This window comes from Grampus griseus (assembly GCF_964374135.1).
Source record: "Grampus griseus genome assembly, contig: HAP1_SCAFFOLD_207, whole genome shotgun sequence".
Taxonomy (NCBI): Eukaryota; Metazoa; Chordata; class Mammalia; order Artiodactyla; family Delphinidae; genus Grampus; species Grampus griseus.
Window position 1 is genome coordinate 175,932 of NW_028133245.1, and position 72,089 is coordinate 248,020.

Here is a 72,089-nt window from a genome sequence, read left to right on the forward strand (position 1 = left end):
CTCACCAGCAATACTTGGAATTTCTCTCTTGCCATATCCTTTGTCACCACATGCTGTTAATCTGCATTTTTAAAAATTAATCAATTTATGTATTTTTGGCTGCATTGGGTCTTCGTTGCTACACTCAGGCTGTCTCTAGTTGCAGCGAGTGGGGTCTACTCTTCGTTGCGGTGCGCAGGCTTCTCATTGCAGTGGCTTCTCTTGTTGCGGAGCACAGGCTCTAGGCGCGCGGGCTCAGTAGTTGTGGCTCCCAGGCTCTAGAGCGCAGGCTCAGTAGTTGTGGTGCGCAGGTGTAGTTGCTCCACAGCATAATTTGCATTTTAACTTCTGGAAATTTGGCATGTGTGGATTCATATGAAGTAAGGTGTTTTAATTCTGCATTGCTCTGATTCTAGAAAAGTTAGGTCTTCATATACTTTCTTGCTGTTCATGTTTTCCATTCTATGAATTGCCTATCATGACCTACGCTCATTTTTCTATTGAGTATTCAGTGTCTTTAGAGATGTAGAAGTTTTTGTATTCAGATTTTGAGTCCTTTATTGGGTTTTAGATAATGTATATGTCTTCTACCCATCAACTGTTTTTCAGTCTGACTTTGGTATCCTTTATTGTACATAAAATTCTAATTTTTTATTAAAGTATAATTGATTTACAATATTATGTTAATTTCAGGTGTACAACATGGTGATTCAATATTTTTATAGATTATGCTCCATTGAAAGTTACTATAAAATATTGGCTATATTCCCCATGCCCTACAATATATCCTTGTATCTCATTTATTTTATACATAGTTGTCTGCACTTCCTAATTCCCAGTCTGTATCTTGCCCCTCTCGCTTCCCTCTCCCCACTGGTAACCACTAGATTGTTTTCTATATCTGTGAATCTGTTTCTGTTTTGTTGTATTCATTCATTTGTCTTATTTTTTAGATTCTACTTATAAGTGATATCATTACAGTATCTGTCTTTGTCTGACTTATTTCATTAAGCATAATACCCTCCAGGTCCATCTATGTTGTTGCAAATGGCACAATTTAATCATTTTTTATGGCTGAGCAGTGTTCCATTGTGTATATATGGCATGCATTCTTTATTCATTCATCTGTTGATGGACACTTAGGTTGCTTCCATATCTTGGCTATTGTAAACAATGCTGTTATAAACACTGGATGTGGGTGCATGCATCTTTTCAAATCAGTGTTTCTGTTTTCTTCAGATATATACCCAGGAATGGAATTACTGGATTATATGGTTGTTCTGTTTTGTTTCTGTTTTTATTAACATCTTTATTGGAGTATAGTTGCTTTACAATGGTGTGTTAGTTTCTGCTTTATAACAAAGTGAGTCAGCTATACATATACATATGTCCCCATATCTTCTTCCTCTTGTGTCTCCCTCCCACCCTCCCTATCCCACCCCTCTAGTGGCTACATCAGTTAACATTCCCACCAACAGTGTACCAGGGTTCCCTTTTCTCCACATCCTCGCCAAGGCTTGTTCGTTTTGTTCTTTTTTATGATAGCCATTCTGACATGTGTGAGGTGATCTCTCATTGTGGTTTTGATTTGCATTTCCCTGATGGCTAGTGATGTTGAGCATCTTTTCATGTGCCTGTTGGCCATCTGTATGTTTTCTTTGGAAAAATGTCTCTTCAGCTCTTCTGCCCATTTTTTTAAATCAGATTTTTTATATTAATAAATTTATAATTTTAATATAGTTAAATTCATCACTTTTGCTTCATACAATGTATGCTTCTTTATTTTTCAAAGATCTATTTCATCTCTTGCCCTGAAATCACAAATAAATTACCTTGCAATTTCTTTTATTCTCTCTAGATTTTATTTTTCACATTTAGATATTAAAACTATTGTATTTTAGTTTTGTACATTAGGTGGAATTATATAACATAATGGTTAATAGAATGATTTCTGTGGGGTTTAGGTTCCAGCTCCACCATGTACTTCTTAGGCTAGTCATTTTATCTCTCATACCTCAGTTTTTCCACCTGTAAAATGAGGATAATAGTTAATGCCTTGTGGATTTTTTTGTGAAGATTAGGTGAGCTATATAGGACTGGGTACAACATAAGTGATATCACTAGGTTAAGATCCAGTCTCATATCTCTTTTTAAAATGAGACTGTTGGGCTTCCCTGGTGGCGCAGCGGTTGAGAGTCCGCCTGACGATGCAGGGGGCGCGGGTTCGTGCCCCGGTCCGCGAGGATCCCACGTGCCGCGGAGCGGCTGGGCCCGTGAGCCATGGCCGCTGGGCCTGCGTGTCCGGAGCCTGTGCTCCGCAACGGGAGAGGCCGCAGCAGTGAGAGGCCCGCGTACCAAAAAAAAAAATAAATAAAAAAATAAAATAAAATGAGACTGTTTCCCCAAAAGCTGTAATTCAGCTTCCTCCATTGGACTATGATTCCATCTCTTTCATGTGCCAACTTCCTATCTGTATATAGCTCTATTTCTAGGCCACCTGTTTGATTTGTTTTGTTTGCCGTTTCTTCCAAGGGCATCACACAGTTCTTATCTATCATGACTTCTCAATATATCTTAATGTGTAGGGCACATTCTCCATTTTGAGCTTATTTTTCAAAACTACCTTAGCTGTATGAAGAACTTTATTCTTCCAGATACATTTTATTTTATTTTAATTTTTTTATAGGAGATAGAACAATCTGCTCTTTTTTTTTCTTTTCTTTTTTTTTTTTTTTTTTGGCTGCATTAGGTCTTCATTGCTGCGTGCGAGCTTTGTCTAGTTGCAGCGAGGGGTGGGGCAGGAGGCTACTCTTTGTTGTGGTGCACAGGCTTCTCATTGCAGTGGCTTCCCTTATTGCGGAGCACAGGCTCCAGGCTCGTGGGCTTCAGTAGTTGTGGTTCGTGGGCTCTAGAGTGCAGGCTCAGCAGTTGTGGTGCACCAGCTTAGTTGCTCCGTGGCATGTGGGATCTTCCTGGACCAGGGATTGAACCCATGTTCCCTCCATTGGCAGGCGGATTCTCAACCACTACGCCACCAGGGAAGTCCCCCAGATACCTTTTAGAATCACTTTTTTATGCTGTCCCTCAAAAAAAAAAAAAACAGCTTGGCCTTTTATTACAGTTGCATTTGATTTTATAGATTAATATAAGGACATTTATATTTTTATAGCAAGTCATCTCATCCGTACCTGTGATATATATTTCTTTTACTCATGTGTCCTCTAATAAAGTTTTCATTATGAAGATTTTCTGCATAATTTATTAGGTGAAACCCCATACTCTCTATAGGTTTTGTTACTATGGTAAATTCATCTTGTATTGTATCTAGATATTGATGCTATGGAGGAACACAATTGATTTTGGTGTATTAATTTTTTTCCAGCCCCTATGTTGAGCTCTTTTCTTAGATTTAATAGCTTATTGATTTTCCTGTGTTTCCAATGAAATACATAATCAAAACAATCTATAAATATGACATTTTTATCTATATTCTTCTAAACCTTCTCTCTCTTTCTATTTCTCTCAATACACAGCTCCAAAAAGGTCAGTTCCAATAGACCAGTAATGTTAGAAATCTTTATCTCAATTCTCTCCTTAAAGGAAATGCTAATTTTTTAAAAAAATTAGTAGTATAATAATTTTTGTTAGTGTATACATGTGCCATGTATTTTTGGTATATAGCCTTTATCAAGGAAAGATAGTTATTATTTGGATCTAGTTTTATAAAATTTACCCTACCCAATAGATTTTGAACCTCATGGGATGCTTTTTATCTCCTGTATCTAAAAAGAATGATGATATGATTTTCTCCTTTTTTTTAACTAATACAGTGAATCACATGAATTGATTGGCTGATACTGAACCAACCTTGCATTCTCAAGGATAAACCCACTTGACCAAATCGTATTAGAGTATAGATTAGCTTTTGCTGTATTACAAACCACCTCACAACTTAGTGGCTTAGGGAGATCAGCTTGGTGCTTTGTGACCACCTAGAGGGGTGGGATAGGGAGGGTGGGAGGGAGGGAGACACAAGAGGGAAGAGATATGGGAACATATGTATATGTATAACTGATTCACTTTGTTATAAAGCAGAAACTAACACACCATTGTAAAGAAATTATACTCCAATAAAGATATAAAAAACAAAACAACAAAAGACTTAGTGGCTTAAAATAGCAATTACTTGGCAATTTGGGACTGGATTCATCTGGGTAGTGTTTACTTTTGGTTTTATCTGGGCTCCTTCGTGCAGTTTTAGTCAACTGATGGATCAGCTGAGTGAGAGCTGGTCTGAGACAGCCTCACTCACAGGTTTGGTGGTTGGCATGGACAGTGGGAGCACCTGGTCCACTTGTCTTCAGAACCTAGTGGGCTAGTCCTCGGCAACTGAGCCATCAAGCTCTTTTGCTATTGTCTCATCATGTGGGTTGAGTATGCCAAAGCCCAGTCCTGCTGAAGTGGTGACTCAGGAATGAGGGTGTCAGAAGGGGATTGTACCATAATTTTTGAAACATCCTATCACAATGTTTTTAATATACCTTAAAACTCCGTGGAATAATAGTGTATTTAGGTTTTTGACTTATATTTTTAATAAGGAAAATTTGATTGTAATGTTTTTTTATATTGCCCCTGTTTGGTATAATATTCTTCTTGCACCTCTAGCCCCATTATTCTAGCTTGGGGTACTTAAAATGTATTGAAGGGGATAGAACTGAGTATTGCATCTTAAATAAAATAGTCGTGGACAAGTGGTTCCCACTTATCACTGAGGTTGTTCAAAAGGCTGCACTCTCACAGTGGACTATTGAACCCTTATGCACACCAAGCATTACATGTCACTTACACCTTACTAGCATTCTTGTGCTGGTTCCTTGATTTTAATTTCAAAAGTAATAAGTACTTGAAAAAATACAAAGTAAGAAGCAAAAACCCTCCATCACCCTAGTCTCTTTCCCTCACAGGGGAAGCAACTATAAAGTTAAGATGTCAATTTAAAAATATTTACAAGATGAAAATGATTCTTAAAAGTCCTTGGGGGCATTTAATCATTGAAGGGTATGCTGAAGAAGGTAAGTAACAGTTTGACCTCCAATCCAGAGACTATTGGCAATAATTGTAAACAGTGCTCTAACAACATGGCCTAATAGAACTATAGAACTAAAGAAAAAGCTAGGATTAGGATTATTGGGTCCAAATTCACATTGTTCATAATGAAGAACCTTAAAATCATGAAATATTGACTGATCTCTAATTCTAAGTCATTCCAGAATGCTATTTTCTATGTCAAAGAGTGGAGCTTGAGAGAGAAATAAGAAGGAATAAAGTCCAATTTGGTTTTAAAGAATCATGGAGAAATGAAGATTATTTCTTTCATAATTTCCCTGTAGATAGAGCTCTTCTATGAGTGACTGTTTCACTAAAGCAGGGAAATACAGGGTGTTATCCAGAAAATCATATCAGTTTACTTCAAGTCAGTCCTCTTCTGGGCAAACACATCTTTAACTTCATTTGTATTATATAGTATTTTAAATTATGAATTGTTTTGTCTTCTCAGGTCAGTTTCTTCTAGCCACGTGGGTTTGTTCTCTATTTATTCCTTCCGTCTTCCCTCTCTTCCTTCTTCTCTCCTGTACTCCCTTTTTTATTAGTGAATTGGAAAGACGATTTCCTTATATATGCTAAACTATGCAATAGCAAAACCCCAAAATATAACTAACATTTTATGAAGAAGACAATAACAAAAAAAATTATAGTGGAAAAATCTTAGGAAACTGGAAGGAATTTGGGGGTCTTTCTGTCTCGAAGTAGATTTGGAATGTGCATTTCAGGTTCTCTTTTATAATGCAGGGTTGCTAGTTGAGCCTTTATTTTGTTTCCAGAAAAACAATCAGCTTACATATTTTTTTTAAACAAGGTTTTCTTCACCTTTGGAAATTAGTAATGATTAAAAAGAATATTATACAGTTAAGTGATGTCTTAATTTTTTTCCTCATGAGTTCACTGTACTTCAGGTTATAGCCCTGATCTGTTTAATCCTCCAACAATCCTGAGAGGGAGCAAAGGGGCAGATGTTCTTTCCTCATTTCACAGATAAGAAAACTGAGGTTCAAAGATTCAAAGTGAGGTTAAGTGCTTCTGCCAAGGTCATTCTCTGAGGTGAAGCTGGAGCCAGGAATAGCACCTCATCCTGTTGTTTTCTCTCATGTGATTCTCCATCCGCTGACCCACTCTGACTATAAAAACGCACTGTACCAGGCCTCACACAGTCCCTGAAACGTCCTTTTAGTAGGACACTATGGTAGTGACAAGATTGAACAGATATAAAGAATGCTGTAAAAAAGGACCTGTCTTTTTTGTTGACTCCATCCCATAAAATTCCACAGCCACACTGCATGAGAAACATGAGACATCCATTAAGATCATGTTCCCATTAGTTCCCCAAATCTAGCTAGAACTAGATTTTGCAGAAATTGAAGACACATCTTGTGGCCTGACTGCTGAAAATGAGTGTCTCGGGAGTCAGAGAGGCATTGCTGCTCAACGAAGTCAAGAATGCCCTTTGCTAATTGTTTCTCCTCCATTTCTGAGGGAATTTAAATCCATGATCGGCACCATATATTATACTTCAATACTGTTCATCATCCATCTTGTACGTATTTGCAGGAAAGAATGTTGCCCAAGTCATTATATCCCGCCATGATTCACAGTCGTATGACCTTAGGTGGCAGCTCAGCAGGAGCTTACCGGTGCCTTAAATCAACCCTGTTGTGGACATACAAGAGCATGACCTCTGACTTCCCAAGCTGTCTCTTCATGAAATGAAAATGGAACTGAGAGTTTAGGGGAAAGTTTTGAAAGTGTCTGGCTCTTGTAGTCATCTAATGAGGTCCTCATTTCTAGCTGCTAAGCATGCCCTTTAATTGGTGGTCACTCGAAAATCAATGATAATATAACTGTCCAACTCTTTGGAGCTATTTTTCTCTCTGCTTTCTATCCTGCAAGTACACGATAAAAAGCAACCACCCATTCAGCCATTATCTTGTGTCACTTACTATTCAGAGATCAGTCTTCCTTTATGTGCTCCTTCAGGAAAGACCTGGGTTGTACTTTTCACTTGCCTTTCAGGCAGAGAGTAGAGTCCTTGGCACAGATTAAGTCCTCAAAAATGTTAGATGGGTGGATGAGTGGGCAGTGGATTGCAGCACATGAGCAACTACAGTAGCATTGTGATACATGACAAGGAAATGACCTCAGTTGGGGAAATAAATGCCTAGCACATATGCCACCACTTTCCCCTTCCATCTTCATTACAGTCCTTACTAATCTATTATGACATTTTTCCCCATTGGGTCTAGACATGACCTCAGGATGCTTGTAGAATATAAACAGTCCTGTGCAATGTAAACCTTGTATAATGTAAACAATGCTTTACTGTTTGATTTGAGTTGGGACACAAGAAGAATCCTATTTTCCGTCCATAACACAGACGTTGGGAATAATAACTAATGCTCATGTAAACATATAGATTCATAGGATAGAAAAAATAATTTTTAAGAAATGACCTAGTACAGACTCAGGGGGAAAATATACGTTAACTTGATTATAGAAATTTGGTTCAGCCACTCAGCTTCAACCTTCAAAAATCATGTCACTTTTTATTTTAAATCAACGTATGAATCCAAGGTATAGCAAAATAAACCATTAACCTTGTAGAACAGGGCCCTTCTAGATACGATCTCGTTAGGACCTGATCCTCCATGGTTGTATCTACACAGAGGGGTAATGCCAGTCCCCTACTGGGAAGTTGAATTGGAGGAAGAGATAGACAGAGATACTATGGATAATTCTAGACTGACATGGTCATCAAGAAGTCCTATGAAAAATAATTTCTGGTGAGTATAGAGTAAATCATCAATGAGAAATGGAGAGGATTGGAATTAAGTAGACTCATCACTAGTCCGTGGTTATTACCAGTGTACCAGTTTAGCAATGAATTACTCAAGGTAATTGATGCTAGGTGGTATATCAAACACTCCTGAAAGCCAAGTGTCTTAACTTAATAAATGTTTATTTCTCTTGTCAGAGACCCGTGTGAATTAGGTGGTTCATTCTTAGCAGATTGCTTTCAAGTAGTGAATCAGGAACCCATGCCCCCTCCACCTTGAGGTGTTGTCTTAAATGCATGACTACCTAAACTACAGCAGAAGGGAACATGGGCAATCATGCATAATATCTCCTGGCCAGGCCTGAAAGTGGTAGACCCATACCCTTTCAACAAGAATGCAAAAACTTGACCTCTGCCTGGCTCCAAGGGAGGTTAGAAAAGGTCATTGTTCTGTGTGTCCAGGAAGAGGAGAATGAAATGCATCTCACTGTCTCATCCATAGCTGAAGGCAGGTAATCTGTGACAGAGAGCAATGTTTGCAGATGGTGATACATGAAGATTGAGGAAGATTGATTTCTCAGTCATTGAGGAGTACTGTTCCATCTAACTGAGTTCGGAATGGTAATAAAGTCATCCACTGAAAACTTACCAATCTAGTTTGTGTGCAAGGTATTATGAATTATAGTCTTACCGTTAATTTAGCGGACCCACAAATATTTACATCTACCAAGCACCGTGCTGGCGACTGCAGCTTACCAGTACTTCTTTCCTGGGCCCTGGATAATTTCCAGTAGTTGGTATCAGGATCTAAGCTATCCACTTGATGTGGACACTAGTACCCTCGTAGCCCTCTCACAGGAGCCTTTAACCATTCGTGGCCAAAAACAAAGGAAATGGGCAAGAGTTACTGCTCTGCTTATCAGAAAGTGTCTCCTAAAGTCTTGTCTCCTAAATCATTTTTCTGGCCCCTTTATAGTAATTCTTTCTTTATTCACATTTCTTGGCCTACTGAACACTATAATCAAATCCGCCCTCAATTTTCTTTTTCCTGAAGTATATAAAACTACATTTTCTTCAGCCTTTTTTTAAAAAAAAGGATAATTATCTTGTTTATTTGTATTTGGAAAATCTAATGAGATCACACATTTAAAAATCACATACTATCAAAAGATAGATAGTAGTAGTAATTCCTTCTGGAATATTTTTCCCCCTCATCCAACCAATGTTAGGTCCCTTACCCCCTTTCTTAGCAACTTTTATTAATTTCTTACGTGTCTATCAGAAGTTTTTTGTGGCAAAGGTACATGTGTATGTTTCAGAGGTTACTGTTGTCATGAATTCACAGAAGCCAGAGCCTGGAAAGCATTAAGTGGTCCTGAGCACCCCATTTCCAATGAGAGAGCGTAGCAGTGCTCAAACGGCTGGGTGTCCTATAATTCAACTCAATTCTGGCACTATCTACCTGTAGATAGCATCAGATCTCACATGTTAAGGGCTCAGTCCAGCAGGAATGCACACACACACTTCAGGTGCCAGTCACCAAGTATATGTTGTCACCTGTGCTTCTGACCCTTGTACCACAGATCAGAGGTTCCAACGACCCCCTTCTTAGCTTTAATTAATTTGCCCAAGTGACTCATAGAACTCACAGAAATATTCTATTAACTAGATTAACCGGTGTATTATAAAATGATAAAACTCAGCAACAGCCAGATAGAAAACATGTATAGGACGAGGTATGGGGAGAAAGCATGGAGCCCACTCTCCCCAAATCTCCATGTGCTCACCAACTGGGAAGCTCCCTGAACCCTGTCCTTGGGGGTTTATGGAGGCTTCAGTACACAGGCGTGACTGAATAACTCATTGGCCATGGGCGATTGAGCTCAGTCTTGAGTGGCTCTTCCCTGCCCTGAGGGCAAGGGGGTGGGACTGAAAGTTCCAACCTCTAATCACAAGGTTGGCTCCACAGGCTGCCCGCTCCCATCCTTAGGTGCTTTCCAAAGATCACCTTGTTAACATAACAAAAGACACCATTATCATCTCATCACTTAGGAAATACCAAGGGTGTTAGAAACTCTGTGGCAGAAACTGGGACAGAGACCAAAAATATAATTCTTATTACTCCTAAAGCACAGTTATCTAGGTAAATGTTTGTATCACCCCAAACAGGCAGTAGTCACCAGGGAAAATAAGTTAATTGCCAGTCTTTTCTATTAATTTTTAAAAATCAGATTTAAGAAGAGAATTTTTTTAATGGCCAGTGAAAATGTCTCTTACTTTAGCTCTTGCCCTTTTCTACTTATTATTTATTTTTTCAATTTTTAGTTTAGTTTTGAAAAGTGTCTTTAAGTTATTTTAAGGTTAGAACCGAACCTTCCAGGGTTAAAAAATATTGCGTCTCTTGAAAGAGATTATTTTAGACTTAGTGAAATGGATTTGATGCTAGAGAACATGTGACATCATACATTTGACCTTTTTGAAATGATTTACGTTATATCAGCTACACTTTAAGTCCAGCAACTGTAACCAAAAAAAAAAAAAGAAAAAAAAACCCTACTAATTAAGGCAACTTTGCAGATTGATGGCATTAGATTATCAATTAAGATCTCAGTTTTAAACCAGATTTTTCCTCTAAATAGTGATCCAAAGAACACTAGTTTTAGGGTCAGTCTAATTAGTCAGACAGCTTCCTGATTGTTTAGCGCCTTCACTTGAAGTTTGTTAAATATTTTGAATATCACCTATGCTCCCATGGGACATTAGTGAATGTGAAGTCAACAAAAGAAAAAAAAAGTAAGAAAAAGGATTTTGTAGTAAAATAAACTTGAGAAATCCTGGGTTCAGTAAATTTAAACATGTTTCGTGACTGCAGGACTTTTGAGATGTGGAATGAGCTATAATGTGCTCTGTGAATTTCACTGTTAAGTAGAGTTTGGTCTGAAGTGTTTTTAAACTTTATTTGGCTCTACAACCCTTTGTCAGTGGAACATTTTAAAGGACTCTTTGTTTCCAGCAACTTTGGAAAATGCTGTTCTGGTCTCAGTTAAGCCCTTGAAATCTTAGCATTTGGAAGGAGATCCACACACAAGCTCATCCAATTTCTGGTACAGAAATCTACCATGTATCCATGCTATAGGCTCACTCAGCTGTGGATGAGTATTTTGATAACAAAATGCTCACTACCCATAAATCAGCTGATTCTATAGTCGGAATGCTGGTCTGTTAGGAAGTTTTAACCTTTTAAGTGCCTTTTACTATTAGAAAATTTTAAGTTTTAAAATTTTGTCTATTGGACCTAGATCTGATCTCTGGATTAAGATAAGTCCTACTCAAGTAAAAGAATCCTTATTTTTCAAGGATGATTTGTACATGAAAAAAAAAAATCCATATACTTAAAATCATCTGTAGTGACTGAAGAGTAATTGAAAATACATTTGAAAATAATTTTCATTTGAAATTTATGTCAAAATATGTTATTATATAAACGAATCCAGTATATTTTCTGTTATAGCCAGTAAAATTTAGGTTAAATTTTAATTAAGCACAAGTGCCACAATTAAAAAAAAAGAATTACATTTTGTTTTGAGTGATTATTTCAGCAAAACTGGTTTATGGGACAGTAAACTGTCCTTCACTGCATGTTCAATGTTAGCAGCTCAAACAGGCTAATTCTGGTAAAAATTCAACAGTTTTCCGAGGCCTTCTCTTAATTATTTGATACTCAATTGTTTTTTCTTTTACTTCTATTGTATCTCTTTTTTAAATTGTTAACTACACATCCTCATTTATCAATGGCTTTGTATGTTTAACCCAGCAGATCTCTGGTATTATTTACAATGGCTTCATGATATTATATCTTTAAAATTCAGAATTCCACTTTAAAGTTGATTTGAATTTTATTTCTATTATATGGTATTATGTTTATGTTATGAATCCATCAGTGAGTAATTTGCTGAAACAGGATGATCAGTTTGCTGACTTAGAAGGGCTGGAATCTATAGACACCTTAAAATTAGGATGTAGATAACGAATAGTTGGATGACAAGAAACCCTGTTATATGAAAACAGGGATAATGAGTGTTCCAAATCTTATCTTTTCTGTTCTTACTTTTCTCCAAAGGTTAGCTCTAGAGTCCTTAATTCTCCATTCAGCATTAAATTATTGACTATTTTGCCACAACTACTGAGCCTGCGCTGTAGAGCCTGCGAGTCACAGCTACTGAAGCCTGTGTGCCACAACTACTGAACTCCATGCACCTAGAGCCCGTGCTCTGCAACAAGAGAAGCCACCAAAATGAGAAGCCTGCACACCGCATAGAAGAGTAGCCCCCGCTCACCGCAACTACAGAAAGCCCGCGTGTAGCAATGGAGACCCCACACAGCCAAAAATAATTATTTTTTAAAAAGTGGATGTATTTAAAAAAACCCCAAAAGGTCCTACTGTATAGCACAGGGAATTATATTCAATATCCTGTGATAAACCATAATGGAAAAGAATATGAAAAAGAATGTATATAAATGTATAAATGAGTCACTTTTCTGTGCAGCAGTAATTAACACAACACTGTAATTCTATACGTCAATAAAAAATAAAATTTAAAAAAACTGCCATAAAAATCACCACAGAAGGGGGACTTCCCTAGTGGTCCGGTGGTTAAGACTTCGCCTTCCAATGGAGGGGGTGAGGGTTCGATCCCTGTTTGGGGAGCTAAGATCCCACGTGCCTTGCGACCAAAAAACCAAAACATAAAACAGAAGCAATACTGTAACAAATTCCATAAAGACTTTAAAAATAGTCGACATCAAAAAAAATCTTTAAAAAAATCACATAAATCAGAAACAAATGAAACATAATAAAGTCCATACATTAAAAAAAAAGAGCATGGGTTCTGGTCACATCCCAGCTTCCCACTTACTTACAGCTGTGTAATTCTGGGCAACTCACATAATGTCTCCTCAGACTCCTCATCTATAAATGGGGATGGTAATAGTTCCCTACCTCATACTGTTGCTGTAATCCATAAACACGGTTAAGTGCCTTGGTAAATTGTTTGATGCTCTCTGTGAATTAAAATATGTCAATGGCTTCTGGCCATACGATTTATAATAGTTTGACAGTTAACCAAATGGTAAAACTATGCCATTTATTATTCCCATCTCTTTTTACCCCTTACCCTGTTTTGTTGTTTATGTTTTCTCCCACCACAGAGTGTTAGTTCCAGGAGAGCAAAAGCTTTATTTTGTTCACTGCTGAAAGCAATAGCACCCAGAAAAGTACTGTACATATGAAGCCCTCAGTAAACACTAGCTGAATGAATGGTGCAAACTGTCACAAGGAAAAATACACCAAAACTTTCATTATAATAAAAAAGTATAGATAAATCTTTCTCTAATGGCTTCCAGTCAAGTATTTTAAAACACCATATGCTATAATAAAAACATAAGTAATTTATTAAAATTGGAAGGCAAAAACATAATTTTAAAAGATTTTAAAATATTTAGACCTATGTTAGGTGTGATGGAATATGGATGCTTTCTGGAAATTCACAATCAGATCCAAGAGTATCACTTTCAGAATGTTCTAGTAGACTGAGTTTACTTTTAGTTGTCTTTGAAGAAACAGTCACTATTGTACTCTCTTTCTTAACAGAAATGTGTTTTTTCGAAGACTCACTTCTAATTGGTTCATTAAGCAAAGAATTATTTTGCCCAATTCCTTTGCTTTTCTGCTTTACAGGTGAGTCAGAGCAGGAATGCAGGTCCTTCCCAGGTTGTTTCTTAGCAGAGTAGTTTTTGGTATATTATGCTCTGGTCATTTTCTCTGAAGAAGACCTGCTATATCTAGGTAATTCCTCTTCTTTTCTTTGACTTCCAGTTCCAGAAATGACGTCTGCTGAAGGAGAACATGTTCTAGCAATGAAATCTTCAAAAGACTCCTGCTGCTGCTCTGTGACTGCGACCCCCAGGTTGTCTTTGGAAGTTTCTAAGGCCTCCTGAGTAGAGACTGGGACATGGAAGGAGTCGACAGGCAAAGGAATCCCAGCATCACCTGTAATTTTCTGAAACTGGAGGGAAAGACAAAAGACAAGACAAAAATTCAGTGATGAACAAAGCCAACCATTAAAAAGTAGAGTTCAAAACTTCAGTGTTACTCTGTGATCTTATTATTAACACAGTCAATTGATTATTCAGAAGATTTCAGAGCCAGTTTTTCTCTAATTATATCCTGCCAAGTGATTCTCAGCTTAACCTAGCTATATCCAAGGCTATGTCCGCTACATTTTCAGACTTTGGTGACTGGGGTAGTTATTACCCATTTCCTTCCCCTCACTGAAAAATAAAACCCTACTCTGTAAGAAAATTAATTTCTTTGCTATCCTCCAGGCACATGTGAACAGTATATAATATAGTTTGTGACCAGACTGTCAGTTCCCAAGACCAGTCAGTTCCCAAGACCAGTCTGAGATTGGCTGAGCTGGGCGAAGGGGGCTCCAAGTGAGGCTGGAGGAAAAGCTGACAGGTTTCCCCTCCCATTCCCATGACCAGGTGAGTCACTGTAATATCTTACGTATCAGCTATGTCAAGATTACTTATTTTAAAAATTGTATCAGTACGTGTACCTCCATTAGTGTTCCTTCATTGTTAAGCTGACTGCATACAAATAGAAACCTAGATAAAATATGAATAGAACAGACATTTATACAACTTAAAATTTGGGATATTTTCTGTAATGTTTTCTTGCTTCATTAAGGAGAGTTTGCTTTAACTCATACACTTTCGAAAGAACTTCCAGTTTTCTTATGTACAACAATACAGTATCATGAAACGGGCCCACATTTACTAATCTCAGATTTGGAGAGGACTCCAGAGTCTTCTAGCTCCCGAGCACGTGAACTATTAGAGACTGACCATTATTATTTTCTCTCTGACTTGGTCATTTCCTTTTTGCTAATCACTCTTAGAATCCTTAAGTGCTGTCCTCTCCACTTACTTGGAGATTTTGCGTTGGTCCTGGGGCACTCTGCTTTGACTCTGATTTTTCTTCTTCAAGTGCCTTCTTTTCTTCTTTAGGTGGACTACTAACAGTAGAATTCATCTGGGGACGACCTAGTAAATGAAAATCTGACTGATCTATACCAGCCATTGTGGCCAGCTGCCCAAGCCTGGACCAGAGGAGGAGAGGAGAAAAGATAAAGGTTATTATAATCACAGAAGAGCAGTTTAGATTTCCCCAGACCTACAATCATGAAATACTTCTAAAATCTTAAAAGCCAACATCCTACTCCATACTACAAGCCTCTCTCTCCCCCAAATTCTCAGCCCTTTCCAGATTCATCCTCTAGGAGACATCCCACTGTCTCACTAGCAGCTTCAACATGTACCGTGCACCCCGTCCACTGCCAGTCACACCTCCATTCCCACACTTCTTTACCACCTTTCCTCCAGTTTCCAAGAATGTGTTTGTTCCTTCCTTCCCAACACCAACTCATTCACTGACAAAACACCACTCCATCAACTATCAATCTCCACTTCCCTCTTTCAGCAAAATTGCTCACGGTTGAGAACCACTGACCTATATCTTCCCTGCAGATTAATAATAATTTTTATGTCTAAGACAAAAATAACTTTAATTCAAACTTATCAAACAAGCAAAGTAAATGAAAGATAGGAAAATTCTTATCCATTCCCGAATATTTTCAATGAAAACTGCTTTCAATTTAGTCTTTACAAAAAACTGTACCGACTAATTACTCTGTCTACAGGTTACTCTTTTATAATGGGCTCCCCACTCTACCAAAGCAGGCTCCCCTATTTGCATTTCTTAAAAAATTTAATTCCTCCTTTTAAAACGTCAACTATATTACCTATAATTACACTAAATTTGGCTAAATATGGCCACGTAAGTGATGAAAATTGCTCCAGTTCCTCAGCAAACTACCATTATAGTCGCAAAGAGAAGAACGCCATGAAGAGAAATGAACTAACCCAGCATCTTTAAGGAGATCCAAGAAAGCATGGAACTTCTGAAAAGAATTCTCAATGCTGCCCAAAACACCTTCATCATCCAGGATCATGCTTGTGGACATGAAGGGCTTCAGACAAAGAGAAAGTTACATTTCTTAACTGGGCATTTTCATGTTCTAACTATAAAAGAAGACGGAAAATGTCTGACATGATTTTTTTCTCATTGTCATCAAAAGTAGTCTTGCCTAGTTTCAAGGGACAAAACTAAAACACTCAAAATGTAATTAATCTGTAATTAACCTAACTCTCCACCAGTAAAGACAGAGACCATTATCACATAATAACCAAAACCCCCAGGCACCCAACAAAGTTTCCTATATAACGCTTAGGTGGTATATAAGTAAACCAAAGTTATCGTTTTATTAATGATCTTTCACGAAAGATCACATTTCTAACTGGTTCAATTCATAATGGAGCCTCATTCCACATCAGAAAATTACCTGCTTTAAGTTTCCCTTAAATTAGAAAGTGAATTATAGAATCTAATCTGAACAAAACATATTACAACTCTGCTGAATGTTAAGAATTAACTTTAGTGAACAAAATATCTAATGCTTACGTTTAAAAGTCCTAAATCATACCCAACCCAATTTATTAAATGTACGATCACCAATGTTTTCTTTGGCTCCTTCAAAATACTCACTCCCGTGCACTCTTCCCCTTCCGCTCATCACCTATGCACTTAAAACCCCCTATAAGCTCAACTCCAGTATTTCTCAGAAAGGCTGTTATGTTCATGTTGCCTTATATAAGCAGGTGCTCACCATTTATTGAATGAGTGTCTGCCAATCCAGTGGATATGCACTTTGAAAAATTCCTCCCTACGCTCAACCTCTGATAAAGTATATTTAGAACTTTTTAGATTATGCCCTGCTTTCATGCACATTACCTAATGTAATTCTTATAGTATATATTTTTATCTTTCATTGCATTCTTAGAAGTTTTCCAATATCTTAAATTTATTTAAATGATTCACTTTCCTAATTCATTGCCAGGAGAGTCTCATCATGTCTTTTATGCTACTGTATATATAGTATATGCACAAAAAGTGCTTTCTTGAATCAAAGAATCATGAACAGATCATAAGCTAATGTCATAAAGCGCATGTGCGCGCGCACACATACACACACACACACACAACGAGATTTTCATATTTTTAAAAACATGCTTTCTGGAATATAGATCATATCATCACTAAATACCAGTAAATGCAAAAGTCCATATGATACAACCAATTTGCAACATATTACAGTTTTAAAGTTTACAAACTATGTGTATATGGATTAAAATCAAATCGAAATAAAACCAAAACACTCCCAAAAGTATAAGAAATTGTTTACTTCATTGACTCATTTATCAGCCTTAAGTCTTATTACTCTTTCCTCCTTTAACTGCTTTAGGCACTCCTCCAGTTTTTCCTAAACAGAGTAAATGTTATAACTAATTCGTAGTATAATATCCAAAAGCCTTTCCAGCTATAGGACTCATCAGGATTTAGGGGCAGAGCCAGAAGTGAACTCAGCTTTTAGTCTGCTACTGGTAATATCATACCATGCTAGTGAAATGAATTATCAAAATCTATCAAATTAGCATAGTAAAGATTTATTTAAATTCCACTTTTTCCAACATAAATTTGTGGCAGCCCACCATAAAAGGCATATGCGTATAACATAGCAAGTCAGAAATAAATAGTTAAGAACAAGAAAGAAAAGTTCTATTTTTATTTGTGGGTCTCTTTATAGTAGGAACTCCTATTAATGAACATGCTTAACACACCTGAATTGCATAATTGCAGATTCAAAAGCATTTTTTTTTAAAGTAATCACTTTATTTTATTTTATTTTTTTTATTGCGGTACACGGGCCTCTCACTGTTGTGGCCTCTCCCGTTGCAGAGCACAGGCTCCGGACGCGCAGGCTCAGCGGCCATGGCTCACGGGCCCAGCCACTCCGCGGCAAGTGGGATCTTCCCCGGATCGGGCATGAACCCGTGTACCCTGCATCGGCAGGCAGGTGGACTCTCAACCACTGCACCACCAGGGAAGCTCCAAAAGTGATCACTTTTAAAGCAATTTACAGTCAAGCACTGTTCCTGGAGTTCCCTGGGCATTAAATCTAATCATCAAAACCCTAAGAGGGGGCTTCCCTGATAGCGCAGTGGTTAAGAATCTGCCTGCCAGTGCAGGGGACACGGGTTCGAGCCCTGGTCCGGAGAGATCCCACGTGCCTCGGAACTAAGCCCGTGCGCCACGACTACTGAACCTACGCTCTAGAGCCCCCGAGTAAAAACTACTGAGCCTGCGTGCCACAACTACTGAAGCCTGTGCGCCTAGAGCCCGTGCTCCGCAACAAGAGAAACCACCGCAATGAGAAGCCCGCACACCACTACGAAGAGTAGCCCCCGCTCGACGCAAGTAGAGAAAGTCCGAGAGCAGTATCAAACACGCAGCGCAGCCAAAAACAGATAAATAAAATAAATTTATTTAAAAAACAAACCGTACGAGGAAAGAACAATCACTAACTCCATGTAATTTTACAGATGAGGGAAACAGAGGCAGAGAAGTAGAGTAAGTAGAGCAGCACAGCCAAGGTCACACCACTAAGTAGCAGAGCCACACTGTGGACTCAGGAAGCTGGGTGCCGTTCCTGCTCACGGAGGTGGTAGTCTTCCCATTCACCAAGGTCACTGAAATAAAATGAACACTGATAAACTCCCTTAGGAGTTTCAGGAAATAAGACACTTCGGTCCGTGAAGTGGGGACACTGCTTGCAATAGGCAGAATTCTAACAGAGCCCCTAAGACTCCTACTTACTGAAGTACACAAACCTTCCACTTATCCAATCAAACTCTAAATCTAGGTGCTGCAGTGAAGGGATTTTGCAGACGGAATTAACGTTCAAAATCAGTTGTTTTTTTAAGATGGGGAGATTATTGTAGGTGGATGTGACCTACTCAGGCACCCCATGAAAAGGACCTGAACTCTTCCTGAATTGAAGTACAAAAGGGACAAGAGGGAGACTCTCCATTGCTGGCTCTGAAGAAGTCCAATGGTGTGGCAGGGAAGGCAAGTGAGAGGCCTCTAGGAGCTGAGACTGTCCCCCGACTGACAGCCAGCAAGGAAATGGGGACCTCTGTCCTGCAACTGCAGAATCTGAATTATGCCAACAAGCCGAAGAATCTCGGAGCCATTCTTGCCCAGAGCCTCTGGATGCTAACACAGCCAGACTGACATCTTGATTTCAGCTCTGTGACCCACACAAACTATGGTGAACATCCAACGTTTGGGGCTCAATGTCTTACACTTAAATTTCACGTGCTTTAACACTCTCAGGAGGGAACTCACATGTTCCCGTGTGGATCTGAGCAGGAAACCCAGTCATGCTGTGCCCGGACTTCTGACCTGCAGAGCTGTGAGCTAGTCAAATAGGTATTGTTTTCAGTCAGTAAGAGTGTAGTAAAAGAATCAATATCCTACTCAACCTCCAGGTTCGTGAACAAAATAAATGACTGTCATTGTTTTAGGCCACTGTTTCGGGCTGGTTTCTTATGCAGCGATAAACAATCAGAATTCCTATACTTATGAAAACAGTACGGTATATTTATACCTTTTAACTGCTTTGAACAATCACTTAAAGAATGAGGAACTCTATTATATGCCATCATTGGGAGAGGAACTGGTATCACTTTCTGGAGAGTAACTCTTGGTACCTAACAATAATCCTACATCAGGGGTTTACCCTAAGGAAATCAAAGATGTGGGCAAAGATTTATCTATCAACATGATGTCATAAGATTGTTTATAACCAAACCCTAGAAGAAAGCTAAGAGCCTCCAAATTGGGACTGGTTTAAAGAAAAACAGCTCACCGTCTGAAGGAATGCGCCATGAAGCCACTAAGAAAAGAATGACAAGAGGTCTCGACCAGAGTTAATGAATGGGCTTCAGGAGTTCTACATTCATAATATATCTGTGCGTTTTTCCTGGGAGATGATGCAAAAGCTTAATCAAATTCTCTGATGTAGAAGAGTATTTAGTGACATGGCAAAATAGTTTTGATACTTTTTTAAGACAAAAGAGCAGATTAGGTGTGTGGACACGCAGAGGTGGCTTCTATTTCCTTCAAGAAGCTGTTCATTGTTTACAAACATTTGCTCAATGAACATAATTTTTATATTCAGAACATGTTTAAAAAACTGAGAGTCTAAGAACTTCAAATTCTTTAATGTTCCATTACTAAAGCCAGTCAAGTTTTCAATGGGGAAAAAGGAAAAAAAAGCAAAATTCCTCTACTTTTAATACGATGGTTTAATCAATCTTCTAGTTGTGTTAGAAGTGTTAAATTTTTGTGAAAAAGTGTATCCTTCTCCTACAAAGTATTCATAATTCATGTCCCTTACATGGAAATATGGAACCAAAAAAGTTAGAAAGTAAAATTGCTTGATATTCTATTACTTAAGTAAGACTAATGATAAGGCTTTGGAATAATTTTCCTTCCTGTCATCTGCTCTCCTTCCTCCCTTCTGTACACTGGCTAGGGTGATTTTTCTGGGACAAAGCTTCCATCATATTGGATATCAAATTTTATGTTCAACTTTTCTCCATTTAACATTGAAATCAATCATTTCTCATATAATCAGGGGATTCATAACCGTGATTTTTTTTTGTGGGCTACAAAATATTCCACTGAGTGGGTTTACTGGTTAACCATTTTACACATTTAAATTCTTACCAACTTTTCAATATTATCAGACAATAACCGTTTTTATGCATGAAAGCTTTTTTCCATATTGAGAATAACGTTCTTACAATAAATCCATAAAAATGAGTTTGAGATCAAAGCAAATGAACATTTTTAAGGCTCTGAGGTACCTGTCTCCAAACTTCTTTCCAAAAGATTTCTGAGATTTTACACTGCCATCAGCGACGTATCACTTGGTATATAACCTCTACTATAACTGTTGGCTTACTTCCTCACTTAGAGTGCAAGTTATTTGAAGATAGGGGTGTATTTTATTAAGTGTTTACCCCCAGCACCTGTGCCTAGCACAGCGTAGACGGTCAATAAATAATTGCTTAATAAGGAAAATCCCTGCCAATACAAGATGTATGTGTGTGAAAGACAGACTGTGTGTTTTTCTCTAACTGGATAGATGAAAACGTGTCATCTTCTTTAATGTGCAATTTTTTTGCTTATAATTAGTAATTAAATTTCTCTTTTAGATTATATTGTAAAAATTCAGATTCTCTGAGGCAAATGGGCCTGGCACTACCCATTAGCTATATAACCTTGGACAAGTTCTATAACTCTAGGCCTCAACTTCCTCATCTATAAAATGGAGATAAGCTCCCGTATCACAGAGCTCTTGTGAGGATTACATGAGTTAAAACACATATAAAATTAGAAGAGTGCTTGGTACACAGAATATGTTCAATTAATGCTGAATGAATGAACATGCGAATGCAAACAGTAGTGAAGGGCTTAAAATGAAATGGTCTCATCCCACTCCCACATCCAGCACTCAAGAAGCGACCGATTCTTTACGCAGGTTTTTAATTGTAAAATACGGTATGTGTACTGAGAAGTGCACAGAACAAAACTGTCAATGTGACAAATAAAAAGAGAATACTCACATAAACACTACTCGAATCTGAAAGTATTGATACTTGTCAGCATCTCAAACCGCCCCCCCATATCCTTTTCTCATCACAAGCTCCTTCCCTCTTCCAGGTTAAACACCATCCTCACTTCTTGACAATCATTTCCTTTAACCTGCATGCATCCCTAACAAAAGAGTTTAGTTTTGTCAACACCTAACTTTATGTAGAGGATCATAGTATATGAAGTCTTTTCTATCTTATTTCTTTCTCTCAACGTTGGTTTAAAAAATTCACCCACATTGCTGCCTGTAGCTCTAGTTCATTCAATTTTATTGCTGGATAGTGTTCCCACTGTACGAATACACAAAATTTATTTAATTTTTGACTCTTAATGGACATTTGGTTTGTTTTCAGTTTGTGCTAATGCAAATCATGGACAGGAATCCTGCTGTACCGGTTATTCTGGTGCCTTTACACAGGGCGGGGGTGAGGGCTGCTGGCTCACAGGCTATTTATGTACCTTCAGTTGATGGAGAGTGCTAAATGCTTTCCAAAGTAGTTGTGTCGATTTATACTCCAGTATAAACAGGGTAGAAGATTCTCATAGTACTTCAGGTCTACAATACCTGATACTGCCAGACTTTCTTTATGTATTTGTCAATCTGATTGGCATGTAGTTTCCTTGGTTTTGACTCACTTTTCTCTTATTAATGAAGTCATACACTTTTCTGTGTTTACTGGCTGTTTGGATTTCCTTTTTCATGAGGTTTACATCAATATTGTTATTTTTTATTTATTTTTTTATTACTATTTATTTATTTTTGGCTGTGTTGGGTCTTCGTTGCTGCGTGCAGTCTTTCTCTAGTTGCGGCGAGTGGGGGCTACTCTTCATTGCGGTGGCTTCTCTTGTCATGGAGCACAGGATCTAGGCACGCGGGCTTCAGTAGTTGTGACACGTGGGCTCAGTAGTTGTGGTTCACAGGCTCTAGAGCGTAGGCTCCGTAGTTGTGGCGCACGGGCTTCGCTGCTCCGCAGCATGTGGGATCTTCCCGGACCAGGGCTCGAACCCGTGTCCCCTGCCTTGGCAGGCAGATTCTTAACCACTGCGCCACCAGGGAGGTCCAACTATTGTTATTTGAATTCTTCTCCATTTCCAAGTAATACTCTTACATGACTATTTTCTCACTAATTTGGAGGCATTATCTGTTCACTTTCTAACTTACTAATAAGTAAGGGTTTAGTTCCTTTACACTCTTTCCTATGTCCACACTGCTCTGTAATGTCATCATGAGTTATTCCACTGCTCATGATCTCTTTGACTTGTAGTGATATACTTAAAAACCTACATTGTTGATCAACTATAAACTCTCTCAACGTCATGCTTTGTAAAATGAGGACATTCATACCATCTTCCCTTTTTTCTACCTCCTGTCTACCTTCCAAACCTAGCTTTTACGTTGTCAAAGTTGAAATTTATATTCTGTTCTATGTGCAGTTAAGTCTTCTGTTATTCGAGAGTCAGTAAGGAGTAAGGTTTAAGAGAACAGGCAGAGAGCCTCAACTCAAAGCCTCAATCCAACCTTAAAATAGGTACAGCCTGGGCAAGTTCCTTCCCTGTCTTAGTTACCTGTTCTCAAAAGTGGGAATGGGGCATCCCTGGTGGCACAGTGGTTCGGAGTCCACCTGCCGATGCAGGGGACACGGGTTCGTGCCCCGGTCTGGGAGGATCCCACATGCCGCGGAGCAGCTGAGCCCGTGAGCCATGGCCGCTGGGCCTGCGCGTCCAGAGCCTGTGCTCCGCAACGGGAGAAGACATAACAGTGAGAGGCCCGTGTACCGCAAAAAAAAAAAAAAAAAGTGGGAATGATATTAGCACCAACCTCATAAGGCTATTCAGAGGATTAAATGAGTTAATATATGCAAAAACACTTAGAGCCTAATATATACTAAGTACATACTAGTACACAATACATTTCAGTACATACCAACTTAATACTAATACATACTAAGTACAGTTTACTTTAGTTATTAGTGATTACGTGCAAGTTGACGATAAAAGCTGCAAACCAAGACAGTATTGCCATTATTACAATTACATTAATATTGCCCACTGCAGATGTACTGTGTCTCTGTGTACAGACTACACCTTGTTCCATACTGTGCCAGTGTCACTGCCCTTGTGCAGGGTGACCACATACCCCAAGCCGCCTTGGGCTGTTCCAGTTTATACCTGTTGTCCTGATGTTACAGCATTAGAGCGCCTCCTTACACTATTCAAGTGTAAGGAGTTTGGACAAGTTCTGGTTTGGACAACAAATTAGACAGGTGGTCATTACCCCTGTGTGTCACTGAAAAGGGGGACATCTATAGTGTCAAGTTTAAGTGGATTCTTCTCTTCCTCACCAATAGTACGTTAAAAATCAATGATAGTTTAGTTTGCTTCATGTTTATGTCCATATAGCCTTTCGTCCTCTGGAGTTCAAGTTCCTTCTCCTCTTCCTCTCCCTCCTCCCTTCCAACAGTGCCTAATACCAAGTAAGTACAATATGCCTCAAGGTGTTTCTCAGCTCTCAATCACACAATCAATAGAAGCCTCTCCACCCTAGACTAGCTGCAATCTGCACCGAATCCCCTACTACCTTCCTTCTTGGTTTATTGCCTCATTTTGCTGGATTATTTCTATAAATAGCTTAAGGTGTAGCACAGGAGGTCAAATTTTCAAATTTCTTTGTGTACAAAGTATCTTCTTCAGCCTCCACTTATGACTGATAGTTTGGCTGGATACAAACCCCCAGAGTGAAAACTATGTGCCTGAAAAACTTTGGAGGTATCTTTCTAATGCCTTCCAGGATCCATGGTGCTGATGACAAGTATGATAAGGTCAGATTTTAACTCTTTTTTTTAGGTGGCCAGTATTTTTCTCTCTGGAATGGATGTATCCTCTCAGTATCTTATTCTATTTTAATTTATTTTTTCAGTATTTTAAAGTTTCACAATGAAGGGTGCCTAGGTATGAGTCTATTCTTGCTCATCTTGCGTAACTGTTTTCAATCTGAGGCCTGATGTCTACTTTCAGCTGTGGGGAATTTTGTTGCCCTTTGACAGCTTCCTTCCATTTTTGTTCTGGGTCTGGAGTTTCTAATAGTAACATGTTGGATCTCCCAGATGCAGCCTCTCTAACATATTTCTATCACTTTTTCCATTGTGTCTTTCTTTTTTATATACTGAGAAATTTTTTAAATTCCTACTGAATTTATTTCAGCAACCATATTTTCATTTCCAAGAGACCTCTCTTGCTTTCTGACCATTCTCTTTTTAATTAACACCCTAATCTTATTTTATAGCTTTTTTACAGCTCTTTTTAAACCTCTCTCAGGATACTAATTAGGGTTTTTTCTTAAATTATTTTGTTCCCTAAATTGTCCCTCGTCCTACTAGGATACGTTTTCACTCTTTTTCCCCCTCTCACGTTGGAAGCTTTACTCAACTATCACGCAAATGACAGTTATTTTCTATTTAAGAATGAGTGCAGAAAGCTCCCTGAAGTCAACGATTGATTGGTTTCTTATGCAGGAAAAAGCGGGGAGCAACTGTAATAGGATCTCCCCCAAACACAATTTTCTAGGGTGTAAAAACTCACACTAGCTGCCCTAGTTCTTGCCAGTTTCACTGGTTTCAAAATGAAATCATCTCATTTCAGGAGTGTGAGGGCGGGGCTGGGAGTCCACTCCTCCAAACACAACCCTTCAATGAGCTCCCCTATTCAGTCACACTTTTAACTAACTCCACCCTCTCTCCTACATGCGCATCTGAGCATGGGCCTACCTCTGCAGGTGGGGTCAGAATCCTCCGCAGTTGCAGGTGGTCGCTGTGCATATTCTAGGTGATGCTTTTCCTCTGTCCTACTGCTTCAGTTTCACACTCTTCCACTTGTCTTCCGTCTTTCAAAACTATGTTGAAATCTCTTGATTCTTGTGGGCTTGTATACTTAAACCCTTTGATACCATCATTGTAGTGTCTTGTGAAAACGGAGAAGAGCTAAAAGGGTTCTCAGTACCTTCTGAATCTGCTATTCTGTGGTCCAGTGTTTAAACTTCTTGGTCTTCCCCAGTGTCTATCATTGCTTTTAGAAATACAATCTCCTGGTCTATTCGTGAAGGAAATGAATACATCACATCTAAAATGACAAGGAAGGCGGGTTAGATGCTCTAGGGCCTTGTCGTACTCTGCCATTTACTAATAAACCACTACGTGCTACAAATTGTAGGTGCTCATTTATAAAACGAAAGGGGGTAACCCTACACGAACTATAGATTTCTCCTACTCTAACATTTCATAATTTTCTAAGTTCTTTTCTTAAAATTTCTCTATATTATCATTAATTTTAATTAAAAAAATAAAAATCTAACTTTCTCTTTTGAAAATCAAAGAGTAATTCCCATAGTCCTACAATAATGGGATAATTAGTTCTGAAACCTGTCAAGTTTCATGTTTCATATGAAAAGAAAATCACATTAAATAATTTTTAAAAATTAAACATGAACTCTGTAGCACAAAGACAAGGTCCCCCCAAATGGTGTTCCTTTATTTACTAGAAATGTTCAGCTCTGCATTAAAGCTGAAAAAAAAAGAAATATATTATTTTTGAGGTACAAAAATTTCTTATGAAAATCAATTTTTCTTTTCTGTCCATACAAACAAAAGTATGGAATGACATTAGAGGTCAGGTTTAGTTGGTAATAGAATGTAGCTTCTTGATATTTTTTATTTTAGGAAAGGAGAATATCAACATCAAAACTTTTTTTTTACTTTTATTTAAAATGAGGCCATATTTTCCTCTTATAAAAACAGAGTTCAGCTAGACCTGTCAATTTTCTCATCTGTAAAACAAGAACACTGAATCACCTGACTATATTCATTCAGAACTCAATTTCTTTATCGTATGATCACTAAGATTCTCCCTAAATCTAATATACTAAGGTTCTAAGGAAAGGAAAATATATTACTAACGACATGTTTTGATTTTTATTTCTTAGAGTTCAAATGTCCACCATTCACCTTGGTCTAAGCTTAAGGAACCATTCAAGGGGATACAATGCAGATGGGAGGGGAAAACAGAACCCTCACACAAGCTGTGGCGTGTTGCAATCAGGCTTCCATTTGAAAAAGAATCTTCTCTATAGCTTTAAAGTGATAACTTTGTACCTGCAGTGCTTCTTGTTTCAAACGGATTTTCTCTGGCTCTTCCTGAACACTTTCTGAGGAATCATCGACCTCTTCGATTTCTGAGGAGGAAGGACTCTCTACTGTCACAGTCACAGGAAATTCTGATGGACCTGAGTGTCTGAAGAAGAAGATAGGAAATCACAGAGTTGTAACACTAAAGTGCAAAGAAAGAAGACAAGATTGTAAAAAAAGATAACACAAGCCAGATCCAAATATCCAAATATTAGAGAACATTTAACAAAAGTGATCTGAGGTATCATTATTTATAAATGTCTCTCATTGCTCCTTAGTCTAAAACAGGCAATGACTAAGTAAAATTACAGGAACTTATTTTTGCTATGTTACTGTCCAGACCTCTGTTGTACATGGTTAGGATTAGTAATGGGAATTGCCCATATTATTTTATTAAGTTTCTTTCACAGAAGCCAAGTGAAGAGCCAAGGTAAACATTTTTTCTCAGATCAACTTTATACTGCAAATGAAAAATTTATTCTTCACCATCAGACACAAACAGTCTGGAAGAAAATGTAGTTTTTCAGAGGAAAATACATCAGTAAAGGGACCGATGAATAATCAGAAAGTCAACATATCTAAGCTGGGAATAACAGACATTAGAATTTTAAAAAAGAAATCACATACACATACACAACTAAAACTAACCCATCAAAAATTTCATCTTCTCACCACACTTAAGCCAAAACAAGGGTAACAGTAATACAATTCTCCCATCAAGATTCACTGCCACTGCAATGTTGTTCAATAGGACAGTTCCAAACATTTAAAACCTGACCTGGCCACAACCCCATAAAAGTCTACAGATCATAAAGAAGCGTGCTGGGATTATATAACCACGCAGAAGACAAGTCACTAGGACATCATTTTGACAACAAGCAGCAAACCCTGCAGCACAGGAAAACCGTAACAGGAGAACGAGGTGCACACCTCTCTCTCTGGGCATGCAAGGGCAGGACTGACACCCAAGGTGCTCTTCTCTCAACCTCAGCAGTGGTGCCTTTCACAGAGCAACTATGCAGTCTCCCCGAACCACTGGGAAGGAGAATCTGATACTGACAGTATTAGCTTGCCATGAGGCCGTAAGCGAGGGAATGTGTGTGGCCTTGGTGAGAGAGCAGAGGTTTGGGAGATGTTGCTTTATATTGGCTTTCAGATCAGGAATTTGTACGTATAGCCCGCAAACAACGTTTCTTGAAAACATGTGAACATTCTTCAGTATGAGAGCTCCATGTGAGGGGTCAGAAATGGCACTCAAGTTCGTTTCACTGGGTAACAGCTGATTTGCGGACTGGAAAACAGGCTTCCTTGTTTACAGGCATAACCACAAGGCTGCCAGTTGTGTGCCAAATCCACAAAACTACACAGTTGCATTGGGAGAGCAACCAAACATGTTTTACATGGATTTATTTCAGAGAGGGAAATGCTTCTTGTAAGCCTCTGTCAGTTTAAAAAGCAAGGAGAATGACCATCCACCTTTCCCAATTCAAGTCCTATATATCATAAATATGATAGCTAAACACCAGCAACTGATTACATACATCACGAGCTTTGATGAATGGAAAGCCCCTAAAAAGATATCAACAAAACGAAGTTAGATCTTCATGTAAATACATCACCAGTTAAACCCAGTTAATACAACTATTTAGTATTATGTACAGTATCCACACAGAATTGTGTATAAAAATAAATAAGCTCAAAACAAGGACCTGGAGGGCTCTGCTATGGAGAAAACCGAACACAATTCAGCCGGCTGGCTCGGTAATAACTCTGAACTGCTGAGAGGCCCCTTCAGTTCCTACGTTCAGGATGCTTGGGATTTCAGTCTCACTTCTTTAAATGGTGATATTAATCATTCTCTAATTTACCACCCTGTGTGAGGAGGATGGACCTGAGATTAAGTGTCTCAGGAAGAAGATAGGAAACCACAAAGCTGCTAAACTCAAGTGCAAAGACTGGGGATTCAACACTATAGTTTATGCGAGAGCAATTCACATTACCATTTGCAAAACAGTAGTCGGTTGTCCAATGGGGATTACAAACATCCATTTAACATGAGCAACTGAACAGATACTTTACACAGTAACTACTTCAAGTACTATTTAAAATCAATTCTCTTTGTTTTCTTAAGCAATTGTTAATCCCCAATTTCGTGAATACTACCAAGTCAGTCACTTGAAAATCATCTAGAGCAATCTATTTCACTTAGCAAGCCTAAAGCTATAGTTCAACCATTTTATTTACTGTTCTATGACAAAAATTACTATGAACAGCTATCCCCTGGATAAGAAATCAGGTAAAGCTAGTTTGACTGACTAAATCTGATTTACTGAGTTAATAAGCCAGTTGTTTTAGAATAGGTCTAATGCATAATTTTCATCCATTCTGTATTAAACTATTTCCCCTGTCTAAAATGTCTTTTTGCCCATTCGTACATATCCAAATTCCTACTTCTGTGCTGTAGGGCTTCACGCAACTACACCTGCCTTTAATGAAACTTTCCTCACATGCACAATTGGTGATAATTTTAGTCTCCTCAAGACTCCCACGGGGTTAGCTCTGTTGTGACACTTGAGAAACAACTTGAAACTCCCAATTACTTTTTGTTTTTCTTCCTTAGAGGGCTCATTGGGCAGAAGCCATGTGTGAGTTATCTTTTTTCCTCTATAGAAAGCACCAGAGACCGCTCACATAACAGAAGTTCCAAAATAAAGGACTCTGAATGATTGAAAAAGACAGGGAATGCAAACACGTTACCTGTTGCTTTTTGCACGTTCTGCAGTATGCCACGGCTGGAAACCAGACACACCAGGTGGTAGAGGTTCAGGACCATAACATTCTTTACCAGCAGAGTGTTTCCTTCCATTACTTACAGGTTGCTTTGCGGCCAAGCCTATGTTTGACAAAGCATGAAAAGAAGGAATCAAGATGCACCAAAGGTCTACAGAGCAACTGTCACATGTGTACACTTTGAAAGGAATCAAACAGGCACTTGACAATGATGCCAAGGCCATTAAAAAGAGGATCGTTTTGTACAAAGGTTTTACATAAGCCAGCATTTTTAAAAAATATAAGTTCTCTACAGTAACAAGTTATTTTAACTAAAACAAAAGTATTGAGATGTGCAGAAATGCAAAAATAAATTTTTAAAATAATCCCGAAGTATGATACATTTTATGTATTATGCAGAAACACTCAAGTTTACTGAATCTTAGAACACCTTTGGCATTTCTGAATCTCAAGGACACAGAAACACAGATACACCCATGACTTCTGCCAAACAGAATCTTCAGAATTAGGCCAAAATTTCAATTTAAGATGAATTTTTCTATGTAAAAACAATAAAAGTTATAAGGCTGCAAGTTGCTGGGTGGTAGGTGAGTCAATGTTACTCTCCTATAAGCCTGTCAACCTTCACTGCTGCTTTGATTTCATACAGAAATCACACAAAAAAACAAATGAAACCCACTGGATAAAAGAGTGAAATGTGGATACTTATCCTATATTTCAGTAGTAAAGAGGCAAGTATCTTTATATGAAATATTTGGTTGCAAAAACTAGACCTACGTGTTAATATTTTATTTAGAACAAGCCACATATTAAAATTCACATTTAAATATTGAATTTGAATTTACTGAAAACAAACATCATAGGTTAAAATGGTTATATTTATCCTTCAAAGCTACTATATTTTGTGTTATTTTATTTATTTATTTTAATAGATCTTTATTGGAGTATAATTGCTTCACAATTCTGTGTTAGTTTCTGTTACACAACAAAGCAAATCAGCCATATGCATACACATGTCCCCATATCCCCTCCCTCTTGAGCCTCCCTCCCACCCTCCCTATCCCACCCCTCTAGGCCATCGCAAAGCACCGAGCTGATCTCCCTGTGCTATGCTGTTGCTTTCTACTATAGTTTAGCAACATTAGGATGCAGGGTAAAATGGAGTGTATGTGGTAATATAGGACAAATATTTCATAGAGTGTAGCTTATTGATAATCACCACACGATCCTGTGTGATTTACATGCCTCTTAAAAATATATAGGAGCTCAGTTCATTTTGTGCTATTTTATTGTGTTTTTTAACTTAATTACGGTCAAAAAAAATGTTTGTATGCATGTGGTTTGTATGTGTATACCCTTCCTTTACTTTCAGAAACGAATGCAAATACATTTGTATTAAAAGTTTTTTAAATTACACTTTTCTTGTTAGGAGATAAAAAAAATTTCTAATAAAAGTTCCCATCTGTTTTTAGGCATACATCATGACAATATAAATGTGACACAATTCACACCATTATTTCACCCTACACTCACCAGGATCTAGGTATATACCCAGATACTGATTGGCTTACCTCTATGTCTCCAAATAACTGAGGCAAATAGAAAAAAAAAGCCCAAGAAATAAAATTACTCTTAAAATAGCTCAATGAGTTTGTACATTGCAGTTATATTTCCACTTTGTTTCATCATGCTAAATTAAAAAAAAACGTTTAACTGTTTTCTTCTCATTCCATGATGCCCTATTATATACCACCAGGTACTAATTTTACAGAATTCCTAATATACATGCTTTATTAATATATATATTTCCATTTCTAATATCATAGCAAAAGTCAACTTAGCTATTTTAAGAATACTGTACACATGATATAAATTTTTAATAATAATATCTAATTAGTGTGATACCACAAATCTTAACTTCTTTGTATGTACTATTTGATTATTAAAATATCACTCTCTTGAAATAACAATTGGCAGACAATCATAAGCTTTCTTTTGACTTCATAAACACTCTTAACAACTTATTTAATACACTATTGTCCAAGCAAGTTGATTAACAGAGAATCAAAAACATACATCTTTAAGTAGGAAAAAAAAAGCTGTATTTATGAAGATGTTTACAATAGTTTATTTTAGGTTATTTCCAATTGTTCACCAATTTAAAAAATTGACCAACTCAATGAAACCTTGTGAATACAATGTTAAAAAGTATAACTATGAATCACAGAATTTAAATTTAGTATGAAAAGATAAGAATGGCAAATTATATTGAAGTTATGTGGAATTATGTTTATAGACAGCAGGAAGAGAAAATAAAAATGTAAATATTGCTAGATAGGATAATGCAATTAGAGGTGGTCTTTTAAATTTTTCATTTTTATGCTAATACAATACCTTTATAAAACCCAAAAATCTTCAAACAACACATTTTAAAAAAATTGTGGTAAACTACACAAAACAGAAAATTTATCATTTTAACCATTTTAAAGTGAACCGTTCAGTGATATTAAGTCAACAAATTTTTAAAACTTTCAGAGGGAACCTGAATAAAAGATGAGTTGTCCATTGGTGATTTTAATGTATCCGGTATATAACTAAAGTCACCACAAAACTCTTTCTGGGAAATTGGCAGATCATAAACATAAAATATTTATTTTGCTTTATATCAAACCTTATTGTTTTGCTGTTTCAAAGTTCAAATTTACTCACAAGAAAGAGTCAGTTTCATATTAGATTTGGTTTCACAAATGCTGCTCCTGCTATTCATTCTTATCACCAAAAAAAAAAAAAGACTATTTGTGACTAACGATAATATGTTCCAGAAAATAAAAAGTTAAAAGGTTTTCAATCTGCATTTCTGGGAACCTAAATTAAAGCATCACACAACATTTTCAAAAACAGAAAAGCCATTTGATTTGACTAAAAACTTAGTTTTAAGATGGCAGAAAGTACCTTGATAATTTTCTTTTAAGAAAGAAAGAAAAACAAGCCATTAAAGAGAAATTCTTCTGAGCGAACTGAAACATGTTATGTATGTCTGACTTGGCACTCCTTCCATCTGGAGAACTTTTTTGATAATTGCTTTCATCACAGAATGATCTAAAGTAAAATGAATTGAAGTTAGAGTAATTATTTCCCAATGAGTGGCTATTTCCATTTAAAACCAAAAGCCAACTAATTATTGCTTTTCCCATAAATTTAAATATGAAATCTACATTATGTAATTATACCCTTAATACCCCTTTGTGTATTCTAATTTCTTCCTCAGAAACCTAAGATGCCATCTTGCAGACTGCCCACAATGGCTACTATTTTGGCAGCAACAAAGGTCAACTTTAAACATTTTGCATCTAAAGTGGCTTTGGATACCTTTGGATAGAAAGTACAGTCTGAGCACTGTCCAGACACTTAGATACCTAAAGGGCATCTAAGATAACAAATCAAAGTCCTGATATTCCCTCAAAAGCTGCTCCTCCCATCAGCCCCCTTTTTCTAAGTGATACCACCCAGTTGCACACATAATCATCAACGACTTGTCTCCTTGTTACTATTCCCTTCATACCTCACAACTAATCTATCTGCAGGTCTTGTTAGCTACACCCTGAAAACACAACCTGAATTCAACCACTTTTCACTTGCTGCAAACTTCCAACCTAACCTAGGCCATAAACATCTCTTATTTGGACCCCTGTGATAGTCTCCTAACTGGTCTCCCTGTTTCTCTTCTTTATCCTCCCAAGTCCATTCTCTATACCAGGTCACCTTATTCAGATACTATTTGGATCATGCCTTTTTCCAGTTCGAAACCCTCTACTCATTTAGAAGAATCCACATCTTTACTCTGGCCTTCAAGACTTTACAAGAGCAGACCCCTGGCTAGCTCCCTGACCTCATGTCACACCACATTCTTCTTCACTCAGTACTCTGCCCAGATTGGCCTTCTTGCTTTTCCTTAAATACTCCACCCACCTACATGCCTGCATACTCATTGCCCCCTTGTCCTGGAATGTGCTTACCCCAGATCTTCCATGGCTTGCTCCTCTCTTCATTCAGGTCTCCATTCAAATGCCACTTCTCCAGTGAAGCTGGCCCCTAACTAACCTGTCCAATGGAGTCCTACCTGCCCCCCCTCCCTCTTCTTACATTTAGATATTTTTGCACTTCCTACTCTCTAAAATTATATTACTTATCTCTTTACTAATTTCTATCTGAACTCCTTCACTAGAATGTAAGCTCCATGAGGGCAAGACTTTTGTCTGTCTGGTTCACTGCTTTATCAGTAGTGCCTAAACCCGTATCTGGCACACAGAAGGTATTAAAAAAAATTACTTGTGAAACTGACAAATGAATAAAGTACTCCTTGCAAGAATTCAGAGGTTGCACAAGAAGCAAATAATGCTCTTGGTGGAAGCAGGCTTAGTATCTAGGTTCACCTCTATTCAGAGTAGAGATAAGAACAATTTACAAGTATAAATCACTTTAATCAGTGAATTATCTGCTCAAACCATAAGGGAAGTACAACATTAGAAAAGTACTGCTTTCCAGGATACAAACAATTAACAAATTCAAACAACGTGTGTATAGAGAATACACACTAAAAACCTATCATGAAAGTATGATGGTCAAGAACTCTCGCAGTAAAAGGTCAGACAAAAACCAGAACAAATGATCATGAATTCTAGTAGTTCTGGGGCTGAACAACCTACTCATTTAATCAAAAGGGATCATCGCAAAAGCACAGGTATTTAAAAATATTACATGAAAGGAAACTATCATGAGTCATTTAAGTGTTGAGTGGACCATTACATTAAAATAACTAGAGTCTTTCAACACCCCATGACATACAGAAATAGCAAGTCAGACATATGGATCTAACAGCATATGATACAACCCTTACAAACTGTCACTACAGAAGAAGGGACGTCCAGTGTAATTAACCAACTAGCCAAATGAATACAAACAGCCAGTAAAACTCACCAGTAAATCAAATGAATACAAAATAAAACAAAATGTGGTTATTCTCCTATCAGATTAAGCCAAGATTCTGTAAGAGAAGTCTTTAAAATGTCTATATCCTTTTGATCCAAAAGAAATAGTCAGAGATATAGGTAAGGATATATATCAGAGTACTTTTTGTAACTGAAAAACTGGACATACCTTTTATACAAGATCGGATAAGCTATGTGCACTGTGGCATATTCATATAATGGAACACTGAAGGGTCACAAAAAAAATGATGCAGTAAGGCTTCCCTGGTGGCGCACTGGTTGAGAGTCCGCCTGCTGATGCAGGGGACACGGGTTCATGCCCTGGTCCGGGAAGATACCACATGCCGCGGAGCGGCTGGGCCCATGAGCCATTCCCGCTGAGCCTGCGCATCCGGAGCCTGTGCTCCGCAACGGGAGAGGCCACAACAGTGAGAGGCCCGCGTACCGCAAAAAAAAAAAAAAAAAAAAAAAGATGCAAATTTACTGACATGCTAAGATGGTCATACTGAATTAACTGAAAAAAGTTATAAAATTTGGAGTAATCCCACTTGCATAAAAAAGGGAGAGGTACTCATTTTTGTAGTCTTACAGTTTTTAAAAAGTGCTACCAGCCAGTGTTTGTGAGAGGCAGGCTTCATTCACATCCACTCTTGGGGTGGACTACAAATTGGCATAGCCTTTCTGGGTGGTAATTTGGCAATGTGTATGAAAAGTCTTAAAAATATGTCACACTTAGTCATTCCACTTGTAGTACCTTATTCTACAGAAGTAAGCCCGATGGACACAGAGATGTATATATAATGTATTCACATTGTTTCTGACAGGGAAAAGCAAACTGTCTCAATCTAATTGCAAAGAATTGATTAAACTATGGGACATCAATATGATGGAACACTACATGATACCTCATTAAGTGAAAAAAGCAGGAATATGAAATAGCAAGTATACTACAATTCTATTTTTGTAATCTCTAAGTGTACAAATATATTTATAGAAAACAATAAAAAGACTGAGAATATATACACCAAAATGAACAGTGATTATGTCTGGGTGTTAAATTTATAGGTAATTGTTCTCTTGTTACTCTGTATTTTCTGTAAAGAATATATGTAACTCTTAGAGAAAGTTTAAAAGCAACATAAAAGCTATCAGAAAAATGAGGCCTTAAAAAAAGTCCTATCACAACAGTATCATGCCAAAAGCTAAGCATATATTACATTAAAAATTCAGTATTTTCAATTTAAGAATTTACCTCCAAGCCATAAATCCTCACTAAGAGATTCTGCAAAAGCACGAGCACCCAGGTCACCAATGAGCTTGTTGCAGTTCAGAGCGATGCGCCTCAAACCAGGCATACAGTCAAGATCAGGTCTCCTGGAACGAAGACTCTCAGCCCAGGTTTCTTCATGCCTTCTGATAGTCTGATACTTCAAAGATTTAATGGGATGAAATTAAGATGTTTCAATAAGGAAACAGGATGTGCCTACTGAGCATGGCTTATTATGTCAGAGATTTACACACACACATATCACGCATATGTGCCAGGAGAATCAAGCTGAGAAATTAAACAGTCAGTTCTGCTTTACGAGTCCAGTGACCCACATTCTAGTCGGTCAGTGATTAGATTCCAGCCACTGGATGACCTGTTTTTGAACAGTTATGTAAAGTTGGATAACTCAATTACAGTCTAAGAATTATTTTCCTTATCTTCTAAGTCAGGGAATTGATTCTAAATTCTATCATTGCTGAGGCTCTAAATTTCATCATTCTGTCCTCCAATGGTCTCCAAACACCTGACTGGGCAACCCATAAGAAAACTTTTTAATATGCATCTTATTTTTTAACAAATTATATACACAAAGTTCTATACATATAATTTAGGTACATTATAAACTACACAGATATTTTTAAATGATACAAAGCTAAATACGTTCTAATATTTTCTTTTCCTAACTCCTAAGGCATTATTGAATTTTATTTATTTTTAAAAAGTATTTATTTATTTATTTGTTTCTTTGTTTGGCTGTGCCGGGTCTTTAGTTGCGGCCTGCCGGATCTTTTAATTATTGCATGTGGGATCTAGTTCCTTGAGCAGGGATCGAACACAGGCCCCCTGCATTGGGAGCACAGAGTGTTAACTGCTGGACCGCCAGGGAAGTCCCAGGCATTATTTTTAAAACTATATTTACAAAATGGATCTTACATGCTACCTAGGGTGTGGACACAAACTTCAGAGGCCTGGACTATGCACAGCCAGTTTGATGTGCCTTGGGAAGATAATGGTTTGACATTTAACCACAAGTCTTGTCTTAAAGACATTCAATTCTTTATATTCATAAAATCAATTTTCGTAACAGGGAACACTGACTTTAAATCAAAAAAGTCTTGTTACATTCTTGAAAACATAAAAGACTCAAAGTGCCTTTGACACTCTAAAAGCAAAATCATTAGTGTCATTTTCCTATTAACAATGGCTTATAAAAGCTCCAAGCAGAAATAACAGCAATCACTTACACAGTGCTTAGTATGTGCCAAGCACTATTTATACAAATGAGTTCATTTAAACCTCACAACGAGGCATAGACGTTAAGTGATTTGTCCATGGTCACTAGCTATGAAAAGGGAGAAAGGGAATTTGAACCTAGACCATTTGGCTTCGGCACCCAAGTTCTTGACTGTTCTCTACCCGAGGGGTCAATGGACTTGCCCTGTATAGGCTCAAAGAATTTTTCAATTTCTAAAATCTAAATTTAAACATTTCCAGCTTTGTGGGCTATACAGTTTCTGTTGCAACTACTCAACCCCACTGGCGTAGGCTGAAAGTAGCCATAGCTACCATGTAAACAATGGGTTCCACTATGTTCCAAAAAACTTTACAAAATCTTTACAAAATCAGGCGACGGGCCGGATCTGGCCCACCAGCCATAGTTTACCTATCCCTGATCTGCACCACCAAACTATTAAAAAGACTTCATGTCGAATTATTAAATAACTTAGGCCTCAATACAGTAATTATAACCACTGTAAAGTTGTTAAGGCATTAGTTTAAAAACTGTATTTACAAGTTGCCGATGTAGTGATGTTTATTAGTTTATAAACTACAGCAGCTAATAGACACTTGATTCATTTAAATCTTGAAGACTATAATTTAGTCTTGAAGACTAAATTAAATCTTGAAGACTATTATAAACTATAATAGTTTCTTCATAGCATCACAATCAATGTTTTCAGTAACTAAAAATACATAGAAGTATTATTATGTATTATATATTAAATCTCCTATTTCTAAAATTAAGTGGACTATCTTTACTAAATGGTAGAATCCCAAACTGAAAACTGGTCTTATTCTTTCAACAAAATGAAAGATGCACTCACAGGTATCAAAAGACAAAAATTAACTGCCATCTGTGTCAATGTATTAATGTGCTTCAATCACATATGTTTTCATGAAAGTTTAAACATAAAATCACCTTTAAGATCCTGGCCACGTAATCTGCTCCCTGCCATGTCAGATTATACCCCGTGAAGTTTACTGTCTTAAGAGTGATAGAGTTCTTTACACCTTGCCAAATAACTAAAAGGAAAAAAAAAACCCACACACACAGTAAGATGAAGAGCCTATACGTTTGTCAATCTTGACTTATTTGCTTTTCTTGAGTCAATTGGAGGTTTACAGCCACATTCTTAAAATCATTAACTACAATCTTCCCAAACAGGTAATTGATGAACTGATGCATTCTAAAGCTTGTCAGTAACAAAGTTATTCCAGTTTACAGCAACAGTTTAATTCTATTTAGTACTAAAACTGAATACACTGGATACTGCAAACTTTCTTACCAACCACTCAGTAAAGTACTACATACTTTTGAGACAAAGGAAAAAAAAGAAAAACCTAAAGAGCATAAGACTCTTCCGATTTTCAGTTCCAATGATACATGCCAACCTTGATGATCAATCAGCGATTTAAATGTCAACTATAAACCCAGTATTTTATTAGCTGCTATGCAGTATACTAGAGCAATAGAAGAGGGAGGACCTCAAACCCTCTGTTTCCTCAAATTGAAAGGCAGGCTTCCTTACCCCTTCAGACCACTAATGGACACAGGGAACGTACACTAATGTTTCAGGACCCCAATCAAGAATCACCTGCTTTGTGATTAGGTCCATCATACACCCTCACCAACACCACTGAGTTTGCTGCTCCTACGGGACGTTACATATATTTCCTATTTGAACACATACCACAGTGCATTAAAATTATGATTGCAGATAGATGTTCTAATAATTTAAAGAGAATGATGACTTTTTTGCTCTTTACATCTTGCTATTTCCCGTCCCATAATATTTCTTGAAGAGAAACCATAAAAATATAAAGAAACACAAAAAACAGGAAATATACAAAACGTGTGGTTTGTGGCTTAACACGAACTTAAGTAAGATTAATTCTGACAGTATCCAGCATGACAAACTTCCATGGTACAAATGAGAATGGACCAAGGTTTGAGCAGGTACAGGAGACAATCCACGCATGCACAACACCAAGAAAAGGCAGACAGACATGGTGTGTAGGAAATCACGAGACCAGTCCGATGGGAAGAGACTTAAACAAGACTGAAACTCACTTTCGAAACCTCTGTCTCCAACTGGACAATTCGCAAGACACAGGTTCACCAAAGTGGCCAAATATTCAATCCCTTTAATGGGGAGGAACAGTTTAAAATTTTATTGCTTTAGTTTGCCCCAAAAGCAACTATCAAAGGTTGGCAGGACACAATGAAGGCTTACTTTTGTTAACATAGTTAAGTCTCTCTCTCTCAGAACTAGCCCACTTAGCTCCAGGTTCCTTAGCGCACCCGATGCACTTACACAGCCTTCACGAGCTTTACACAACTGGAAGGTCACATCTTTATTTCTTATCGCAGGAACACGACTTCTGTAAACTTCATTTCTGTCACAACCTAAAGCAAAAATATTGTAAAATGAGTGGTTTAAACCATACATTTTATCATCATTAAAAAGCACCTAAATAAAAAGAAAAAAAGCATCTGCTCTGTGCTAAGGATTAGAAACGACTCCTGCCCTTAAAGCCTTCATTAAGGAGGAAGATGTATAAACTCAAAATTTCAGTCACATGAGATAAATAAACATAACCTTTATGCACAGAGGTGCCTATGGAGGCAAAAAGTTATATCTAAGTGACAGCTTCATGAGAACCCTGAAGTAGAATCTAGAAAGATGAGGCTATGCAGAGTTGGAGTAGGAGGTGCATTAACTGCAGAGGGAACATCTGTGAAAAGACACTCAAGCCTGACTCCTGCTGAGCACTGTAAATACTTCAGGTGGGGACGACTAAAGGCCAGGGGTCCAAGTGTGAGAAGAGACACAAAGGAAAATAGAGATGCTGGCAGAAGCAAGCCTGGGAGAGAGCATGGCTTTTATCCCACAGGTGATGAGGCCTGGGACTACCACTAGCTGAGTAAGGGTGCCTCCGCTGATTAGAAAAAGGCGCCCCGCTGCTGAAGGACCAATTAGACAAAGGAAGTGATCCCAAAAAGTTCCCCTTCCTCAGGGCCAAAGAACGCCATGACGGGGCTTGCCTGGTGGCGCAGTGGTTGAGAGTCCGCCTGCCGATGCAGGGGACACGGGTTCGTGCCCCGGTCCGGGAAGATCCCACATGCCACGGAGCGGCTAGGTCCGTGAGCCATGGCCGCGGAGCCTGTGTGTGCGGAGCCTATGCTCCGCAACTGGAGAGGTCACAACAGTGAGAGGCCCGCGTACCGCAAAAAAAAAAAAAAAAAAAAAAAGAGCCCCATGAAGCTTGGCCCAGCACAGTTCAGACTACACGCCTCTAGGCAGGGCAAACGCTGCGTGGCTAGTATGCACTAACTCTGTGTGGGCAAGCCATTAGCAGCATTATTTTAAGCATAGCTTTTTATGTTACAAGATCACTCAACCCGAGTAGGCAGATGAACTTAGAGGAGCTGAGCCCAGGAGCTGCGAAACCACCCAGGAGTTTCTGCCATAGTCTGGGCAAAATGTAATATGGATGAAGAAGCAAATTTAAGAGGAGGCCAAAATCTACAAGCTAGCCCCACTGGATGCAAGACATAAAGGAAGTTCAGTGAAGGAACTCTGAAGAGAATGGGCTCAACAATAAATTTTTGTTACATTCAATGTAAAATATGTGGCAAAATTAAGTACAGTGGCCTTTAAGGTCCCTTCCAGCTCTAATTTCTTTTGATTTCTAACTTATTACTCTGCTTAAGTAAAGTCCCTTCAGAGGTACAGAACAGTTCTTACACCTGAATGGGATGCAAAGAATAATCTGACTTCTGTTCACCAGGGGATGAATTGAACTGTCTTTGCAGGAGAGAGAACAGATGGTGTGAACCCCAGATCCTAGTAAAGGGCCAGGCACACGATAAGTATTCAGTTTTTCGAAAACAAACGAACAATCATTTCCTTTCCTAGATCTTCACACCCTTCCTCTGCTAGCTACTTTCTCTCAGCTTATAAACATCCTCAAATATACCCACTTAAAAAACTCTCAGACCTATGACTCTTTGGATATTCTTGTGGATAACCTAAGTCTCTCCCATGCCTTCAAACACCTGTCCTTCCAGAAAGCCCAGATCTGTATCTTGGGCCCAGACCTGGCCCCTCTACCAGGCCCCTCTAAAGCACTGAAGATCAGGTAAGATCCTCTCCCCACCTCCAATCCCTCGCTACTGTGCTCTGTATCTCACAAAAAGATGCACCTGTAAACTGTCACCCACACTTGCTGCCCTCCCTTTTCTAACTGGTCACCAGGCCTCACCCATTCTCTCTCAGATCTGCAAAATCCAGTCCCACCTTTTATAACTTAAGTGGGACCCTTTGATTACAATTCATGCTGCACCCAATCAACTGCCTTCCACATGGAGGTCCCAGTGAGCCTCTAAACCAGAATTCCATTTCACTGTTCTTTGGTGTTTCCCACAGCCTTCAGGATAAACATCCAAACTTCTGACATGACAAACAAGGCCCCTTTCTGTGGGGCCCCACTAGGTTTCCAGTATCAACTCTCATTGCTTTCCCAAACCCTGAGTTCCAGTCCTGTACCTGAGTTTTGCCATATTTTTTTATATTTCTCAAACTTTGACACACACTGCTCCCTCCTGCCACCCCAGGAGCTTCTACATATCCTTAGAAAGGATGGCACCTCCTCCAAGAGCCTACCCTGAACTTTCCCTTCCAAGATTCTGTGCTCTGCAAAGGGGAAAGATGGCGGGGAGGGATACATTAGGAGTTTGGGAATAACATATACACACGACTATATATAAAATAGATAATCAACAAGGACCTACTGCATAGCACAGGGAACTCTACTCCGTATCCTGTAACAAACTGTATGGGAAAAGAATCTGAAAAGGAATGGATATATGTATAACTGAATCACTTTGCTGTACACCTGAAACTAACACAATATTGTAAATCAACTATACTCCAATATAAAATAAAAATTAAATTAAAGAAAAAAGAGATTCTATGCTTTGTAGCACCAGAACTCACTTCTTCCAGAACACTGACTACTGTGCTTGTGTTTACTTGCCACCCAGTAGAAGGGGAGCTTACCTAGGGCAGAAGCGTCGTCTCCAGCAGCCCTTGGTTCTGACAACTCATTCAAGTACCAGGATACTTTACACACATAACCTGTTTAATTAATTCTAAGAACCCACAGAAAGAGTGGTTTTTAATGTCATTTTACAAGTGTGGGGATTGTAGCGCAAAAGAAACCTGCCCAGGCCACAGAGAGCATAAGCCCTGGAATTCAAACCCTAAGCTGCCTTCACACTGGTGCTCTTTCCACTATAGGATACTATTGAAAAAAAATTTCTTTTTCCTGAGCCCTGTTTGAATGGAAAGGAAATGAAGCTGGGATATATCAATTTCCTAATCGCTTTGGTCTGTACCAGGCAAAGTCATTCAACACACCAGGTAACATCTGTGCAACCATTAACGACGCTCCAAACTGTGCTAAGTGTTCTACATTGTAGAGTCTACAAGCATTAACAGAGTGAGACCTTGTAACCTCCACAGAGAGTGGGTCCTGTTAAGCCCATGCAACAGATGAGAACACTGAGACCTAGAAGCCTTAAAGCACTCGGCCGGGGTCACCGAGCTGGCAGGGGTCCTAAGCCGCACGCCCCGTCTAGTGCACGCACACCCGGGCACTGGGCACCGGTTCTAGTGCCCACCCTCCACCTTGCACCATCTAAAACCCCGCTTCTCAGCGCCCACATGAGGGCCCCTGGAAGCGGGAACTACAAACCTGTCTCGCCAAGCCGTGGCTGGAAGAAACTCTGGATACAGATCACGGGCAGAGGGTGCTCAAGAGCGGCGTCCAGTCAACCCCACGGAGGCGGTCGGCGTTGAAGTCCAGCAGCCCTCCCGCAGGGAAGCGCGAACGGCGGGCAGAGGCAGCGAGTCCTGCAGCGCACACAGCTCCTCACAGCGCCAGAAGTCGGCCACGCTGTCGCGGCGCAGCTTCACCGAGTGATCATGGCCGGAGCGTGGCCTCGGGGACGCTGGCTGCGGACACGATGCCCACAGACGCCTGGCGGTCCCTGCTCGCCTCCCGGTCCCTCGGGCGCCCACCGCCCGGCGGCTGCGGCGCCGCAGCGTGGGCAGGACCCACGTAGCAGGCGGAAGACGCAGGGCCACGGGCCCCAGCTACGCCGGCCCCCTCCATGCCACGACCCCGTGACCCCGCATCGCCGGCTGTTGGCGCCGGCCTCAACGCCCCGCGAGACGCGGCGCGGCGGTTTAAACTTCCGGGCGGGACCTTGGGGGCGGGGCTCGAGGACGTCAGCGCACGCCCTGTGCGCCAGCACGCAGCCTCTCCTCCCAGGGGGACCCGGCTTGAGGAGCAGTGGTGGAAGCTTCGAGACTAGGACGGCGCGAAAGGTAGGCGGTGTGGAGAATTTGGGGTTTCGAAAACGCGTTTGCTGACTGATGCAAACAAAAGTGAGACATGATTGTATCAGCGCATTTTAAAAGTAAACTCCCACTAAGTGTCTGTGCTCGCGCCGCCCAGGAGAGAGTGTGCACTTCGTGAGGGACACAGGAAAGGCTGAGTGAACGTTTGCCTGTGGTCCGTTACCTGGTGCGCGGGTGTGTGAATTTCTGCGGAGAGCCCTTAATTTCTGTAGTTTCTGCTGACTTGACACGGTGGTTGGCAAACGGTGACGTGTTCCGTGCATTCAGGACATGATCGTGGTTACTAATAATCACTTTATTTATTTGTACTGACAACTCCGAGAATTTACTACTGAATATCCACTTTACAGAGGAGAAACTGAGGCGTAGGAAGTGAAGTGACTGAGTGAGAGGAAGGACTCAGACGATTGGTGTCAGTAAATTAACCCTGCAAGGAGGCCGTTAGACCGCGGTGGCTCTAGTGATGCGGCTGCCTACGTAAACCAACCAAAATCTAAGCCTGTCAACGCCTCAGGGTGACGAAAACCGCTGAGGACAACCAGTCACAAACCACCAGCTAGGCGTTAAAGCCATAGCAAATCAGTCATTTCCTTGCTCTGCTTCTGCCCTTTTAAAATAAACATCTCTGCAGCTCCTGTGGCTGGAGTGCTCCTCACCTCTTCCGCTTTGTGGTGCCTGAATTGAATCTATTTTTGCTCACATAAAGTGTTAAAACTTTAAATATGCCTCAGTTTGTCTTCCAAGATTGGCCGTAGAAGTTGGATTTGTGTCCAGTTTCTAGAACAGTGGTCGTCCTCTGGTCAGGCCTTAGGCGTTACGCGTACAACGTTCCTCTTCTACCACCACCTTCTGGATGCCTCCACCCACTACCAGCTCCCACGCATCAGATCCCCTAGATGTGGTCAGCAGTGGCTTTTACATGCAGCGTGCTCACATTATAACATCGCAGACACTCCTGTGTCCTCCAGCCAGCGTGTGAAGTGAAACATTACCATTCCTGTTGAAGAGTCCCTGGTGTGACCACTTTCCCAAACACAGCCACTCCCCAGCTGACCCTGGACTGTATTTTCTTTGGGGTCTGTTTTTCTTCAGATGATTTTCTAGTAATTTATACAAATATGTGAATCTGGATAAACTAATATATTTTACTCTCAATTTCAGGTTGCATCCTTTGCTCTCCAGCAATCATTGGAGTGCTGTTTTCAATATGTCCACGCAGGGATTCAAAATAACAAAAATGCTTTTGAAAAATAATGTCGTAGGTTGACAGAGTGGTTTATAAATTATAGCATACGCTTATGCACTTAATTCTTCCTCACAACCCTGCTTATCATGGCTGGAATTGCTGCTACCCCTGTGGGGTCAGCTGTGGGCTGGCTGTAGCCGGGCCGGGGGACTGACGGGGCCACATGCCTCTTATGTCCCAGCTAGTAACTGGGGCTTGTGCTCATGGGGGTAGCAGGGCTCCGAGAGGGAGAGTAGAAGCATCGTGGGACCTAGATCTGAGCTGGCACACCATCGTTTCTGCTGCCTTCTATTGGCCATGGCAAGTCACCTAACTTTAAGGGTGGGGAAATCAACTCTGCCTCTTGATGGGAGAAGTTGGAATGTTACATTACAAAGAGTGAGGACACAAGGAGTCAACCTGGAGCCATTTTTGCAATTTGGGATGGCGCTTGTTGCCTTCCTCGAGGAGGACGTCCAAAACCATTTTTCAAACATCTCAGGTTCCTATAAATCTCCACCTCTGATTTGGTGACCCATAAAAATTCCCAGTCAGTTTTGGTGAGGGGACACTTGGTGACAGTGTTGTCTTTGTCGAAATGAGTAGTTCCGTTACCGACATTACATTGCTCCCCATACATTATTTATAAGGTTTCCCTGTTTGTATGTATTGTACAGGCCTCTTTTTTTTCTTTCACACCCTAGAGATGTCATAGAGGCAGTAAATGTGTCCAACTTTTTGAGAAATTGGATCAAGTCTTACCTGTATGGAATGCTGTTAATGATGTCAATTGCCACGACAGTACCTTTCATCTGACACACATAGGGTCTGTAAACAGATTAAAAGTAGTAAAAGACATGGAGCGAGAGAATTTTCATTCTCTTGTGCTCTGAAATCTTGGATTTTCATTGGTTTGAATGGGCCTGAAAATGTATTTTTTTTAGTAGGGACATAGAAGCCTCTAGCGGTATTCTTAATAAAGCAAGGTGAGTTATAAGCAATCATCTGATGGAGGGTAAATGAACCACAGTCCAGTTTAAGAAAAATACAATATAAAAGTCTTACCATGGAAGAAAATCTTTATATGATCTTTTGAAAAAAAAAAAGCTTCAAGAAACATAAAGACATGACACCATATTCAGTTTAAAGTCAGTGACTTGTAAGCAAGGCAAAGCAAAGACAGTCTGATTAAGGCCGTTGCATTGTTCTGGCATTTTTTAGGTCTCACCCATTTCTGTGGCCTTTTTAGAACCTAAGCTTCTAGGGCACAGAGAACTTCATCTTGACGTAGGGCTGAGCAAATGCACGGAGCATTTCTCAATAAGTAGGCATTAAATTCTTAGTCCAGAAGGACCCTTGAGATGCCCTCTCTTTACCGCTTGGTAGAACTGTTTTAACCATCCCCAGAAAACAGATTTTTTTCTTTAAATCTCAAAATTCAGAGATTCCACAATCAGAAGTTACTTCTCATATTGCCTTGTGGTCTGCTGTGGACATCTATCGAATGGTGTGAACTCTGCGTGGGGAGTCTGGCCTACCCTCCAGGCCCACGGTTTGGGCTGCGGTGGTGCCATGCTGTGCTCAGGGGCCTTCTTTTTTGGAAGTCTGGGCTCCAGTGAGCCTTGGTCATGTTCTCTTATGGAACCTTGGGTGCTAGACCACTCTGACCCTCAGTCTCATTTGCAGGTTCTGGGGAGGATTAAATGAGCTCATGGGATATCCAGGTGACTGAGGCAGAGTCGGCTCGGGATGAATCTTTGCTTCGTTTTCATTAGCTGCGGAGAAGACAATGACAGCTTGGTGCCTCTCCAACTTTAATATGGGTATGCCTCTCTTATGGATCTTGTTAAATGCAGGCTGGTATTCAGTAGTTCTGGGTGGGGCCTGGATTCTGTGCTTCTAACAAGCTCCTAGGTGACGGTGACGCTGAGGGCAAGGGTTTGGCACCTGTGTTTCTCCCTTTCTGGAAGAGCAGGATGTCTGCCCCACCCCCACCCCGAGAGGAGAAATCATCCGCAATGTGACTACTAGGAACCAGCTTCCCTCACATGCAAGGGTCCTGTACCACTGCTCCCAACCATTCTGTCTGAGGCGCAGCAAGCCAAAACACTGAAATGCTGAGGTTTGCAGCAAAGAGGAGGTTTATTCACAGGGCAGCCAAGCGAGGACGTGACGTGACAATAGGTCTCAAATCCGCCTCCCCAAAGGCAAGGGGCTTTGGGTATCTGTGGGATAAAGAATAAAGAAGCAGGGCAGTATGAGGCATGGGGAGCATGAGGAAAGGTGATTGGAAAAAGGTGTGCTCATCATTGTTCTGAGCTGGCATAACTAGGCTACAGGCCTCAGCACATTCTCAGGCTGGAGTTGGGGAAAACAGGAGCAGAATGGAAGATGACAGCGTGTGAAGGAGGTGTGGTGTCCATAGGTTCGGGGTCTGACGTGCTTCCTGCTGAAGCACCGATGCCCGCCAGGGCCGTAAATGGGGTGGTGGGGAAAACAGGAGCAGAATGGAAGATGACAGCGTGTGAAGGAGGTGTGGTGTCCATAGGCTCGGGGTCTGACATGCTTCCTGCTGAAGCACCGATGCTCACCAGGGCTGTAAATGGGGTGGTGGGGAACACAGGAGCAGAATGGAAGATGACAGCGTGTGAAGGAGGTGTGGTGTCCATAGGTTCGGGGTCTGACGTGCTTCCTGCTGAAGCACCGATGCCCGCCAGGGCCGTAAATGGGGTGCTCGGGAAAACAGGAGCAGAATGGAAGATGACAGCGTGTGAAGGTGGTGTGGTGTCCATAGGTTCGGGGTCTGACGTGCTTCCTGCTGAAGCACCGATGCCCGCCAGGGCCGTAAATGGGGTGGTGGGGAAACAGGAGCAGAATGGAAGATGACAGCGTGTGAAGGAGGTGTGGTGTCCATAGGTTCGGGGTCTGACGTGCTTCCTGCTGAAGCACCGATGCCCGCCAGGGCCGTAAATGCGGTGCTGGGGAAAACAGGAGCAGAATGGAAGAGGACAGCGTGTGAAGGAGGTGTGGTGTCCATAGCTTCCATATTAGAGGTACTGCCTGCCTGATCTGAGAGCAGAGAGTGAAAGTGGGAGAGCCTCTTCCTAGATTCTAACTCCTCTGAATTTATAGCACTGGCTCTGCCTGGCTTCATGACATATCCATTGTAGGTGTCACAGAGAAAGAGCGGGCGGGGCAGGGGGTGAGGCAGGGGTCACATGCAAGCCCAGCTGCTGGCTTAACCCCGGCCCAAAGGCAAAGGGCGGGGCCCCTTCTGGACTTTCTAGTGGCTGGGACTTCTGGCTGTGGGTGGCAGGTGTTTGGCACCAGATGGGCCACCATGCCGAGACTGTTGGGGACTGTGGAAGCCTCCTCCAGAGCTCACCCTGCCTGGGGACTGGCTCTGCAGGCCCCTCAGCCCTGCGTATGTATCGGCCAGGCCTTCCCCACCACGGGGCCCAGAGGCCAGAGCCTGCTCAGACCTGAGGGCAGGAGGCAGCCAGAGCTTACCAGGGTGTGGGCCACCTCGTCCGGAGACCTCCCCAGCTCCTCTGCGAGACCTGGAGACAGGATCGCCTTCTCCAGGGCTGCTCAGCTGCCAGCATCACCATGAGCCAGGTGGCCAAGGTTTCTGAGCAGGAGATGCAGAGCCCTGATCCGACTGGATGCTGCAGCCCACGATGTCCCTTCCTGGCAGATAGGTTCTTTCTTCACTTCTTTTTTGAAATTTGGTAAAAGAACATTTAAACCTTGGCCTGTCCTTCAGGGTATATAGATGGTAGTGGCTTAGCCGGGATTCGATCCAAGCCTGTGTGATTCCAGAGCTTGTGCTCTGGACTGTGGTGCCTCCTTATCGTATATGCTTCATGTGTTACTTGTTTTCCTGTTCTTCTTGTAGTCCTTATGGTACTTAGCCCTAAGTGCCATACCTGTAACGAACAGCTACACTGCCCTGTAGGAGGTCTTCTTTTGTTCAACGCATGAATTGGTCATCCACCACACTGTGTTCTAATCTCAGAAGATACAGGTCAGGGACCACCAGTTGTCAGCATGGCACCATTCCATATTTCTAACTGAGGCTTGAAGCCCATATTTTCCCTTTGTCTAGTTTGAAGGATCCAGATATGTAAAGATGATATTCTAGATAAATCATGGGTTATCCTGAAAGAAATTCACCAGTGACTTGTTCCGTATGGATTAGAAGCCAGCTTCTCTGGCCTTCCTGGAGTATATCCAGTAAGGCGTCTCATTCATATGTCTAGAAAGCAAATATATCATTTATTGCAACTTCAGCGTGGAGCGATGTATTGGTATAAAGTACGATCAACACAATTTGGTCATTGTGAGTATGACAGCTGGGTCCACTCTTTACTACCCATATGTAACTCTAGGGATTCTTATGCCCAAGAGAGGAGACGTACTCTTGGCTGTCTAGGACAAGGGAAGCATGTGTTGTTATTCAGGAGCTGGAAGCTTCAGCATGACAGGTAGGAATTGAACAATCCTGGTCTACACATCAGTTGACCTTGCTTAAAACTTGTTTCTTTGGCTTGCTTCATTGGAGTGTTTTCTCCCTCCTGGGGCTGACATTGTCTGTTATGTATCACGCATGTGACATGTAGAAGTTTCAGAACCCAAAATCATATAGATCAGTAAAAATGTATATATATATATAAACCTATTGAAACTCACACTGGGCATAATTCATATATTCCAAAATCAGTTTGACCCTCTGCTCATGAGATTCTTTTTATGGTATGTCCCAGCAAATCTGGGCTTCCATCCCCAATAAATTTTGGGGTTGGAGGACACAAAAGCTTTTGCTCAGACCTAAATTCTGTCTGAAAACAAGGGAAATATTATAAGCCCTTTGTAACCTCTCCAAGAGCAGAAATGATTTACAGCTGTGGCATTGAACCATAATTCCTCGATCTCATTTGAGAAGAGTTCAGTTAGAAACAGTGTCTTGATTTTTGTTTCTTTTGTTTCTTCCCTGTTTTCTTGTCTTGCTTACCAACAATCCATTGTAATTCATGAGTTAGTATGGCAGCAGGCTGAGTGTTCCCTGGAGCTCATTAAATGAAGTGTTTTTCCTAAAATGACGTTTGTCTCCTTGTTTTCAGCCCCTCTTCTTTCCTCTGCCCTTGACTATAACCAGAGCTCAGCAAAAGCTGAGTGACTTTGTGCAGACCTTACTTAGGCTCAGCCTTTTTTTCTTCATTATTTTATTCATGGCTCCTCCATTTCATTGCTTGCCTTCTCGAAATGTGTTGAAATCTTTCTGTGGTTGATGACTTCCAGAATATCTTGGCTTTTGTTGGTTGATTAATTTTGGTATTTCTACAGTTTTATTTAGATATGGTTTCAGGAGGAACAGAAAGTAAATATAGTTCCTAGTCTGCCATCTTGAGCTGAAAATCCCTGTGGATTTTAGCATCCAATGTTCCCATGGGAAAACACCCAACCATGGCCTTAATAGATGTAACACTCAAGATTTCAGCTTTTCTTGAGCAATCACTCAGGATTTCATATGTGGTCATTTCTAATGGGGAAATAATAACTATCTCATGACGTTGATTGGAGGATTAAATTAGATAATGAACATGAAAATGCTTTGTAAGATTTAAAAATCAGTAAAAATGTTTTTTGTTATTATTTGATTTGTTGCTATTTCAACTTCACTTGACAGTTGTTTATGACCTTGCCTATGTGAGAAAATGTCCTCTGGGTTATTTTTCTGAAAGCCAGAATGTATTTTTCCATAGCTCAATGGAACTGGCATCATTTGTGAAGGTTAAGGGTGAAGGGGTAAATGTTTCTTGACACCTATCACTTTACAGTGTTTTCAGAACTAACTGACTCATGTATTCCTCTTCCAAATTTGGTTGAGGACCTCCTACCAGCCACATGCTTTACGTCAGGTGTTGGAAAGCATTTTCTGGATTTTAAATATCTTAGGCTTTGTGGGCCATATACAGTTTCTGTAGCTTCTCCTCCTCTTTCCTCTTCAACAAGCTTTCTAAACGTGAGAACCATTATTAGCTCACAGTCCTACAGATCCAGGCTGAGAGCCTGATTTGATTCGTGGCCATTATTTGCCAATTCCTGCTCTGCGTCTTCACTGAGGAGGGATCCATGTTTGAGTAATCATTTCTTTGAATCAACTGTTGGTCTTCTGGGGCTTGTCCTTGCTCTCCTACAGTCTCTAATCAGCGTGGCATCCAGAGAGATCTTGTTAAAACATAAGTCAGATCATGTCACTCAAATTTCTTCAGTGGCTTCTTCACAGAAAATGCAAAGTCCTCAGAGTGCCTCCACAGACCTAGAAATCTGGGCCTCTGTTTCCTCTCTGACTGTTTCGTTCTCCTCTCCAATTTGCTCGCTCTGTTTTCCACACGCTGACATCCTTTCTGCTCCTTGGATACTCCAAACCTACTCTTGCCTCATTGACTTTCTGCCGCACGCCAGCCGCAGAAAGAGGATTTCACCGCCCAGGGTCAGAAGGGAAGGGGTGAGGACCTGAAGTAGCACTGACGAATGGGGTCAGAAGCCCATGGGGTCAGAAGGCTGCAATGAGAAGCCTACTCACCACAACAAAGAATAGACCCCCGCTCGCCGAAACTAGAGAAAGCTCGCATGCAGCAATGAAGACCCAATGCAGCCAAAAATAAATAAATAAAACATAAAGTATAGAATCTTAAAAAAGCAACAAAAAATCGATAAAGAATATTACGAGAATAGAATCACAGGCCAGTGTCTCCTTTGAACATGCATGCAAAATGTGTAAAGAGAAGCACAAACTGTATCCATGGTATGTAAAACAATCATATATCAGAATCAGAGTAGCTTTATTCTGGCAATGCAAGGTTGCTTTAATGTCCAAACATGAAACTGATCCCAGGAATGAATTAGAGCGGGGAAAGAAGTCATTTACAACTGAAATCTTGGGACTTCCCTGGTGGTCCATTATTTAGAACATGACGCTTTCACTGCTGGGGCCCTGGGGTCCAATCCCAGGTCAGGGAACTAAGATCCTGCAAGACATGAGGCAGGGCCCCAAAAAAAACAAAAAAAGGAAAGAAAGAAGTCTTAACCAGGAGAAGCACAAGATCGAATAAACATAACAGATAACACCTTATGAAAAGTAGGTGAAGATTATGGAATATTCTAAAATTTAAAACAAAAAGAAAGTTTTAAAGATTCAAAAGGATGTGACAAATATTGTACATAGGCAAAAATGAAATGAAATAAAATATACAAATGATGGGAACCCAAAATTCCAGATGCCCAAGTCCTGTCTCTGAAGAGTCTCATTCAATGGGTTCAGGATTTCCTCTATATTTAAAAACCTACAGGTGATTCTGGTACGATTCACAGACACAATGTAAAGCTTCTCTTTTACAGGAAAGAATACCACATTATATTGTTATCTCATAGTTATACTAACAGGTTGTACTATTGACGGATAAGTCTGCTGTCAAAATGCACCCCCACTAGGGGTAAAAAAGGAACTAGTAGTCTCTACTGCTACTTGGTGGCAGCATGCATGTATTGCAAGGGCAATTATTGTAGCAATCCAAATTAGTGGAACATTTTAGAATTGGAAGACTACATACAGATCATCTAGTCAAGCTTCCAACTATTAAAGTTGTGAAAACTAAGGCCCATATAAATGACATGATTTATCTCCAAAGAGCATTAGTGAAAGTATGAAATAAAAAATATCTCTGAACTTTTAATTTAGTGCTGTTTTTATTAATCTCAAGTATTAGCTTAAACTTCAGTGTGACAGATTTGGGATTGAATTCTTGCTCACGTTTACTGGTTGCGTGCCTTTTAGTAAGTTACTAAAACACTTTTCTTAAAAATAGACGTATTTATTTATTTATCTTTGGCTGCCTAGGCTCTTCGTTGCTGTGCGCGGGCTTTCTCTAGTTGCGGTGAGCGGGGGCCACTCTTTGTTGCAGTACGTGGGCTTCTCATTGTGGTGGCTTCTCGTTGTTGCTGAGCACGGGGTCTAGGTGCGTGGGCTTCAGTAGCTGTGGTTCACGGGCTCTAGCACGTAGGCTCAGTAGTTGTGGCACATGGTCTTAGTTGCTCCGTGGCATGTGGGATCTTCCCGCATCAGGGCTCAAACGTGTGTCCCGTGCACTGGCAGGTGGATCCTTAACCACCGCGCCAACAGGGAAGCCCTACTAATACACTTTTAACTTTGCTTTTCACGTATGTAAAATGGTGAGCCTTGACTGATATAGAATATGAGATAACCTAGCACTGTTCTTCACACATATATGTAGTTAAAATTTTTTGGCTCTCATCCCACTTAAACAGCCTCTATCCCCTTCATAATGAATGTGTCTTTCAGCTAGCAGAGCACCCCACAGCTGACCACATTCTGGCAAGAGATATAGGATTCTTTTTCTTACTGGGGGTTCTTTATACCTGATATTTGAAGTGCACTTAAACATGAACAACTCTTGTTTATACTGTATTAATGGATTTGATGGATGAATTTTAGAAAGTAATATGCAGGAATTGAGCTGCCTTACTCTCAAGAAATATAATTCGATAGTGGTGGCTAGAACGATAAACAGTGTTTGGACAGGGAGTCCATATTGGATGTGAACTTCCTGTACTCCCATTCGTCTATTAAGAATAAATAGAATCCTTTCAAAATGTGTTTTAAAGGGCAGTTATTTCTTTCTGCCTCATTTAAGTTACCTGCAAGAAAAAGACAATCTCCTGCATCCTTGTTTAATAGGCTTTTAACGTAAAGCAGATAATTTTTTGCAACATTTCCCAAACTTTTCGTTATCCAATTGGCTGAGGCTTCTCAATGATTATCATTTCACAACAATATCTCCATCTTCAGCTTCTTTCAATGAATTGGCCTAATAGATGTGCCGTTAAAACAGAGCTTCACTCTCAACGTATTTTTAATTTTGTATTCAAAGGGTATGAAGGATTCAGCCATAACAGTGAGTGGATTTCTGATACATGCTACATGATGGATGCAACTAAGTGAAAGGAGTCAGGCATGAAAGGCTACATATCGTATGGTTCCATTTATATGAAATGTCCAGCAGTGGCAAATCCATACACACAGAAAAGATTCTACATTAGTGGTTGCCAGGGGGTTGGAAGAGAGGGAAATAGGGAATGACTCCTTAAAATGGGTGTAGGTTTCCTCTTGGTTGATGAAAATGTTTTGCAGCTAGGCAGTGGTGATAGTTGCACAACATTGTGACAGTAGTAAATTCCACTGAATGGTACGGTGAATTGTAAAATGATCCAAATGGTGGATGTTGTGTTATGTTCCTTTTACTACAATAAAAAGGAGAAAGAATTCGGGAAAGACTTAGAGTTTGGGAAACTAAGGTGAACTGGTCAAGAAAAAGACAGCTCTATTGTTCAGTTTTCTCTCAGCTCTCCCAGTGCATTAATCCTCAGCCAAAAGTAGCCTGAACTTGTAGATGATAGTCATTCAACACAGTCCAGGGAAAAGTAAATAAAATAAAACCCAACTCTTCTTCTTTAGCACATGTAGGAAAGGTTAACTTGCTGCTCAGCCACGTGGACATTCATGAAGACGTTTCACTTTAGCTGTCCTCTACTTCAGTACTTTACTCACTTGAGCTCATTCACACATGTAGGCAACAGCATTCCTTAATTCGATGGAATCTGCAGCACTGGTTGTGATCGGTCTCATGGAAAGAAAAGGAAAGGTGGCGCGGAAGCCAAGGGAAGAGATTTTCAAGACAGAGACGTTGTTTAAGATCTGACTCGGCTTGGCGGTCACAAAGATAAGGATTGAGAAGTAGTGCCCTGGACTTGTCAACGGAGGAATCATTGGGGGCTTAAGGAGATCAGTTTCACGAGAGTAGGGGGGCAGAAACCAGACCGCAGTGTGGATGGGAGGGGAGAAATGGGGGGCAAGTCAAGAAATTGATGGCAAAGGGAAAGAAGGGAGGGGTGGATAGGAGGACAGGAGAATGGAATGGAGGAGAGCAGTTCCTTGTGGCTCTTTAATATGGCTGGGAGGGGCCAACAGAGAAGGAGAGCGTGAAGATGTAGGAAGAGGGGGTGGCATCCCGAGCCCAAGGAGGACTGGCCCCTGTCTTCAGCTCCCACCAGCTGGATGTTCCCTCCCTCTAGCTTTCCACGTAGGCTGTGGAAGTTGCCCCTTGCCTCCTTGGATCAGCCGCCCTTGATTCGTTCGTCCTTTTCTTATTTCTCAGCACACCCGGGTCATACGTTATGTGAAGACAAACAAATCACCACTGATGCTTAATTTTCTTGAAAAATGCCCAGGCAGGTACCATTTTGGAGAACTACATATTGTGCCTCAGCAAGCCAAAGTAGCCCATTTTTCCTCTCTCATTGGGAGAGATTGCTGTTTCTTGGAGAACCTGATGAAGAGGGTGACTCGCACTTAGGAATAACGTTGCTTGAAAAGTGCAAAAGGTGAAGTAGTTTGGCTCCGAGGGGCCTCTGAGGCCTGAGACTTCCTGAGAGATGGCAGACTCACAGCTCCCATTTCCCTCTGCCCCTGGGCTATGAGCTCATCAAATGAGATGGTAAATAAAGTCACTGACATGGTTTAAAGGATAATTTAGTTCTCTCTTGTTCACTCAGAGCAAATTGAATGGGATTTGCATACAACATATGGATGAAATATCCATACGATGGGGCTTGACCATATCCTCATGGTTCCCCTTCCCTTTTCTACATCTGGCCCCTTTAGCTCTGCAGACTTAACCCCACACCATCAGTCCACCCAGTCGGTCCGCTGAACGTCGCTTCCTCCTTCGCATCTGGTCGTTGTCGTCACCTTGTTCTCCACTACCGCCTCCTGCAGTAGCTGTTAGGTCCAGAGAGGTTGGTTCACTGTGAGCAAGTAACTGTCAACTCCATGGACAGGTGGAAGTGACTTGGCAGCCGGGATGCGCCCATCCTGAGTTCATTATACCCATGAGGGTCAAGGAGAATGGGGATGCAGCTGGTCTGCAGAGCCCCGGCAGTTCTGAGACACATGCTCCTGGATCCACACGTTGCTCCATACCCAGCCTTGCCTTTCTTTGTTCTCTCTCTTGACTCCATCCAGGTTTCTGCTCTCCTTGTCCCTTTGGGGAGGGAGGCCAGTACCAGCCCAGGTGTAGTCCCCCAAAGCTTCCTACTTCCAAGCGTTACGTAGGCTTGTATATCCACTTGCTTGGGTTGCCCTGGCATTCGTGCCAACAAGTTGAGTGGTTTATGCCCTAGGCTCTCTTTTCTGGCAAGAATGTGCCTAAAAATCTCCATCTCTGGTTTGGTGGCCCCTAAAAATTCCCAGTCAGTTTTGGTGAGGGGACACTTGGTGACAGTGTTGTCTTTCGAAATGAGTAGTTCCGTTACCGACAATCCTTTGCTCCCCATACGTTATTTATAAGGTTTCCCTGTTTGTATGTGCAAACTATTTGTGTGTATATTTGGAGAAATACATTGTACAGGCCTCTTTTTTATTTCTTCCACACACCCTAGAGATGTCATAGAGGCAGTAAATATGTCCAACTTTTTGAGAAATTGGAACAATCAAGACTTACCTGTATGGAATGACGTTAATGATGTCAATTCCCGCGACAGTACCTTTCATCTGACACACTTAGGGACTGTTAACAGATTAAAAGCAGTAAAAGACGCGGATAGAGAGAATTTTCATTATCTTGTGCTCTGAAATCTTGGATTTTCATTGGTTTCAATGGGCCTGAAAATGTATTTTCTTTAGTAGGGACATAGAAGCCTCTAGCGGTATTCTTAACAAAGCAAGGTGAGTTATAAGCAATCATCTGATGGAGGGTAAATGTGCCACAGTCCAGTTTAAGAAAAATACAATATAAAAGTCTTACCATGGAAGAAAATCTTTATATGATCTTTTGAAAAAAAAAAAAAGCTTCAAGAAACATAAAGACATGACACCATATTCAGTTTAAAGTCAGTGACTTGTAAGCAAGGCAAAGCAAAGACAGTCTGATTAAGGCCGTTGCATTGTTCTGGCATGTTTTAGGTCTCACCCATTTCTGTGGCCTTTTTAGAACCTAAGCTTCTAGGGCACAGAGAACTTCATCTTGACGTAGGGCTGAGCAAATGCACGGAGCATCTCTCAATAAGTAGGCATTAAATTCTTAGTCCAGAAGGAGCCTTGAGATGCCCTCTCTTTACTCCTTGGTAGAACTGTTTTAACCATCCCCCGAAAACAGATTTTTTTCTTTCAATCTCAAAGTTCAGAGATTCCACAATCAGAAGTTACTTCTCATATTGCCTTGTGGTCTGCTGTGGGCATCTGTCGAATGGTGTGGACTCTGCGTGGGGAGCCTGGCCTACCCTCCAGGCCCACGGTTTGGGCTGCGGTGGTGCCATGCTGTGCTCAGGGGCCTTCTTTTTTGGAAGTCTGGGCTCCAGTGAGCCTTGGTCATGTTCTCTTATGGAACCTTGGGTGCTAGACCACTCTGACCCTCAGTCTCATTTGCAGGTTCTGGGGAGGATTAAATGAGCTCATGGGATATCCAGGTGACTGAGGCAGAGTCGGCTCGGGATGAATCTTTGCTTCGTTTTCATTAGCTGCGGAGAAGACGATGACAGCTTGGTGCCTCTCCAACTTTAATATGGGTATGCCTCTCTTGGGGATCTTGTTAAATGCAGGCTGGTATTCAGTAGTTCTGGGTGGGGCCTGGATTCTGTGCTTCTAACAAGCTCCTAGGTGACGGTGACGCTGAGGGCAAGGGTTTGGCACCTGTGTTTCTCCCTTTCCGGAAGAGCAGGATGTCTGCCCCACCCCCACCCCGAGAGGAGAAAACATCCGCAATGTGACTACTAGGAACCAGCTTCCCTCACATGCAAGGGTCCTGTACCACTGCTCCCAACCATTCTGTCTGAGGCGCAGCAAGCCAAAACACTGAAATGCTGAGGTTTGCAGCAAAGAGGAGGTTTATTCACAGGGCAGCCAAGCGAGGACGTGACGTGACAATAGGTCTCATATCCGCCTCCCCAAAGGCAAGGGGCTTTGGGTATCTGTGGGATAAAGAATAAAGAAGCAGGGCAGTATGAGGCATGGGGAGCATGAGGAAAGGTGATTGGAAAAACGTGTGCTCATCATTGTTCTGAGCTGGCATAACTAGGCTACAGGCCTCTGCACATTCTCAGGCTGGAGTTTTGGCCCTCTGATGGCAGGAGGTCAAAAGGCACTTGCCCAGGTGGAAGATCGGTGGTCCTCTCCACTCTAAACCAGCTCAGCCTAACCAGGCCCAGCTGATTGCAAGTTCCTGGAGGATCACGGGGCAAACATCTTATTGCTTATGCTACATGCTACTTGGAGGACGTGCAGGTGTTCAAGCTACCTTGATGAATGAAGACCGGGATTTGACTAATCATGACACCTTGTTTCACCTCCAGGCGAGCAGAAGAGAGCTGTAGGCTGAGTTTGGCTCCTGGCACCTGGAATTGGAGGCAGGTGGTTTAAAAACGGGCTCTCCCACCCTCTGTGTGATATTAGGTAGATAGACTATTGAACCTTCCTGTGCCTGTTTCTCCACAAGCAGCATGGGGACACTCAGAGTCCCTGTCTTGGGGGCTGTTATGGGGCTTCAGTGAGATATAGATGCATGCACAGGCACACGGGAGACACCCAGTGTGTGTTCCCTTCGTGCTTATTTTTATTAGGACACCAGTATTGTTAGAAGATTTCTGGTTTGGACAACAAATTAGATAGGTGGTCATTGCTATAGTTTATGCGAGAGCAATTCACATTGCCATTTGCAAAAAAGTAGTTGGTTGTCCAATGGGGATTATAAACATCCATTTAACATGAGCTACTGAAGAGATAGTTCACACAGTAAGTACTTTATTTAAAATCAATTCTCTTTGTTTTCTTAAGCAATTGTTAACCCCCAATTTCGTGAGTACTACCAAGTAAGTCACTTGAAAATCATCTAGAGCAATCTATTTCACTTAGCAAGCCTAAAGCTATAGTTCAACCATTTTATTTACTGTTCTATGACAAAAATTACTCTAAACAGCTATTCCCTGGATAAGTAATCAGCTAAAGCTAGTTTGACTGACTAAATCGATTTACTGAGTTAATAAGCCAGTTGTTTTAGAATAGGTCGAATGCATATTTCTCATCCATTCTGCATTAAAGTGTTTCCCATTCGTACGTACCCACATTCCTACTTCTGTGCTGTAGGGCTTGGCTGAACTACACCTGCCTTCAGTGAAACTTTTCTCTCCTGCACAATTGGAGATAATTTTAGTCTCCTCGTGACTCCCACGGGGTTACCTGTGTTGTGACACTTGACTATTTGGTGGCATATTTTATTTGAAAAAGCCTTCCGTTACTCCGGGCACATCAAACAGTAAATGCTTTCTCTTCGTAAACCTGCATAACAATTTTCTGAACTCTTCTGCTCTGGGCAAGATTCATCAGTACACGAGGCAAACATAGTGAAAGAGGAGACAGTACTTGTGTTGTATTCAATTGGGTCTTGATACCTAAGTGTGACTCTTAACCAAGGATTATGCAGTAGTTAAGGACACAGATTCAAGTTGTTTAGGGTGTGTCCTAAAGTGTCAGTGGCAGAATTTAAGTCTCTACTCTGGAAATTGTAGACCTGAGACAAACTACTTCCCTAAACGTCATTTCCTACATCTGAGAAAGATAATAGTATCTACCTTGTAGTAGACTGAATAATACCATTGCCCCCAAATGTCCACATTCTACTCTCCAGAACCTGTGGATGTCACCTTAAATGGCAGAAGGCACTTTGCCAGTGGGATGAAAGTAATGGTTCTCAGATGGGAAGATTCTCCTGGACTACCTGGATGGGCCCAAATATAACCACTGGTGTTCTCATAAGAGAGAGGCAGAGGGAATTTGTACTCCAAAGAGAATGTGATGACGAAGTTGGGGTTGCATTGATGTGGCCAGAAGTGAAGGAATGCTGGCGAGGAAACAAACAGATTCTCGCTTAGAGCCTCTAGAAGGAGGATGGATGGCCCTGTCGACTTCTGGTTTCAGCCCAGGGAAACTGGTTTTGGACCTCTGTCTTCCAGAACCATAAGAAAATAAGTGTGTTTTGTTAGAAGCAAGCACATTTGTAGTCATTTGTTACAGCAGCCATAGGGAACTGATGCCTACCTCATAGGAAGTATTTCTCCAATTAAAATGTGTGACTGGAAACACACTTAGTGGCATGTGTGACACACACTAGTTATGCTACCGTAGGTCGTTCTTGGAAACTGAAGCCTTGGTTTTGAGAGATCATCAAAACCAGTACAATGGTTGCCATGTTTCTCCTTGTTCAGCCTGGTGACCAACCCGGTAGAGAGAGCTCCATCCTTTCCCACAGGACCCCAGCTGTGGGTACGTAGAGGGAAGCGGTTATGTCTCCCTTAAGGCACCTTTTTCATTTCCTTTCTACTTTTGTCTTCATTAATCTTCATCCAACTGACCTTTCTAAATTTTATAGAAAACAAAACCATTTCTCCATGGATTCAGATACTACCCCAAGTTAATATTCCAACCAAGTTCTCGTTCTTCCGGGTCTCATCACCAGAAATTACTGAGCCTAACTCTACTCTAGTTTCTAGGATCACTCATTTTCTCATTTCTCCCTTCTCCTTTTAGTTCAGAGTCTTGTCAATTGAGTTCCTTCCCTAACCACAACTTACAGTACGGTGACACAGCAAAGTGATGAAAGTCTAGACGGTCTGGTTTTAATCCCGGGTTTTGCCACCTACTTACTGTGTGGCATTAGGCAAGCTCTTCAACGTCTCTGGGCCTCAGTTTCCCCCAGAAAAGTGAACATTATGAATATTCCCTACCTCTAGGGTTGCCATTATGAGGAATAAGTGAGTTAATATTTGGTAAGCCCTTAGAATAGTACTTGTTATAGTCTAAGCACTACAGTTGTGCTTGTTAATAATAATAAATGAAATTCCAAGCGTATAACTTACTCAACTTTCTGTCATAACTTTGAAGTGTTGGTCTGTCTGTTGGCTCACGTTGCAGGTAAATGAGTCGAGGCATGGGCTGAGGCATTGCTATCACTGGGTGGTGTGTTCCCAGAACTTGGAACAGCGGTGTGAAATGGGTAGTGGTTCTATTGGAGACAGGGCAGACTGGAAAATGACAGCCTGGGAAGGAGGTGTGGTGTCCATAGCTTTGGTGTTAGAGGTGCTGCCTGGTGAAGCACCAGTGCCGGCCTAAGCCGTAAATGGGGTGCTGGGGTAAAGAGGAGCAGGATGGAAGATGACAGCGTGGGAAGGAGGTGTGGTGTCCATAGGTTCGGGGTCTGAGGTGCTGACTGCTGAGGCACCGATGCCCACCAAAGGCGTAAATGGGTTGCTGGAGAAAACAGGAGCAGAATAGAAGATGACAGCGTGTGAAGGAGGTGTGGTGTCCATAGGTTCGGGGTCTGACGTGCTTCCTGCTGAAGCACCGATGCCCGCCAGGGCCGTAAATGGGGTGGTGGGGAAAACAGGAGCAGAATGGAAGATGACAGCGTGTGAAGGTGGTGTGGTGTCCATAGGTTCGGGGCCTGACATGCTTCCTGCTGAAGCACCGATGCCCGCCAGGGCCGTAAATGGGGTGGTGGGGAAAACAGGAGCAGAATGGAAGATGACAGCGTGTGAAGGAGGTGTGGTGTCCATAGGTTCGGGGTCTGACGTGCTTCCTGCTGAAGCACCGATGCCCGCCAAAGCCGTAAATGGGGTGCTGGAGAAAACAGGAGCAGAATGGAAGATGACAGCGTGTGAAGGTGGTGTGGTGTCCATAGGTTCGGGGTCTGACGTGCTTCCTGCTGAAGCACCGATGCCCGCCAGAGCCGTAAATGGGGTGGTGGGGAAAACAGGAGCAGAATGGAAGATGACAGCGTGTGAAGGAGGTGTGGTGTCCATAGGTTCGGGGTCTGACGTGCTTCCTGCTGAAACACCGATGCCCGCCAGGGCCGTAAATGGGGTGCTGGGGAAAACAGGAGCAGAATGGAAGATGACAGCGTGTGAAGGAGGTGTGGTGTCCATAGCTTCCATATTAGAGGTACTGCCTGCCTGATCTGAGAGCAGAGAGTGAAAGTGGGAGAGCCTCTTCCTAGATTCTAACTCCTCTGAATTTATAGCACTGGCTCTGCCTGGCTTTATGACATATCCATTGTAGGTGTCACAGAGAAAGAGCGGGCGGGGCAGGGGGTGAGGCAGGGGTCACATGCAAGCCCAGCTGCTGGCTTAACCCCGGCCCAAAGGCAAAGGGCGGGGCCCCTTCTGGACTTTCTAGTGGCTGGGACTTCTGGCTGTGGGTGGCAGGTGTTTGGCACCAGATGGGCCACCATGCGGAGACTGTTGGGGACTGTGGAAGCCTCCTCCAGAGCTCACCCTGCCTGGGGACTGGCTCTGCAGGCCCCTCAGCCCTGCGTATGTATCGGCCAGGCCTTCCCCACCACGGGGCCCAGAGGCCAGAGCCTGCTCAGACCTGAGGGCAGGAGGCAGCCAGAGCTTACCAGGGTGTGGGCCACCTCGTCTGGAGACCTCCCCAGCTCCTCTGCGAGTCCTGGAGACAGGATCGCCTTCTCCAGGGCTGCTCAGCTGCCAGCATCACCATGAGCCAGGTGGCCAAGGTTTCTGAGCAGGAGATGCAGAGCCCTGATCTGACTGGATGCTGCAGCCCACGATGTCCCTTCCTGGAAGATAGGTTCTTTCTTCACTTCTTTTTTGAAATTTGGTAAAAGAACATTTAAACCTTGGCCTGTCCTTCAGGGTATATAGATGGTAGTGGCTTAGCCGGGATTCGATCCAAGCCTGTGTGATTCCAGAGCTTGTGCTCTGGACTGTGGTGCCTCCTTATCGTATATGCTTCATGTGTTACTTGTTTTTCTTTTCTTCTTGTAGTCCTTATGGTACTTAGCCCTAAGTGCCATACCTGTAACGAACAGCTACACTGCCCTGTAGGAGGTCTTCTTTTGTTCAACGCATGAATTGGTCATCCACCACACTGTGTTCTAATCTCAGAAGATACAGGTCAGGATCCACCAGTTGTCAGCATGGCACCATTCCATATTTCTAACTGAGGCTTGAAGCCCGTATTTTCCCTTTGTCTAGTTTGAAGGATCCAGATATGTAAAGATGATATTCTAGATAAATCATGGGTTATCCTGAAAGAAATTCACCAGTGACTTGTTCCGTATGGATTAGAAGCCAGCTTCTCTGGCCTTCCTGGAGTATATCCAGTAAGGCGTCTCATTCATATGTCTAGAAAGCAAATATATCATTTATTGCAACTTCAGCGTGGAGCGATGTATTGGTATAAAGTACGATCAACACAATTTGGTCATTGTGAGTATGACAGCTGGGTCCACTCTTTACTACCCATATGTAACTCTAGGGATTCTTATGCCCAAGAGAGGAGACGTACTCTTGGCTGTCTAGGACAAGGGAAGCATGTGTTGTTATTCAGGAGCTGGAAGCTTCAGCATGACAGGTAGGAATTGAACAATCCTGGTCTACACATCACTTGACCTTGCTTAAAACTTGTTTCTTTGGCTTGCTGGGGCTGACATTGTCTGTTATGTATCACGCATGTGACATGTAGAAGTTTCAGAACCCAAAATCATATAGATCAGTAAAAATGTATATATATATATAAACCTATTGAAACTCACACTGGGCATAATTCATATATTCCAAAATCAGTTTGACCCTCTGCTCATGAGATTCTTTTTATGGTATGTCCCAGCAAATCTGGGCTTCCATCCCCAATAAATTTTGGGGTTGGAGGACACAAAAGCTTTTGCTCAGACCTAAATTCTGTCTGAAAACAAGGGAAATATTATAAGCCCTTTGTAACCTCTCCAAGAGCAGAAATGATTTACAGCTGTGGCATTGAACCATAATTCCTCGATCTCATTTGAGAAGAGTTCAGTTAGAAACAGTGTCTTGATTTTTGTTTCTTTTGTTTCTTCCCTGTTTTCTTGTCTTGCTTACCAACAATCCATTGTAATTCATGAGTTAGTATGGCAGCAGGCTGAGTGTTCCCTGGAGCTCATTAAATGAAGTGTTTTTCCTAAAATGACGTTTGTCTCCTTGTTTTCAGCCCCTCTTCTTTCCTCTGCCCTTGACTATAACCAGAGCTCAGCAAAAGCTGAGTGACTTTGTGCAGACCTTACTTAGGCTCAGCCTTTTTTTCTTCATTATTTTATTCATGGCTCCTCCATTTCATTGCTTGCCTTCTCGAAATGTGTTGAAATCTTTCTGTGGTTGATGACTTCCAGAATATCTTGGCTTTTATTGGTTGATTAATTTTGGTATTTCTACAGTTTTATTTAGATATGGTTTCAGGAGGAACAGAAAGTAAATATAGTTCCTAGTCTGCCATCTTGAGCTGAAAATCCCTGTGGATTTTAGCATCCAATGTTCCCATGGGAAAACACCCAACCATGGCCTTAATAGATGTAACACTCAAGATTTCAGCTTTTCTTGAGCAATCACTCAGGATTTCATATGTGGTCATTCCTAATGGGGAAATAATAACTATCTCATGACGTTGATTGGAGGATTAAATTAGATAATGAACATGAAAATGCTTTGTAAGATTTAAAAATCAGTAAAAATGTTTTTTGTTATTATTTGATTTGTTGCTATTTCAACTTCACTTGACAGTTGTTTATGACCTTGCCTATGTGAGAAAATGTCCTCTGGGTTATTTTTCTGAAAGCCAGAATGTATTTTTCCATAGCTCAATGGAACTGGCATCATTTGTGAAGGTTAAGGGTGAAGGGGTAAATGTTTCTTGACACCTATCACTTTACAGTGTTTTCAGGAACTAAGTGACTCATGTATTCCTCTTCCAAATTTGGTTGAGGACCTCCTACCAGCCACATGCTTTACGTCAGGTGTTGGAAAGCATTTTCTGGATTTTAAATATCTTAGGCTTTGTGGGCCATATACAGTTTCTGTAGCTTCTCCTCCTCTTTCCTCTTCAACAAGCTTTCTAAACGTGAGAACCATTATTAGCTCACAGTCCCACAGATCCAGGCTGAGAGCCTGATTTGATTCGTGGCCATTATTTGCCAATTCCTGCTCTGCGTCTTCACTGAGGAGGGGTACCATGTTTGAGTAATCATTTCTTTGAATCAACTGTTGGTCTTCTGGGGCTTGTCCTTGCTCTCCTACAGTCTGTAATCAGCGTGGCATCCAGAGAGATCTTGTTAAAACATAAGTCAGATCATGTCACTCAAATTTCTTCAGTGGCTTCTTCACAGAAAATGCAAAGTCCTCAGAGTGCCTCCACAGACCTAGAAATCTGGGCCTCTGTTTCCTCTCTGACTGTTTCGTTCTCCTCTCCAATTTGCTCGCTCTGTTTTCCACACGCTGACATCCTTTCTACTCCTTGGATACTCCAAACCTACTCTTGCCTCATTGACTTTCTGCCGCACGCCAGCCGCAGAAAGAGGATTTCACCGCCCAGGGTCAGTAGGGAAGGGGTGAGGACCTGAAGTAGCACTGACGAATGGGGTCAGAAGCCCATGGGGTCAGAAGGCTGCAATGAGAAGCCTACTCACCGCAACAAAGAATAGACCCCCGCTCGCCGAAACTAGAGAAAGCTCGCATGCAGCAATGAAGACCCAATGCAGCCAAAAATAAATAAATAAAACATAAAGTATAGAATCTTAAAAAAGCAACAAAAAAATCGATAAAGAATATTACGAGAATAGAATCACAGGCCAGTTTCTCCTTTGAACATGCATGCAAAATGTGTAAAGAGAAGCACAAACTGTATCCATGGTATGTAAAACAATCATATATCAGAATCAAAGTAGCTTTATTCTGGCAATGCAAGGTTGCTTTAATGTCCAAACATGAAACTGATCCCAGGAATGAATTAGAGCGGGGAAAGAAGTCATTTACAACTGAAATCTTGGGACTTCCTTGGTGGTCCAGTATTTAGAACATGACGCTTTCACTGCTGGGGCCCTGGGGTCCAATCCCAGGTCAGGGAACTAAGATCCTGCAAGACATGAGGCAGGGCCCCGAAAAAAACAAAAAAAAAAAAAAGGAAAGAAAGAAGTCTTAACCAGGAGAAGCACAAGATCGAATAAACATAACAGATAACACCTTATGAAAAGTAGGTGAAGATTATGGAATATTCTAAAATTTAAAACAAAAAGAAAGTTTTAAAGATTCAAAAGGATGTGACAAATATTGTACATAGGCAAAAATGAAATGAAATAAAATATACAAATGATGGGAACCCAAAATTTCAGATGCCCAAGTCCTGTCTCTGAAGAGTCTCATTCAATGGGTTCAGGATTTCCTCTATATTTAAAAACCTACAGGTGATTCTGGTACGATTCACAGACACAATGTAAAGCTTCTCTTTTACAGGAAAGAATACCAGATTATTTTGTTATCTTATAGTTATACTAACAGGTTGTACTATTGACGGATAAGTCCGCTGTCAAAATGCACCCCCACTAGGGGTAAAAAAGGAACTAGTAGTCTCTACTGCTACTTGGTGGCAGCATGCATGTATTGCAAGGGCAATTATTGTAGCAATCCAAATTAGTGGAACATTTTAGAATTGGAAGACTACATACAGATCATCTAGTCAAGCTTCCAACTATTAAAGTTGTGAAAACTAAGGCCCATATAAATGACATGATTTATCTGCAAAGAGCATTAGTGAAAGTATGAAATAAAAAATATCTCTGAACTTTTAATTTAGTGCTGTTTTTATTAATCTCAAGTATTAGCTTAAACTTCAGTGTGACAGATTTGGGATTGAATTCTTGCTCACGTTTACTGGTTGCGTGCCTTTTAGTAAGTTACTAAAACACTTTTCTTAAAAATAGACGTATTTATTTATTTATCTTTGGCTGCCTAGGCTCTTCGTTGCTGTGCGCGGGCTTTCTCTAGTTGCGGTGAGCGGGGGCCACTCTTTGTTGCAGTACGTGGGCTTCTCATTGTGGTGGCTTCTCGTTGTTGCTGAGCACGGGGTCTAGGTGCGTGGGCTTCAGTAGCTGTGGTTCACGGGCTCTAGCACGCAGGCTCAGTAGTTGTGGCACATGGTCTTAGTTGCTCCGTGGCATGTGGGATCTTCCCGCATCAGGGCTCAAACGTGTGTCCCGTGCACTGGCAGGTGGATCCTTAACCACCGCGCCAACAGGGAAGCCCTACTAATACACTTTTAACTTTGCTTTTCACGTATGTAAAATGGTGAGCCTTGACTGATATAGAATATGAGATAACCTAGCACTGTTCTTCACACATATATGTAGTTAAAATTTTTTGGCTCTCATCCCACTTAAACAGCCTCTATCCCCTTAATAATGAATGTGTCTTTCAGCTAGCAGAGCACCCCACAGCTGACCACATTCTGGCAAGAGATATAGGATTCTTTTTCTTACTGGGGGTTCTTTATACCTGATATTTGAAGTGCACTTAAACATGAACAACTCTTGTTTATACTGTATTAATGGATTTGATGGATGAATTTTAGAAAGTAATATGCAGGAATTGAGCTGCCTTACTCTCAAGAAATATAATTCGATAGTGGTGGCTAGAACGATAAACAGTGTTTGGACAGGGAGTCCATATTGGATGTGAACTTCCTGTACTCCCATTCGTCTATTAAGAATAAATAGAATCCTTTCAAAATGTGTTTTAAAGGGCAGTTATTTCTTTCTGCCTCATTTAAGTTACCTGCAAGAAAAAGACAATCTCCTGCATCCTTGTTTAATAGGCTTTTAACGTAAAGCAGATAATTTTTTGCAACATTTCCCAAACTTTTCGTTATCCAATTGGCTGAGGCTTCTCAATGATTATCATTTCACAACAATATCTCCATCTTCAGCTTCTTTCAATGAATTGGCCTAATAGATGTGCCGTTAAAACAGAGCTTCACTCTCAACGTATTTTTAATTTTGTATTCAAAGGGTATGAAGGATTCAGCCATAACAGTGAGTGGATTTCTGATACATGCTACATGATGGATGCAACTAAGTGAAAGGAGTCAGGCATGAAAGGCTACATATCGTATGGTTCCATTTATATGAAATGTCCAGCAGTGGCAAATCCATACACACAGAAAAGATTCTACATTAGTGGTTGCCAGGGGGTTGGAAGAGAGGGAAATAGGGAATGACTCCTTAAAATGGGTGTAGGTTTCCTCTTGGTTGATGAAAATGTTTTGCAGCTAGGCAGTGGTGATAGTTGCACAACACTGTGACAGTAGTAAATTCCACTGAATGGTACGGTGAATTGTAAAATGATCCAAATGGTGGATGTTGTGTTATGTTCCTTTTACTACAATAAAAAGGAGAAAGAATTCGGGAAAGACTTAGAGTTTGGGAAACTAAGGTGAACTGGTCAAGAAAAAGACAGCTCTATTGTTCAGTTTTCTCTCAGCTCTCCCAGTGCATTAATCCTCAGCCAAAGGTAGCCTGAACTTGTAGATGATAGTCATTCAACACAGTCCAGGGAAAAGTAAATAAAATAAAACCCAACTCTTCTTCTTTAGCACATGTAGGAAAGGTTAACTTGCTGCTCAGCCACGTGGACATTCATGAAGACGTTTCACTTTAGCTGTCCTCTACTTCAGTACTTTACTCACTTGAGCTCATTCACACGTGTAGGCAACAGCATTCCTTAATTAGATGGAATCTGCAGCACTGGTTGTGATCGGTCTCATGGAAAGAAAAGGAAAGGTGGCGCGGAAGCCAAGGGAAGAGATTTTCAAGACAGAGACGTTGTTTAAGATCTGACTCGGCTTGGCGGTCACAAAGATAAGGATTGAGAAGTAGTGCCCTGGACTTGTCAACGGAGAAATCATTGGGGGCTTCAAGGAGATCAGTTTCACGAGAGTAGGGGGGCAGAAACCAGACCGCAGTGTGGATGGGAGGGGAGAAATGGGGGGCAAGTCAAGAAATTGATGGCAAAGGGAAAGAAGGGAGGGGTGGATAGGAGGACAGGAGAATGGAATGGAGGAGAGCAGTTCCTTGTGGCTCTTTAATATGGCTGGGAGGGGCCAACAGAGAAGGAGAGTGTGAAGATGTAGGAAGAGGGGGTGGCATCCCGAGCCCAAGGAGGACTGGCCCCTGTCTTCAGCTCCCACCAGCTGGATGTTCCCTCCCTCTAGCTTTCCACGTAGGCTGTGGAAGTTGCCCCTTGCCTCCTTGGATCAGCCGCCCTTGATTCGTTCGTCCTTTTCTTATTTCTCAGCACACCTGGGTCATACGTTATGTGAAGACAAACAAATCACCACTGATGCTTAATTTTCTTGAAAAATCCCCAGGCAGGTACCATTTTGGAGAACTACATATTGTGCCTCAGCAAGCCAAAGTAGCCCATTTTTCCTCTCTCATTGGGAGAGATTGCTGTTTCTTGGAGAACCTGATGAAGAGGGTGACTCGCACTTAGGAATAACGTTGCTTGAAAAGTGCAAAAGGTGAGGTAGTTTGGCTCTGAGGGGCCTCTGAGGCCTGAGACTTCTGAGAGATGGCAGACTCACAGCTCCCATTTCCCTCTGCCCCTGAGCTATGAGCTCATCAAATGAGATGGTAAATAAAGTCACTGACATGGTTTAAAGGATAATTTAGTTCTCTCTTGTTCACTCAGAGCAAATTGAATGGGATTTGCATACAACATATGGATGAAATATCCATATGATGGGGCTTGACCATATCCTCATGGTTCCCCTTCCCTTTTCTACATCTGGCCCCTTTAGCTCTGCAGACTTAACCCCACACCATCAGTCCACCCAGTCGGTCCGCTGAACGTCGCTTCCTCCTTCGCATCTGGTCGTTGTCGTCACCTTGTTCTCCACTACCGCCTCCTGCAGTAGCTGTTAGGTCCAGAGAGGTTGGTTCACTGTGAGCAAGTAACTGTCAACTCCATGGACAGGTGGAAGTGACTTGGCAGCCGGGATGCGCCCATCCTGAGTTCATTATACCCATGAGGGTCAAGGAGAATGGGGATGCAGCTGGTCTGCAGAGCCCCGGCAGTTCTGAGACACATGCTCCTGGATCCACACGTTGCTCCATACCCAGCCTTGCCTTTCTTTGTTCTCTCTCTTGACTCCATCCAGGTTTCTGCTCCCCTTGTCCCTTTGGGGAGGGAGGCCAGTACCAGCCCAGGTGTAGTCCCCCAAAGCTTCCTACTTCCAAGCGTTACGTAGGCTTGTATATCCACTTGCTTGGGTTGCCCTGGCATTCGTGCCAACAAGTTGAGTGGTTTATGCCCTAGGCTCTCTTTTCTGGCAAGAATGTGCCTAAAAATCTCCATCTCTGGTTTGGTGGCCCCTAAAAATTCCCAGTCAGTTTTGGTGAGGGGACACTTGGTGACAGTGTTGTCTTTCGAAATGAGTAGTTCCGTTACCGACAATCCTTTGCTCCCCATACGTTATTTATAAGGTTTCCCTGTTTGTATGTGCAAACTATTTGTGTGTATATTTGGAGAAATACATTGTACAGGCCTCTTTTTTATTTCTTCCACACACCCTAGAGATGTCATAGAGGCAGTAAATATGTCCAACTTTTTGAGAACTTGGAACAATCAAGACTTACCTGGATGGAATGCTGTTAATGATGTCAATTCCCGCGACAGTACCTTTCATCTGACACACTTAGGGACTGTTAACAGATTAAAAGCAGTAAAAGATGCGGATAGAGAGAATTTTCATTATCTTGTGCTCTGAAATCTTGGATTTTCATTGGTTTCAATGGGCCTGAAAATGTATTTTCTTTAGTAGGGACATAGAAGCCTCTAGCGGTATTCTTAACAAAGCAAGGTGAGTTATAAGCAATCATCTGATGGAGGGTAAATGTGCCACAGTCCAGTTTAAGAAAAATACAATATAAAAGTCTTACCATGGAAGAAAATCTTTATATGATCTTTTGAAAAAAAAAAAAGCTTCAAGAAACATAAAGACATGACACCATATTCAGTTTAAAGTCAGTGACTTGTAAGCAAGGCAAAGGAAAGACAGTCTGATTAAGGCCGTTGCATTGTTCTGGCATTTTTTAGGTCTCACCCATTTCTGTGGCCTTTTTAGAACCTAAGCTTCTAGGGCACAGAGAACTTCATCTTGGCGTAGGGCTGAGCAAATGCACGGAGCATTTCTCAATAAGTAGGCATTAAATTCTTAGTCCAGAAGGACGCTTGAGATGCCCTCTCTTTACTCCTTGGTAGAACTGTTTTAACCATCCCCCGAAAACAGATTTTTTTCTTTCAATCTCAAAGTTCAGAGATTCCACAATCAGAAGTTACTTCTCATATTGCCTTGTGGTCTGCTGTGGGCATCTGTCGAATGGTGTGGACTCTGCGTGGGGAGCCTGGTCTACCCTCCAGGCCCACGGTTTGGGCTGCGGTGGTGCCATGCTGTGCTCAGGGGCCTTCTGTTTTGGAAGTCTGGGCTCCAGTGAGCCTTGGTCATGTTCTCTTATGGAACCTTCGGTGCTAGACCACTCTGACCCTCAGTCTCATTTGCAGGTTCTGGGGAGGATTAAATGAGCTCATGGGATATCCAGGTGACTGAGGCAGAGTCGGCTCGGGATGAATCTTTGCTTCGTTTTCATTAGCTGTGGAGAAGACGATGACAGCTTGATGCCTCTCCAACTTTAATATGGGTATGCCTCTCTTGGGGATCTTGTTAAATGCAGGCTGGTATTCAGTAGTTCTGGGTGGGGCCTGGATTCTGTGCTTCTAACAAGCTCCTAGGTGACGGTGACGCTGAGGGCAAGGGTTTGGCACCTGTGTTTCTCCCTTTCTGGAAGAGCAGGATGTCTGCCCCACCCCCACCCCGAGAGGAGAAAACATCCGCAATGTGACTACTAGGAACCAGCTTCCCTCACATGCAAGGGTCCTGTACCACTGCTCCCAACCATTCTGTCTGAGGCGCAGCAAGCCAAAACACTGAAATGCTGAGGTTTGCAGCAAAGAGGAGGTTTATTCACAGGGCAGCCAAGCGAGGACGTGACGTGACAATAGGTCTCAAATCCGCCTCCCCAAAGGCAAGGGGCTTTGGGTATCTGTGGGATAAAGAATAAAGAAGCAGGGCAGTATGAGGCATGGGGAGCATGAGGAAAGGTGATTGGAAAAACGTGTGCTCATCATTGTTCTGAGCTGGCATAACTAGGCTACAGACCTCTGCACATTCTCAGGCTGGAGTTTTGGCCCTCTGATGGCAGGAGGTCAAAAGGCACTTGCCCAGGTGGAAGATCGGTGGTCCTCTCCACTCTAAACCAGCTCAGCCTAACCAGGCCCAGCTGATTGCAAGTTCCTGGAGGATCACGGGGCAAACATCTTATTGCTTATGCTACATGCTACTTGGAGGACGTGCAGGTGTTCAAGCTACCTTGAT

At 41.2% G+C, this 72,089-nt stretch overlaps 1 pseudogene across 1 annotated transcript; it reads right to left on the bottom strand.

The window, feature by feature from the left end:
* Window positions 1-12,521: 12,521 nt before the first annotated feature.
* LOC309817784 (centrosomal protein of 78 kDa-like) lies at window positions 12,522-43,237 on the bottom strand (annotated as a pseudogene). Its single transcript has 14 exons — window positions 43,121-43,237; window positions 42,818-43,077; window positions 39,292-39,464; window positions 39,129-39,200; window positions 37,977-38,080; window positions 35,759-35,933; window positions 29,486-29,621; window positions 28,252-28,297; window positions 26,696-26,826; window positions 17,233-17,310; window positions 15,854-16,012; window positions 14,859-15,030; window positions 14,488-14,536; window positions 12,522-13,932 (listed from the first exon to the last, which is right to left on the bottom strand). The product of its transcript is annotated as a centrosomal protein of 78 kDa-like (transcript).
* Between the last annotated feature and the right edge of the window lie 28,852 nt (window positions 43,238-72,089).